This window comes from Bactrocera latifrons, unplaced genomic scaffold (assembly GCF_001853355.1).
Source record: "Bactrocera latifrons isolate USDA-ARS-PBARC rearing strain unplaced genomic scaffold, ASM185335v1 scaffold_56, whole genome shotgun sequence".
Taxonomy (NCBI): Eukaryota; Metazoa; Arthropoda; class Insecta; order Diptera; family Tephritidae; genus Bactrocera; species Bactrocera latifrons.
Window position 1 is genome coordinate 1455622 of NW_017537223.1, and position 62948 is coordinate 1518569.

At 38.4% G+C, this 62948-nt stretch overlaps 1 protein-coding gene across 1 annotated transcript; it reads left to right on the forward strand.

Annotated features, from left to right (window-relative positions):
- Positions 1–1961: 1961 nt before the first annotated feature.
- LOC108974478 (retinal homeobox protein Rx) lies at positions 1962–59913 on the forward strand. The gene is made up of 6 exons (XM_018942332.1): positions 1962–2355; positions 7514–7633; positions 22253–23647; positions 23958–24124; positions 58153–58318; positions 58429–59913. Exons 1-6 carry the CDS (start codon positions 1962–1964, stop codon positions 59298–59300), a joined length of 3114 nt encoding a protein of 1037 aa, XP_018797877.1. The 3' UTR covers positions 59301–59913.
- The last annotated feature ends 3035 nt before the right edge of the window (positions 59914–62948 follow it).

Below are 62948 nucleotides of genomic sequence, written 5' to 3' on the forward strand. Positions count from 1 at the left end.
ATTACAGCAGCTGCAGGAACACAGCTCGCCTCACAAATACACACGCATACACTTACAACCAGAGATGGAATTATGCGACGCAGCGCCATTGCCTCATCAAGCGTTGTTGAATGAGGGTTTTGCATATTATCCCCGTAAGTACCCATAGTACCATACGTCCTGCACTAATGAGTAGAGGATTATGTTCGAGAGAGCGTATGTGACGCTCAGCTGATGGATGTTCAAAGGGTGTGAAAATTTCCCCTTATTTTCTAAGCCTTTTCGCCCGGGCGCTTGAATGAAACTCGATCGTGGTCACGTGCTTAGACACTTCCAATTTGTTTACTAATTAGCTTGGATATTTATTTTTAGGATCATGCGGAAATTAATAGTTTTTATTAGAGCACATAGTGGTGAAAGTTTTACTTTTTTCGTTATATATATTAAGTTTGCCACGAAGTTTGTAACAACCAGAAGGAAACGTCCTTTTAAGGTATATATGTACATACATACAAATGTTCAGAGACCTACCTCGTCGATCGAAAAAGTCCTCTGTATCGATCTGAAATTTTGGTCCAGACCACTGGAGGATATAGCTACCATACTCAAACTAACGGATCTCAAATACTCGCTGTTGAAGGGAATAAGTAATTTTCAGGTAATTTGCTGGGATCTTTAGTAAGAGATGACTTCTATGGCCTCAGCGAAACAGCTACTTTCAACAATCGATACGAAGAGTATCATAACTCAACAAATCCGATAGTCTTTGGAGTATTTGAGGTGTTCTGTTTATGAGTTGGAGTTCAAAAATTTTCCAACACGTACCAGTCCTATTACTTTCCGGACAAACCCAGTACGTGTTTGAATGTTAATCGAATACACCATAGTCCGTCTAAGAAAAATAGGCTATTTCTGTCACAGAAAGTTTTCTAACCTGCTTTCTAATTGGTGTCAATAGTGTTCATTCCGAAATGTCTATTTTCCACTCGAAAATATTCATCACCTAGAAACCAAAACTTGTTTTCGACAAAAGTGGGAGAAGCGCATAAGCTAAGATCGAAGTGCGTATTCCGGGAAGTAGACATTTTTCCTAGTAAGCCAGCCAAAACTCAACAAAAATATCCTTTTCCTTGCTCACACACTCCTCTCTGTATTGGTGAGCGCAATATTTCTTTAAGCCACGCCTCTCGTGCGTTCCATACACTGTAAAGCGAACAAAACCACTTCACCCCGCAGCTTGGTGTATGTGTGTGTGTGTGTACTCTCTACCACGCCACTCAACCCTCCAAACCAGTTTCCCAATTCGATTTACGAGCATTCGAGCTTGCTGCACGTCTCACACTTACCAGAAACAAGCAACCAACGAAACAACAAACCAGCCAACCAGTCAACCTGGCAAACGGTGGGCACTCTCGAGAAAGCATGTCAGCCTAGGCAACCTGAACGGCCGTGTTGGTTTTTGCCGTTTGTTTATTGCCACCTTTGCATTGTGGCAGTGTGCTTCACGGTTGCACTTGAGCTCCGGCTACCTGGTTTTACGGTTCAACAACGCGCGGCATTCGTACTCTGGCCGAGGTAACGGCGCGTCCGTGTCAAGTTTGAACTTACGGTTACGGAATTTTGACGAGTTGACATACAAGCCATAGAAAAAAACAACAAATATTTGTGACCAAATCACTAACGTGAATTAGTGAGGTGAAAAAGCGTCGGCATTGCACTGCTTGCCGATTAAATAAACAAAAGGCAAGAGCTTTGAAGCGAGCTTTTTCTGTGCTTTCGAAAATAAAATCAGTTAATTTAACCTGTGACGCTTTAATATTGTATAAAGCAATTAAATAAAAAAGAAAATATGAATAATTTTTGTGAAAATTTGTAGAATGCAAAATATTTGAACTTTTCTAAAGCAATTTATTGGTGTGAAAAAGAAAGTTTGTAAACTCGTCCATATAGAAATAATATTACTAATCATAAAATAAGCAAATATGGATATAAAAACTACGCCACCACCCACACTAATGAACTCGCGGTCCACTGCGTCGCCGCCTGCCAACAACAGCGCCACTTCGCCAGCACCCGCCTCTCCCGCCGCTGCTGTGACCACGTCAACGGCCGCCGGCGCCATGAGCAGCATTGCAGCGCTCGGCAGCATTTCTAACGTGCAGAAACAGACGTTTCAAAACATTTTTGAAAAACTGGTTTCTAGCAATGGCGACGGTGGCAAATTTCCGCCCAAGCAACTCGAGAATTTTCGTCATTTGCTGGAGAATGTGCGCGATTCGAAGAACTTGCAACTGATTGTGGAGAAATTTAAGAATTTGGAGCAGTTCGAACAGAACTTTTTAAGCGGCGCCAATAATAACTCGGTCATTGCAGAAGGTATTGAATATAGTTGATTTTAAGTTAAAAAAAAGGGGAAATTAAGTGAATTTTGAGAGCTGCTCAGTAGAATTCGCTTAGTTTTAAGCTGAGTTAAGAATTAGTTAGTCAATAACACTTAAGTGGTAAATGATTAATGTAAATACTACGAGTAATTTCCAATCAACTGTGAACTTTGAACTGTTTTCGAGATGATTAAACTGGTGTCCGTTTTGTGTCGGGCATGAATAAAGCTTTATCTAAATAAAGCGCTGCTTAGTCGGTCAACTGGATTCTTAACACTAAAACAAGTATCGTAGGAGAATTTAATTCCGCTATAAAGCATTTCCTCCCCATTCGTTTATACATGAGTACATATAATAATCAGTCCTATTTCTGTGAGATTGAGATGTTGGTCGCAAACATTTGTATTCAATTCAAGCATTTAGAACATGAAGCCATTCAAGGTTTGTTACTAAACATCGCGCACATTTTTAAAACTTTAAAGTTTTTATTGTAGCTAAAGACATATTTTGGAAGTTTATGGGTAGTGTTTACATGGCTAAATATCAGAATAGTGAAAAGGTGCCAATTGCCGACGCAACTTAATGGCACGAGTGCATTTCTTTGCTTTCCTCTTATTATTAAGTTTGTAACACCAAAACAGAAACATCAAACAGTATAAAATATATATCTAAATGATCTGCATGCCCACTTGAGTCGACTGTTCAAGCCCCTAAAGACCGAATATGTGGACCCCAATATCTATAGTTGACTTTTTACCGCAAAATCGAGCCATGAGCGAGATATATAATTGGCATTCAGAGATAATCTTTTCCTAACAATAGTCGTTGTGTCTTTGTCTGTACGTCAAAAATGGACTGAATCGTGTCAATGTTTCCTTAGGTTCCTTAAACCTAAAATTAGACGAAAACATGACCTAGCCCTCATATAACAAACACATAACATCCGGAAGACTTTACTCCATATGATTGGTGATGGTACCTTCATGAACCAAAAGAAACATTTTATTAGTATGAGGCATGCATAGGTAGTATTTGCAAAAAATTGAAAAAATCGTGTGTATATATGAAGGTGAACTTCAATAACTCGAAGTCTCTCTAACTCGAAGTTTTCTTGTGGATTATGGTGATTCGAATCAGGAAAGTTCAACAGTATGTATAATTGCTTGTATTCCGATCCCCCGAAGTTATTTACTTGTTTCAAATAATTTTGCGCATTTTTTTTTTTTTTTTTTTTTTTTTTTTTTTTTTTTTTTTTTTTTTTTTTTTTTTTTTTTTTCATTTGATTCCGTTGAAACGCTGCTTATGTAACTTTGAAAAGTTTTTTATAATGAAAATATAACTTTAAGGCCAAATGTCCGAAATCAGCAGTACAAAGCATTTAAAAAAAAAATTATAACATTTTTGAATTTTTGTTAATATTGACACAATGACAAATGTAATAAATTCGTTCTAGCCACAAAAATATTGACTTGATTTTAATTCGCTTTTCCATTAAAACGACATTATGCATCGCTTAAATAGAAACAGAAAACAGCATTTACCGTTGTCCAATTGCCATAAGCAGAACAACTTTGAATGCAAATAAACAAATTACAACAAAAATAATGGCCATAAAATCAGCCTGATTTAATTAAAGCAAATGTGTGGTAGGCACGCTCTCAGCGGCTAATGTGCATACATACTATATGTACAATTAGAATAAAAAATTGAGAAATCGCCAACACATGCAGTACAGGGCACACCTGCAACCTTAGTTGAATGCAAATTACACGTAACAACAACAATAGACAGAAAAAATAAAGAAATTGCTATGAAATTTGTTCACAACTTTGTTGCTGTACATATTTGCTCACATCTATACATATGTACATGTACGTACACAGAGAGAAGAGTAAACTAAGGCTCTAACGCGACCTGGTGAAGGACTCCTGTTGAAATTTGTTGATGAAGTGAATGTGTTTCAAGCTCTTTTTTGAAATATATTGTTCGTTTCGTGACAAATAAAACTAAAGTAATGTAAATTGCGAATATAATGAAATCCATTTTAATTTTTAAAGTGTGCTTTTCTGCAATAATACACTCAAATACGTTTGCCCGACAACTTGGTGTTGCTGCACTCACAGCGTTACTGCATTCATTATTGTCACAACTAAAAGCCAGTTCACTTTATCTCAGCCTCATATATTTACCAACAATTTAGGTCAATAATTAACAATTTAAACACGCTCACGAATCGCCACCCACACATAGAACCAGGCATAGACTAACGATGACGGCCGAAAAATATTTAGATATCATTACCCAGTGGTAAGAAGTCTGGGGTCGAGATAAGAAAAAACAAAAGAAGAAAAAAAGCAAAATATTCAATACAAGCACTTAATTTTTATAGGTCGATACCTCCATGCTATATTGACGCAATCTGAACCATTTATTTGGAGAATGCGCGGTTACTTTGGGCAATAACCCGTGTTAAATTTGGTGAGAACATCTCGTGTAATGAAAAAGCTTTTCATACAAGCACTCTATTTCGTTCAGTCTATATGGCAGCTATATGCAATAGGAGTCTGATATAAGTGGTTCCTTCTTGAGGAAAAAGGACGTGTGCCAAATTTCAGACCGATATCTTTTACTAGTTCGCGACACGTCATGGTGATTATTTATATATACATATATTTTTTATAGGAGAATATTCCTTAGTGGAGTTTGCAATGGAAATGAAAATAATCTCGAATATAGGTTGATAAAAAATGGTATTATAGAGAGTAAGTTGAAATTATACACCCATCACATATGAGTTTCTAGACACTGATAGTGCTATTTACTTCACAATGTCACTAGTTGTGCCAAGGCACCACATAAATGTATATTTACACCACATCCAACAGAGTTGCGTGTTTTCACCACTGGGATGCGATTGCGCGCTTGCATTGATAGCGGTGACACAAGAATGTATCTGTAGGCCGCAGGCCGCCATGTTGCTGCTTCGCCGTGACATGACAAGCTGTGCCTGCCTGTCATGACAAATTGCCATAAAAGTGATTTTTAGTTTCAGATAAAAGTGCAACAGTCAGCCGCCAACACCGCCAACACCGCCAGCACCGCCAACTTGCCACTTCGCTTAACGTCCACTTGTGTGTGTGGGATTGTGTGGTGTGTCGGCGACGCATTTGGTGGCATTCGTGTGGCGATTTGCAGTTCGGCGCACGAAACGATCGGTAATTACGGTGTTTACCTCGTTAAAAACAAACATGTCGCCAATAAAAGACATCCCCCGTCACCCCCCTGCCCACTGCCACATAACTGTGCAAACACGCCACATAGACACACATGCATGTGTTTAGGAGCATGTGAGTGTGTGTGTGTTGCATTTTGTGGAGCAAGGAGGTGAATGCGCAACTGCGACGCTGCTGGTGCTGCTGTTGCTGCTGGCGGTGTTGGTGATGGAGTGCACTTTTAATGCTATTAAAAATTGCTTACAAATTTATGACAGGCTCGTGCACTTAATTGCATTCATTATTTTAATTGTGTAATTCCGATTTTTTAATTTAATGGAAATTGTATTCAAGTGACTTTCACTCGCTGCATAAAATTTGCCTGCCTGACCAGATCTTACGAATATACATGTGAGCGTTGTGGTAAGTGTAATATGTTCAGTTTTACAAGTTAGGTGCGAACAAGGTGTTTTGGACTTCCAAATTAAATTAATAAATTAATTAAATAAACAGTCTTGAAACTGATATTCTTGCCAAAATTAGTGTCTTAATTAAATTCTGACACACATCTCCGAATTTGCTGTTTTGGTCTTTCAAGAAAAGAATTAAATACTTTTCGAGTTACATGTGATCTTCGACAGCGCCAAAAAGGGACTTACACTACAAAAAATTAAAATTAGATCAGATATGAACTGAGAGATCAATATATGTAAATATACCAACCGTGTCTGAGAGTGTACACGAAGACCGTGGAGAGTCGCTCATTTTACGTCGAGACCTTAAATTGAAAGCGAACAAAATACAGCTTGTACAAGAACTGAAGCCGCCCGACTTTCCCAAGTAATCTCGCTCCGTTCTATAGGTAATTGAAAAGTTCCAAGAAGACTTAACGTATTCGAATTAAATTTTATTCAGCGATGAAGTACATTTTTGGCTCAATGGGTATGTAAATAAGCAAAATTGACGCATGTGGGACAAAGAGCAGCCTGAGGAGATTCAAAAGCTGTTATTTCATCTAGAAGAAACAACCATTCGGTGTGGTATTTCTTCAGAAGTGATTTAAAATGAAGCTCGTGATCTCGGCGACATTCGGTTTCAACAAGACGGCGGCACTTCCCACGCATCTCATGAATCAATGGATTCGTTGCGAAAACACTTCGGTGAGCAGATAATTTCAAGTTTTGGGCCGATCGATTGGCCACTAAGATCGTTAGACCTTTTCCTGTAAGGATATGTAAAGTCTAAAGTCTATGCGGATAATCCCGCTTCGATTCAGGCCTTGGAGCAAGCCATCACGCGTGTCAGTAGTACTCAAAAAAATTGGCCGGGGCCAACAAAAAGGGTGTTCCGTCTAATAAAAATAAATATTATCCATTAAATTTGAAGTTGTTGCATGTTTTGTTTAAAAAAGTAGGGAACCTCGAAATGAATGCTAAATCAAGTTAAGACACTGGAATCGCGGTAGCGAAAGGCACCTGTGGGATAAAATTTTTTGAAATATATATATATATATATATATATATATGTTATGGTATGTCAAAAATGGGTTGAATGGAATGAATAATGCTCTGAGCCCCCATATACCTAATAGAAAGATTTTCGAACATCCGTTTGACTTTATACCGTATATATCGGTATATATGTGAAATATCTTAATAAAACTGATGGAGCAAATCTGGTGAAAACTTGTCTTAGACCCCATATAACTGATAAACCTGATGAACTTGAAAAAATATCCTGATAAGTTGCAAGAGAGAATGTTACACTCGAACTTAGCTCTTTCTTACTTGTTGTAAATTCTATTAAAACACACAAACCAATTCTCCAATTTTTTACCAAAAATTCTGAAGATTACATATCTGCATCTTTGGTATCTAAATGAATACATGAATGTTTCCAAATATTAAACTAATTTTGCAAATTCAATTTGAAATATTTTAGACGCTGACATCGCTTTGAAGGACACCTCCCGGAAATTTGGCACAAGCGGTCAAGCTCTGACGCCACGCCACACCATTGACGCCATACTGGGGCTTAAGAATCGCAGCGAATGCGGGGAAGGTAAGTGCAAAGCTTGTTTAGCGTCTTTTTTTGAAATTTGAAACAAATTTAACAACAAAGTATAAAGACAATAATAACTGGACTTATATCACATTTTTATTAGAGGGGGGTTGCGTGTTCCAAACTTCTTATCCACGCTTGATTACAAACGTCATAAAACACCCACAGTTGTCGCTTTTGGCAATTACATTTGGCAGGTGCCATCACGGCCAGGCACCAAGTCGAAATTGCGTTGTAATCCATTTAAATCGTCTACTAATCCACGAAGTAAAAATAAAAATTAACGAAAAACACATAAAAACAGAAAAAAGAGAAAAACTGCCACCTAACCAAAAAGGCATTAAAACTTTCAAGAAAACTGCATAAATTTGAAGCGCTAACAGCCGCTGGCAACTAACAAAACGCCAGCAAACGCCTACTCGCATGGATTTCTGCCAACAACGGTAAAACAATGGCACACGGAGGATAATGAAATCGGCTTAATCCCTTTACGAAATCGCGAATCACGAAATCAGCGCAAGGTGACGACGACGAACGCTTTCGCTCGCTGCTCTTATCAGCTGTCGTGCATCTAAATCCGCTAAATTACATTCCGAAGCGAAAAACGAAGGTGGTGCAGAGTGACGCTGATGGTGTTTAACAGCCAATATAACTACTAAACAGCGAGGGAAGCGCTGTAAGCTGACGAGCGTCTGCTTTCTTAACTATTTACACACACACAGTTATGGTATCTTGGTTATGTGTGCGAGTTTTCATTCATGTTAGAATACCCCCACGTCTGCGAAAAAATCCTTAATTTGAAATTATTTCCTAATGCGGACGAAAACAAGTGTTAATGTGATTTAGCGATTAGCATTCCAGAAGCCCCACCAGAAGGCACGGGGCAGAGCACATTTGTAATTTCTTAGTTTTAAAGAAGCAAGCTTTTCAGTTATTTGAATTTCGTGATGATTAGTTTGGCAAATTAGGTTGATTACCACGTACAGGGTGTCATTATTTTAACGATTTTCTTAACAACATACATTATGGTTATGGATCGTGATAGATATTTGGATATTTTTATACCATGAACAGTGCATATAAAGTTCGCCCGGAAGTTTGTTAAACCCAAAAGGATAATCCACACGTGAACTAGTTCCTCGGTTTTCGGGATATCGGTCCGAAACTTTGCACATCTTCCTTTCTCTCCTAGAAATTGTTATGTCGGCGGAAACACCGATATTGGACAAATATAGCATGTAGTTGTCGTACAACCTGAACGAGCGGAGTCAAGTGCTTGTATGGAAATCTTAATAATTTGAAAAAGAGTCTGCAAGAAATTTAGCATATACTAGTATTCGAAGCTTCGCTACAATCGCAGAAAAAATCGTTCAGATTGGACCACTACAGCATACAGCTTCCATATAAACTGACCGGTCCAAATCAAGATAGATTTTTTATACCCTTTTATGCTATAAACATGCAACAATGAAGAACATTAAGACTTTCGTGCAGTCAAAGCAAACGCTTTTCCTGATTTTAAAAAAGTCGACCATATATCAGTAGACGATCTTTTAAATTTAGGTTCCGAAAAAGCCAATTTCTAAAAAGCCTAATGAAGCTAAAGGGTGATCCATTTCTTGGTTCTCTACTTTTTTAGAGAAGATGGTCCGTCCGTTGAGTCCTCTAATTCTGCCGGCCCATAAACCACGCCAAAACGTTGCTTTTTCTGGAAGAAATGGAAGCCCTTGAATCAACTTAGTTTGCTCTACGCACCAATTGCGACAATTTTGCTTGTTTACATACCCATTGAGGAAGAAATGGGCCTCATCGCTGAACAAAATTTGGCTCGAAAACGTCGGATCTTCTTTAAACTCATAGAGCGAAGCGATGTCGCTTGAAAAGGTCGATCGGCTTCAGTTCCTGCGCAAGCTATATTATGTATTTCATGTGCCAAGTCGTTCAATACGTCAGTCCGAGTTGCTGCGAACCGAGGTGAATTGACTCTACACGGTCTTCGTGGACACTCCGTGCTGGACGTGGTCTATTCGGCCGAATAAGCTGTTTCATCTGAGTCTTCAAATCGAAATAGTTCCCTAATATCCTAACGAATTCCTAATTGCTTTTTGAAAAGATTTCTTATTATGACCCTCTACAATAAAAAAAAAAACTATAATTAAAGAGAACAATACGGAATTGATCAAGACTACTTCCTCACAACAAATATATATAGAGGCAAACAATCTTCTTAGAAAACAAACTAACAAGAAAATTGGGTTTCTGATTCGAAATAAAAAAATATGTATGTTTTCACAACCGTGGCATGTAACATATAATACTTCTCTGTCGACGATAATAAACTCACGTACTACGAGTATATCCCAGAAATCTTGCCGTTTCACTCATGATATAATACAAACGGTTAATCTAGACAATTCTTTTTAAATAAAATTGTTTATTGAACTCAAAACTCCTTATGCTAAATTTTTTTTTTTTTTTTTTTTGGTCTTTCCTTTGACTCATTGCATAAAAACCATTTGACAGAGCTTCCATTTATATCATTGTCTGCTATTTACTAAATATAATAGAATTTCGGTATATAAATAGCAAATGATATACTCGCTTTCAATCCTTCTCTCCATGCCAAGAAAAAAATAATATATTTAGTTATATCACTCAGCTCTATATCATTTGTATATGTAAGTATTGATATATATGCATATATGTATGTGTGGTATTTATGTATCTGTCATGGCGCACGCCCAGCAAGCAAACACCGCCTGAATACCAACCAACACACGCGCATTCCTCGTACATTTAATTAAATCTTTGATTGTATTTAATGGATGGGGCCGTGTCCTTTGTGCAATTAGATAACCTGATTCATGACGCAAATGACAGTAATAAAATCAAATTAATGACATGCCGCGGTGACAATTACAAATGTGTGTGCAAACAGTTATTGCTGGCGCATAACGGCTTGTTAGTTGCTGCAACTTACTCGCTTATACATACGTACAAGTATGTATTTGACTAGTTTATATTACGCTTGAATAGACAGGACAATAGTAGACACAATTATTTCAGCAGTTAATTGATTTCTAGTTAATTTTAGAGCACATTCGAGGGGCATCACACAACCTTTGTTCAAAAAAGTTTTTTTTTTTAATTGTGTGAATTAAAATATAATATCGCATAATCTTTTTTTTAATTTAGTTGTTTTTATTAGACATAGTTTTGGTAAATAAAAATTTATGCCAATCAAATCATTTATGCCAATATACTCAAGGCAGTGTTATCTTCAACTGATGAAAATATTAAAAAAGTGAAGGATGTGGTACTCGTCAGGCAGTTGCAAGCGAGCTCGACATCTCTCGCTGGCTCATTCAAATGATTTTGGTGGTTATTTTGGGTAAAGAACGCGTTCTGGTTCGAATCGTCCCGATAAAGCTGAATTTATTTCAAAATAGTAGCGAAAAGAGGTTTGTTTGAGGTTGGCTTGATCGTGCGAATTCCGATCCCACATTCATGGAGAGCAATATAACTGCTAATAAGACTTGGATGAATGAGTTTGACATGCAAACAAGTCAACAGCCACCTAAATGGAACACCTTTTCAAGCGATCGGAACATCATCTTACTATAAAGTGATTATGAAAAATTTGACAAGGGCTGAAGATCTGGTGGGGAATACTTTGAAGGCGACAAAATAAATACTCATGAATCATTTTTATACTCGCGCAACAAAGTTGCTAAAGAGAGTATTATAGTTTTGTTCACATAACGGTTGTTTGTAAGTCCTAAAACTAAAAGAGTCAGATGTAGGGTTATATATACCAAAGTGATCAGGGTGACGAGTAGAGTTTAAATCCGGATGTCTGTCTGTCCCTCTGTGCAAGCTGTAACTTGAGTAAAAATTGAGATATCATGATGAAACTTGGTACACGTATTTCTTGGCTCCATAAGAAGGTTAAGTTCGAATATGGGCGAAATCGGCCCACTGCCACGCCCACAAAATGGCGGAAACCGAAAACCTATAAAATGTCATAACTAAGCCGTAAATAAAGTTATTAAAATGAAATTTGTCACAAAGGATCGCACTAGGGAGGGGCACATTTGGAAGTAATTTTTTTGGAAAAGTGGGCGTGGCCCCGGCCCCTACTAACTTTTTTGTACATATCTCAAAAACTACTATAGCTATGTCAACCAAACTGTACAGAGTCGTTTCTTTTAGGCATTTCCATATACAATTAAAAAATGGAAGAAATCGGATAATAACCACGCCCACTTCCCATACAAAGGTTATGTTGAAAGTCACTAAGAGTGCGTTAACCGACTAACAAAAAACGTCAGAAACACTAAATTTTACGGAAGAAAGGCTTTTTTTAAAATTAAAAATGGGCGTGGTGTCGCCCACTTATGGACCAAAAACCATATCTCAGGAAGTACTCGACCGATTTCAATGAAATTCGGTATATAATATTCTCATAACACCCTGATGACATGTACCAAACATGGGTGAAATCGGTTCACAACCACGCCTGAAATCTCGATTATCCTCTTATACACATCTAGATGTGTATAAGAGACAGGTACCAAACATGGGTGAAATCGGTTCACAACCACGCCTGAAATCTCGATTATCACTTTATCATGCGAGAGTATAAAATGTTCGGTGACACCCGAACTTAGCCCTTCCTTACTTGTTTTATTTTGAAGTTTATTCACAATTTCCGTGTGCTTTTTTGGCAGAATATAGATGTAGTAATAACCTTTACGAAATTTAGAAAAATTAATTTTTATTCTTGCCCATATAGATTATCTATATCTCCACCTCTATATCTACACCTATACCTCCAAAAAAAAAAAACGTAAAAAAAATATGACTCGTCTTACATTAAACGCGTTTTTCCTGAATCAGTAATTTTTCCAAAGGGCTTGAGTAATTGTTCATTGGCTGTTCACTACCAAATTTTTTGTATTTACTTAGGTCTCCATACAATGACCAACCAGTTTTTTCAGCTTAAGTTACTCTACAGAAAATATCTTCTAAGGAATTTTTTCGATTAATTTTTAAGGAAAAATTTATTTTTTAATAAAAATTACTGCAGCAGTAGAGAATGATTTTGTCACCGTCAGAGATATTACCTGACTCCGTTTAGTGCGTTTTTTTTTTTGAAATTTCTCAACAACTTTCCAGATAATTCTGGATTTCTAGATTTCAACAAACATAAACAATGATATCAATATGAGACTTTTTAATTGAAAATTAGAGGTTTTTTCAAATATATTAAATAGGGACTTCCCCTTAATATATTTACTAAACATCTTTTTTCTAGAATATAAAAATAAAAAATCCAAAAACATTAATATTTCCAAAAGGTGTTAATACAGAAGTTCTTGATACTTTCATTACCTTACAAATCCCCCGTCAATAATTCTTCCTTTCATTTTTGGTTTTTTATATTTCGATTACAACAAGTTTCATTGTACTATGATTTTTTTTGTTTTCAAAAATAATTTACTCTGATTTAATACGGTAGTTCTTTTTTGGCTTTTTTTTATTCCCAAAAATTGTCTTATTTTAAGGCCATCAGACTAAGCTTAGAGTAGATGACACCGTTTTTCTATTTTTAAATATACCCAAAATAAAGACTAGACAAATTCTTCTAAAATTTAATCACATCTTAAAAAGTAAAAGTCTTTGTACTAATTGCAGACATAAAAAAAAATATTTTTAGCCAATTGAATACAGTATTAGACATACATTGTACAGCACATAGTATATTTTGTATAGTCTAAAAAGTCTTTTCGTATTTTTAATCAAACTTCAACTTATTTCCTCTATATTCTTACTAACGAATAAATAAACAAATATGTTTATATACGAATATAATATATAAAACATATATATCGTTCAAACTAAAATGACTATTCGTTTAGTGATTTCGTGGTTTTTAGGTTATAGAAAAGGTCCTTGTCTCTAATTTGAGGTCACAAAAACTAATTACTCTAATGAAGCTAACGCTATTCATTCAATACCAGCAATTAATTTGTATTTATAAGCAATTAATTACGACAATTATATCATTGTTATATTTTACTTTATTTATATACACAAGTAGATAGCGGTATATGTATTATTATTCTTGTATTTCATAGAGGTTAGCCGTTCAGCCTTCACTTAAAAAAAATGAAAAGCTTTAAATTAATTATGTTTTAATTACAACGATAATAAGCCACGTCATTACCCAACTTGAAAATCTTGACAAATCAATAATAACAACAACCTTCTACACAATTATGGCATGCGTAGCTTTTACCTCGTTGACTAATGCGTGAAGGCTTCGACCATAACTCCAACTCCAACTCCAACTCCGAATCGGACTTGGACTTAATTCGTTCAATGAAAATAGCTTTTTACCAATAACAGTCATTATTTCCACTATTATTTGAGTTTTTATGCAACTGGGCAGATCCTAAAATCAATTAAGTGCTGCGCAGTACAAAAATAAAAATCAATTAAAAATGGCTACCGTAGGCGAGCACGCGTGTATTGGTGTCTGTGTGTGGTGGTCACTCGGCTGCGGCCGTTAAAAGCTGGTGCTGAGACGCGCCTATCACTCAGCGAATATGCGGAGTCGTCAGATCGCTTAAGCGGCTGGTAGGCGTTTCCAGTTGTCATGGTAATTGAGTGGCTGGCAGCCAATATAGAAGCGAAATTAATCGAATTACTTGCAATTTTAATGAACCAACAAACGTCGCTTGCATTACAGCGCCAAACACAAAACAGCAATTGGGACACAGCGGCGTATGAGTGTTGCAAATTGTCAAGATTGACAGCTGCAAAAAACAAACTCGCAAAAAATCTAAAAAATGTATAATATAGCGTTAGGAAACACACAGGCACATGCTCACACGCGCACTCAGCGTGCTCACAATGTGCCATAAGTATCTTGTGAAGTAAGTAGCCATGCTTGCTTAAGACAAATCAGACGACAATCATTTGGTCCAACACTGTTACAAACTGTTGCCAATACAATTCGTTAATAACCTCATTAAAGGTCTTAATGACCTGGCAAATCCGTCAGCCGCAGACAAATTAAAGCATAACACGTGAGTGGGAAGCCAGTCGGTCGGTCGAAGGCGCTCTGAGCGCACACACAAATATGCTTACACGTAATATGTTGTTAGTGTGTGTGCAGTTGGCTGCCTTAAGTGGCAGAGCATGATGCTGAGTGCGATTGTTCCGGCGAAGCTTGCTTCAAACTGTCAAAATGCATTTAAACTGACAGCTGATGCTTAAAGTAGGTACCAGACCCACACTCACACCTACACACATACATGCATATTGAACACATTAGAACTTTGGCTTCTCCACGGTGTGCTGGTATATGTAAGTCCAGACACCCATGCACCACTTTAGTTGAGTGGGTAGTCAAAAACAGTGAGGGATCTGGAGGTAATAGAGGAAGCAGAAAATATATTATTTTTCAATTGAAAATGTTCCGTTGGAAAAAGTTGAGAGTCTGACTCCTGCCCTATACAAAATAATTCTTTTCCGCCATTTTAGAGGAATTAAAAATTTAGGGTTACGTTGCATTACTGACACTTTTCCTGTGAAATATCTGAACAAAAGTCATCTTTCATAAATAAGAACTTCAAGAAACTTACTAGGCTACATACTACTCTTAATGGAGATTATTAAGTTGGCAAAGAAGTGTTAATACCCAGAAGGATTCGTCGGAGACTCTTTAAAATTTATAGGAAATAAATGATTAACTTGACGAGCTGTTCGTTTAAACGGGAACTAGTCCCACGGTTTGCGTGATATCTGTCTAAAATTTTTAACACGTTATTTTTCCCCAAGAAGCTGTTTGTATTATATGTAGGAACCACTGAAATCGAATTACTATAGCGAATGGCTACGACACGAACTGAACGATCAAAATCAAGTCCTTAAATGGATATATAAATCAGTGAAGATTGTGCCTAAGTAACAACGATCCACTTATATTCGAATATACTACCAAGTGCTATTGAGGCTATGTGGTTCTTATTTGGAAACATGGATCTAAGGCCTTTTATTGGAAATCCACTCCTTCTAAGGAAAACTTTTTCGAGAAGATATCTTCATATTAAATGATTTCGTATTATTGTTCAAGAGAACGCTACAATCTCAGAGAAAATTGTTCAGATCATGCAGCTATACAAACCAACCGATAAAAGGCAAGTTCTTCTATGGAAAGATTCCCCCAAGTTCTCATATATTTTTGAAGAAACAATTTCGACTTTTATGAAAATAAAAGTCATGGTCAGAAAGTTTCCTCATTAATAATTTTTCTAGAAAGACTAAGCTCTCGTTTAATCTAATGTATATATGTTCGCCCATTAAACCAAATAACCAGATTGATGCTTCCCCTGTGTTCTGACTAGTCCAACGGATATTGGAGTTACAAACGAAAAAAAGAAAATATGTGCATGTATATACACACTCACCAAAATATATAAATACATACATACATATATACATATATACACATATTTGGCTCGTTAAGTGGCCGCGCGCATGGACATCATTAAGATTGAGATAAATGCATGTTTTCGGAGCGATTGATGCGGCATTAAATTGAGCGGCAATAAGAACATTAATGAATTTGTAAATATAAGCGTGACATGGACATTGGAATCTGACGCCTACCGGACAACAACAAAGCCTAAGTACACCGCATTCGAATGCTGCAAATGCTTCAAAAGAAATAAAAGAACCAAAGAATCGGTCTGAAGAGTGTAGAAAATCCTTGTCATGATTGACATTTTGTGGCTGATTGTGCGGCTCGTTGCATTGTGGCAACATACGTACATGCGAGCAACATTGCCTTTTAATAGCAACAATTGGGACCGATCATAAGTCATCAGGCAGCTGAATACGCGGGGATCTCACAAAGCAGACAAAGCTGAGTTCAGAGCTCTTGAACGGCAACCGAAATGTTTCAAGTGCATTGATCTCAAACGCGTCGGGATATTTGTACTTCGCGGCTAATAATCAGAATTTATACGCCCCCCAGGTGGGCTGCTGTACAAATTAACTACTGCTACTGCTGCGCTTTCATAGCTGCTAATTAACAAATTTGTGTAGAAGGAAAAATAAACGGCTGTTGAAGTTAGTTAATCAACGAATTGTTTGGAAATTATACAATTTCTATAATTTAATTTTTTTTCTTCCAAAAATCACGTACAAAAGGTGTAGCGAAAATTGTGGTAGCTCGCCTGAAAGTTTAACCCAGTTACGCGGGGTTAAGCACTCGACTCGGCAGACAATCAAACATCTCAATCCAACTCCAATTCTTAATATTCCACGGCACCGCAAACAGCTTAGCTGATGCGGCTCTCCTCTCTTCGTCAACCCGTCAACCCGTCAACCCGTCAACCCGTCAACCCGTCAGCCGCTAGTTTAAGACAATAACAGTTAACAGCGAGCGCGCGGCGTTCAACGTTTGCCCGTTTCGCGGCACCATCGTGTGGCTGTGACTAATTGGTGGAAGCCCACACTGATCGCAAAACAATTACCACCACTCGACTGGCTCAATTAACGCCGCGCGTCGCTGCCTTTGCACGACTCGAAGAAAGTCGGTGAAATAATTTGTTAGATTTTATTGTGAGCGTGCTACAAAATTAATGGAGTAATCGACAGCTCAATTTTTGGTGTTGGAACCACTGAGTTCTTTACATTAATGCAGGCTTTCGTTTTGGTTGGCAATTAAAAGCGTCAATTATTAGAAAACAAGGCATATGTGTGTTCGTGTAGGAAAATAGGAATGAGAAATGGGAGAAAAGTGAAAATATGTGGATATATAGGAATAACGGTATTAAATAAAGACTCTATAAGCCATATACAAAATGTTTGTCAAAAAATAACGGTATTTTATCTCTCTCTTTAAGCAAAATACCAAATATTTGTCGAAAAAAATAACTTTTTAACAAATCCTTCAGCCAAGCGGAGGAGGCTCAAAACATCGATTTCTATTACTAAATCAAGCAAGTCATTATTTTCCTGCAAGTCTTTCCTGTTCACCTCATTACTGTCAATCATTCTCTCCTAGTTTGTGTGGGAATACAATAACGAACATGCTAATTATGATCCACCATATAACTCTCTAATCCCTTCTAATGTTACATTTTCCTATTGAAGCAATATAATCAATCTACTGCGATCATTTCACTTGATCCACATAACACAACAAATAGTGCACTCCAATCGCTCGCCAACATTAGCTTCGTTAATTCCTGCTATTTATTTGGGTACACAAACAAATGCCATAAAACAATCGTTAAAACGTCTTACAAATTGACGTTAATCGCGTCAAAATGATGATTCGGCATTTGTCTGCCGGCGGCGGGAAGGACAACTGCTTTGCAACTTCAATTAGACGATTACTTGCAACATGTGGCAACAGCTCTCTGCAATTAGGGCAACTGCAACAGCAACTATCGCCTACACACATCTTATTTCTCGCTATAGATGAGGACAGAGTCGCGTCTGGTTTAAAGTATTTTCTTCTCATATTTCTTATAGTTCTTTGTTTTTGTTTTTGTTACTGTCTTTTCAAAAGGAGTGTTTCTGAGTAAATGCCGAGGTCGGCGCACTTAATTGAAATGCTATTAGCGTGTATTACGAAATGTCATGGTTGTCATGTCGCGGGCGGAAGGCAGAGTTCGGCCAATTAGACGAGTCGGTCAGCGAAGGAATGACTTGGACATTTGATGTTAATATATTTTTTATCTGCCTTCGGTTATATGTTTGGCGAGAGGTAAACGTTGACTTTAATGAAAGGTTTTACTGATAGCAAAGAAAATCATAATTTAGATATATTTCTATGATCAAATAGGATCCGGGCTGCAAAAAAAAAAACATTTTCATGAATTTAAATACACTACCTTTTTATGGCCTTCAAAATATATTTGTTTGAAGCTAATAGTTACCATTCTGCCAAAGATTAATCCAATCTTCATGCACATGTTTTAAGTCTCGGCTGAATTTACTTCAGGACCTATAGATGACTTCAACGGACTGATTTTTACGTTTGGAAAACAGAAATAAGTCACAGAGACCCAAATCTGTTGAAATTATGGCCAAATGATGGTTCTTGTTTCGAGCTAGACGAAAAGTCAGTCACTGTCATGCTAGTATGGTCCAATATAATGGCGACAAAACCAGTCGTTTACGTCATTACGTTCTTCACAAGATCGTCTCGAAATGGCCAAGTAGTCTCCTTATTGACCGTTCGAACTTGTGAAACGAGTTCATGGTGACCAATATAACCGTTATCAAAGAAAAGAATGAGCATCGCTTTGATTTTTCACCAAATTTTGCATAGTTTTTCGGTTTTGCCTCATTCTTGAAGAGCAATTCACCAGATTGTTGGATAGCTTCGACGGAATATTCATAAACCCACGCCTCGACCCAGCAATTATGTTTGTCAATCATCTCATTTACGACCTCTACTTGACAGCGCTTTTGCAAAAGATACACATCCTTTGTCATTAGTTAAACACTGAGACTTCTCATAACCTAAACGCGTTGAGTCGACCAGGTTTTATCGATTTGGTTTGTGCGCAACTTAAACTGACCAGTTTGAATTAGTTTCATCAGGCGGTATTTTGGACTTCAAACTGGGCCTCCTCTCCACTTCTTTGATGTTATCATACTTAGCAGAGATAACTTGTTAAATAAGACTCCCTAAAACAAGTTCGGGATATTTTCAGGTAGCCCTCTTTGTATTCGTAAATATCAAATAGATCAATAAAACCTTTGAAAAAAAAATTTACCGACTTCATTTTCGGCAGCTCGAAAAGAACTCTCTCAATAATTTTTACGATGGGAAAACAAATGTCTATGAAATTTTCGTAAACTCAATTAAACGACCATCAACGCGGCCGACTTTCGCGATATTGGCGAATGCTTGAGGCGATTAATTACATTTCATGCTGGCAATTAACTTAAATAACAAGTCGAAATGAAAGGTTTTCAACATAAATGAGCAAGTCGTTCATGTGTGTGTGTGAGTGAGCGCTTCACTGATTATAGAGAAAAGAAAGTCACATTGGAGAGAGTGTGGAAATCAATCATAGAATTAATTTACATTTCAACTCAAATTACGGCGTTACAAGCCCGCATACCAACCACTAATGTTCGTGTGCGGGTTTGTGATCGGAAGCAGCAATCTATAATCGCCGCAACTCCGCGCCGAAGCAAAACCGCACCGAAAATTGCATTTAAACACATCAAAATGCAATTACTCAACACAACGTAATTATACATTTTTCAAAGCACTAGTTGGACTCACCGAACGCTAACCAAATGGGCACAGCACACTCTGAGTCTCACACACACAGGACACTCTTTTTGCTCAATCCGCTCGTTACACATATCGTTGGCCTCGGCGCATTTTAATACAATAAGTAGTTCCACGGAAAAATAAATCCATTTTCAAATCGTTGAAGTTACAATATTTCGCCGACTTGCAAACGCTCAATGGGCGTAGTGGTGGCAACCGCACTACCTTCCCTCCACATATCATTAACGCCACGCACCCACACTCACGTGAGCGCCGCTCTGCACTGCCCTCTCTCGCCTCGTTGACTAACTAGGAAGCCCTTTGGCCGCGCTGCAGCAGCTAATGACTTCCTCGCATGTCACAGGATATTTTTCCTTGGCAAATACCGACGGAGCGATTGTTCGAGCGAGCCGTGCTTCAACCCACTCTCCGACATGTGGTTATGAATGTGAGACTCTTTGGTATTTCTGGTTAGCGGACGCGGTGCTTGTGTGTGAGCATTTAAAATAATGCCGTGTGGCTGAAACAAACGGCATTTAAGAATTTTTATTGCGGCACATTGTAAATATGACGCGACTAATTGAATGCCGTTTACTGCCATGCTCCGGCTTGAATATGTGTGAGGCTTTATAAACTTGCGAGTACACCTCCTTTCAACCGTCTGCTGAACGACTGGTTAATCGCCTGGGTGGCAATACTGATATATGACTTTTTCAACGACTGGTTTGCTCGGTTGCTCAGTCGCTGATTCCGTAACATGTTTACTTAAATACTAAGTACATTCATATGTAAGCACTTATATGTAGTTGTTGCGCAACATATGATTAGTGGGGTGGTCAAAAGTTACCTACATGAGAGGGTAGATAGTCGGTGGAAAGTATAGCAGGTAGGCAGCCAATATGGATCTTGAAATGGGATATCTGTGGGAAATGTCCAATTAAAATGTAATTACCAGTTTTACGCTGACTGCTCGGACAAATTGAAAATCGAAGTTATGCAAGTGGTTAACCTGGATCACTAATGCGCTTTGAATAATGGCCGATATTATGAGAGACTTAAATTAATAATATAAGTAAAGGTTATTCACGCTATTAGTAAAATGTGTGAATGTATATTTTAAGGTAAGCATTGTCTTAACAAGAGAGTACACTATTTTTCTGTAAAATCAAGTTTCCGTCAAGCTGAGCGAGGCAGAAAGTACTCGCATAAAATGTGTTTTATAGTATCTTCTTCTTCTACCTACTGTTATGGTGTTTCGTTGCCTGCCAAATAGACAGCAACCCTTTAGTACTCTTATTAGTGCTCCTATGTTAGTCCTTTAAAACCGCTTTCGACGAACAAAGACCAAACTATATAAGTCCCTCATCACTCCCGTCTTGGTATATGGTGCAGAGGCTTGGACGATGAAAACATTTGCTGAGTCGGCGTTACAAGCTTTCGGGAGGAAAGTTCTGCGAAAGATATATGGTTCTTCGCGCATTGGCAATGGCGAATATCCCATTTGATGGAACGATGAGCTGTACGAGTTATGCGACTGCATTGACATAATTCAGCATTTAGAGATAGCATCTATGCTGGCTAGGTCATGTTGTTCGATTGGATGAAAACACTCCAGCTCTGAAAGTTTTCGACGCAGTACTCGCCAGGGGAAGCAGAGGAAGATTAAGACCTCCAATCCGTTGGAAAGACCATGTGGAGAAGGACCTGGCTATCCTGGGAGGCCGATTGACGCCAAACAGCGAAAAGGAAGACTGACTAACACGCTGTTGTAATCTCGGGTATAACCGTGTAAGCAGTGTCTACCTCAATAAAGAAGATGAATATGTGATTCCTCCAGAATTGTATTAGTTGCTTGTGCTGTCCATATCCCATTCATGCCACGTTGGCCTTCTTGTTGAGCAAGAAATTAACTCCACTGTGACTCAGCTTTAACCGTGTTAGCCGTTTAATTATCCAGACCACAAAATTCGCTATTGTCCAGAGTCCAATATTACTTTCTGCTGGTACCCGTTGCATCTTGACCATAAAATAGGGTGTCAGAACCACTTAGAGATCAAACTGAGAAGTTTTATTGAAAGTTGTTATTGCAAAGGGATCTATTGTACCTTGGACTGCCCAACTAGACTCTTGTATAGTACATACACTAAGCCTCCTGAAGAGCGTCAAATTGACCAACACAAGAACCAACTATTTTCGCAAAAGTCCTTTCACAGAAAATCTGTACCTTTTACGTAATTTACCAAAAACAAAAAAAAACATAAGTCCACTCAATTACTCATGCACTTATAACCTCTCATCCACAGCTAATGATGACGCCACCGATTTACGCTGCAACATGTCGCTGGCGCATCTGCGCACTATGGACAATCACATGGCCTCAATGCTGCAACAGTCCACACACAATAAACATGGCACATTCCCCAACATGCAGTCGCCTCCCGCGCACCACCATCAACATGCTGCCGCCTTGCATTTAGGCACACCGCCACCGCCACAACTGCACACCGGCCCACATCACCCGCACCACCAACCGCTCAACTATCACAATGCAATGATGAGCTTTCCGCATCAAAACATTAACAACGCCGCTGGTGGCGCCAACAGTCATTTAAACTATCCACCACACGAGGCCGGCAGCACCGACTCGGGCAGCACACGCACCAGTCCGTCCATGAGCAGCGGTGATTATCTCAATTCGATGCATCAAATGGTCGAAGCGAGCCACTTACAAGCGGCACTGCATCACCATCATCACCCCTCGCACCCGCATCATAACTCACCGAACGCCGGCCCACCGCCTCCGCCGCCGCCGCCATCACATTACAGTCATCAACAGCATTTGGCCGCTTTGGCAGCACATGCCCAAGCACAAGCGCAGGCACACGCGCAACAGGAGCAAAAATTCGAAAAATTCGCCAAATCATCATCGTCGGAACCGACATTGGCTAATCAGTCGAGCACCGCCGCCGCTTCGTATTTCAGTCTCGCCAATGGCTCCAGTGCCCTTTGCGGTGGCAGCGCTGGCGCTGTGACAGTCGGCGGCAACGCACTCACCAGCAATCATCACAATCTGCTCGATTACGATGAGCGTTCAATGTCTTCGCTCTCGGCCAGTGGTGAGATCGACGCAGGCGATGAGGACGACATGAAGGACGGACAGGGCGACATGTCGGGCACTATTGATGTTACATCGCCGCAGTCGCCCGCTGCTCTATCAGCTTCGCCCTCGTCGAATTATAACAATGTCGGTGCGTCGGCTGCTTCACTGCAATTTGGGGGATTAAAACGCAAATCCTCCGTTTCTTACTGTGATGACTTGGATGGCGGCGAGGCGAATGAGTCGAAATTAGCCAACGGAAATGCTTTAGAAAATTATGCAATGAAGAGTTTCGAGGGCATACGTGCGCGCACTTTCGAAGAGGTGCAGCAGCAGTCATTAAATGGCAATTGCAATGCAATGGAACAGCAACACCAACAACAACAACAGCAGCAGCAACAACTACAACAGCAACAGTTTCAGCAGCGTCACATGGACGATTATCGTTTGATTGGCGGTAGCGGGTCCGGCGGCGATGGTCCGGATCGGCTGAATGACGCCGACAGCGTGGTGAATGGTAGCTGTGCATCCAGCGAAGACTTGAATCAGACTAACTCCAGCGAGCAAGGCGAAAAGATAACTTCCGGCAGCGACGATGAAGGTAGTAACAGTTCTATAGTTATTATTTGTCTGTCTTAATTATTATTAAGTTCGTAAAGTATGTTCGCAAAAGTATTTGGCTGTTCAAGCTCTGCCTTTCCTAGTCATGAATCGTTCAGTAATTAAGATAATCTTAATTGATCGTATGCATTCATGTACCATAATTTAGTAAAATAGCTTCCTAATGTAAGGTCCATGGTCTTCGAAGAGATTTCAGTGAGCAACTGCTATCGTGGCTCTAAACATTTTTTTCTAACTTACCATGCTTTGAAAACTTAATTAAACTAAATTATTTTTATTCAATTCTCCAGCTCAAGATGACAATTGTTCCAAGAAGAAACACCGTCGCAATCGCACAACATTCACAACATATCAACTCCACGAACTGGAACGAGCTTTTGAGAAGTCACACTATCCGGATGTGTACTCACGCGAGGAATTAGCTATGAAAGTCAATTTGCCCGAAGTCAGAGTGCAGGTGAGCTACAACTTGATTTCAGTAGTCAAAACTTACCATTTTCTTTATATACAGTTTTATAGTTTTTTTTGAAGGTTAGGTATTTAAAACCAATAATTTAAAACGGTAATAATCTTCTGTAATTTTCATTTCCGATCTAACTTCATCATACCACCATTTAATACGAATTTCTAGACCAATGCAAATAAACCAAAAAAGTGGTTCTTTAAACAAGCTGGTTCTCCATAACCAAATTCAGTATTACAAGTATATATCTTGATCTCGACTGTGCATTAGAGGGTTACCAATGGTACAAAACGGTCTTTTTTCAACAATTTTTGTCTCATATAAAAAATTATACATTTTGTTAGAATTTTTTGTTGCTACCAACATACACTATTAACCAATGAAATTCTGAAAGTTTTGGAAAAAAATATTTTAAACTCAGCCATTGCCATTTCATTTCCGGTGGCCCCTAGGAAAAAAGATGCATCCGCGTTGGTAGGATAACTCTTTATAAGATCATCGAAAGTGAAAAAATACGCATTTTAGTTAAAACATTTACTTTGAATCTGGGCGAAAGACAAAAAAAAAACCTGAAAACTGGATTTTTGGCAGACATTTTTAAAAAATTTCAGTGAAAATTTCGCGAAATTGTTTGCAAATAGTTGTAATCAAAAAAAAAAAAAAAAAAAAAAAAAAAACAACAACACCCGTCAGCCAAGTGTTTAAAAATTGTATCTCAGAGACCTGTGTCCAATTTCTTGAAGGTCGGTTGGGTAGTTCTCGAGAAATCTTGCCAACCGGCTTTATAAACATAGTTTCGAGCGTTTAAAGGCGGCTAAGTTCTCAAAGCTGTATCTCTGAAACTATTACTCAGATCAACTTGAAAATTTAGAACAATATTCTAGAGGTGTTGTAGAGTTCAGTAAGACAATAAAAAAATCGCTTTTTTGAAACCCATAAGCCCATTTAATCCCTTAAATATGTTAAATGCATTACTGTTACCGATTATTTCAATTTCCGAGTATGTAGATTACCTCGAAGATTCATATACATCCCCAAGCAGTTTAGTGTAAACCTCTGTCAAATATTTCGTGTGCAGTTTTACTTCGTAGGAAATTGGTTAATTTCCGTTTGTAATTCATTTTAAGCAAATACAAATAACGAATCTACATGAAGAACGTGTATATAGAAATATACATCTAAATATATATATGCCATGCTTATCCAATTAAGTTTTTTGACAGTGATTTATGGAACTTAAAAGCTTTGTAAAAAGTTTGTGGTTAAAAAGACAAGTCCCGTTAAATGTAAATAAAGTGCTGGCTGAGCAATAACTACTGTCTTCCCCGAAATGCAAAAAGCCACAATATATACAAACAGCCGCATCAAATAACACAAGGAACAACGAATAGCTGTAAAAATATGCAATTCTTATTTAAAATTTATGTCTCAATCGCTTAAGACAGCCAACCGATTGCTCAAGGAGCGCTCGCAGCCAGAGTCGCGGGGAGACCCACAAATTTGGAGTTAAGTTATAACCTCACCTCGGTGTGCAAATAACTCCGTAACCCCGTAACTCATAAGAGCGCCAACATTTAAGCAAGACAAATATGGGCAATGAGCAATACCGAATCCTTGTCGTCGGCGCGATGAACTTGTTTGCGCTTGCCGGCGATTGTGGTAACTTCTACGGTGTCGCCTTCGTTGGTGGTAAATTGTGGTAGAGCCTCATAAATTCCATGGTATAGAGTGCAACATAAAAAACACGCACGAAAGGCATTTGCCAGATATTTATGTCGCTCATTTTTTGGGGGAAACAAATAATATTAAATATATGTATGTTTGCAAGTGTGTGTGTGTTCGTATGCGAAAGAGAATGCGGAGAACGGAGCTTGGGTGGAAACCTGTCTCTTATACACATCTAGATGTGTATAAGAGACAGTGTCGCTCATTTTTTGGGGGAAACAAATAATATTAAATATATGTATGTTTGCAAGTGTGTGTGTGTTCGTATGCGAAAGAGAATGCGGAGAACGGAGCTTGGGTGGAAACTCATTGCAGCCCAATAAATGCAACCATACAAGGAGTTCATAAGCCCAAGACGAGTCCTCACGTTGAATGGCAGCCTTAGGAAAGTTTATTATTGGAAATATTTTGATTTTGATTAAATTATGGTCTTTCTTAACCAGCAGCTTTGGCACGATGAAGTTTGACAACAAATTATATAAGGAAAAATATACTTAAAGTGGTTAAACGGTACGGAAATCCAAAAATATGTTTGAGTAAATGCTTTTCGACGATATGGTAACCTAGATGAATGGATTTAGTTTTTCAACTTCACGAAGAAAATAGCACAAGTCGAGGAATTTTCTTTTAGAATGTTAGAAATCAGCATTTCACCTTAACATTTATTGGAGTTACCAAAGTAAGTAAGAGATTCTTGCCAAAGTACACCTTTTGCGGATTAAAACAAATACAAAAAAACAAAAACTCAGTACCTGACTAATAACTATGTGCGGTTAAAGCAGTAAATATCCTGAATTTAAATGAATTTTAAGGCTTAGCCTCCTTCAACAGGAAATGATATGATGAATAGGCATTGTTCAAACTAAGAAGAAATAAACAAAGATCAAATAATCAAAAAACGGTGGTACCTAGTTGACAAGATTCCAACTCTCATACTAATCTACTACAAACATATTAAAAAAAACTCTTCATTAGCAAAGATGTCACTATTGGATTGGTCTTTGCCACAGAAAAAAATTAGAAAAAGGCTTAGACTTCAAAAATAATATTAATATCTTATTTTGAATACTCAAAATTAACATTTTCTAAAATCTTAGGCAGGCACGATAGAGAGATGTAGGATAAGGATTTTTTTTTTATCAAATTTCAAGAGAATCAGTTATGTAGAAACAGAAGCAGTTTCGAGAAAAGTCGTTTAAAATTTTATGTTAACGTGACCGCCCCAGTTACCACGACACTAAAACTGCTACTAAACCAAGGAATTATGAAAGAAATCAATTTTTTCAAATTACTAAACTGAAATACCCCTTAACCAAAGCCTACACCACTGCAACACCATTGCCATGCGAAGTAGTCTTATACAACGCTGAACGACTCCTCGTCGAATATTTTATCATCAACATCAAACACTACTCTGCCATGCTTTCGCTATTATTTTGAGGTTAGTCGAAGCAAACCCAACACAAAGTGGTGCATATCTCTGACTATTAGGCCATGCAAGCAGATTAAAAATTTACTGGATTCATTATGTAACTGTCAATACTTCGTGCTCTAACCTTTTAGATTGGCCACAGAGTTGCTTAAACTATCCTAACAGCACCCGATATAACTCGTTTCAGAGTTCTTGAAAAGGTCTTAATCTTTTCAATAGTTTTTTGTTTCTCAAGTAACAGACTTCACTTTTTTATTTAATAAATATGATAAGTTTCCAATGGCAACTTTTTTGAGATGTATATATGTAATCCTATTGCCGGCAAGAGGAAAAGCAAAGAGGGAGAAAAAGATATGCTGGGAATCATAACTATTTCGTCGCAAAATTATTTATTAAAAAAATGACCACGAAAAATTTTATAGAATATATGCATTGTTCTTACAAAAGAAGTCATTTTGAATTAAATTTACTTATAATATATTTTAAAACAGACGACTTAGGACTTTTTTGATACAATTTTATGTGCATGCATACATTTGTATATAGAAATTATTTATTTTCGTTTTAGTTTTTATATTAATCGAAAAGGCCCTAGGACCGCCGCCAGCCACCCCGCGCAGAGACTATCAAATTTCGTGATTTGACAAATCATTTTTATTGACTAAACATTACACCAACAACAACCAAAGGACGTTAATAAAAATTGTCACCACACCAACACAACACTCGCTTCCATAAAATTGTCGTCTCACTTTGCTCGCCAAAAATTGCGACCCCACACGCGCTCAGTTCATACCACACAAAGTGGCAAACAGTCACAGCCAAACACGGTGGGGTCGCAATATATGAACATATGTATACGCCACGTAAGTTGGTGAATTTTCAGCCACTTTGCGCCCCTCTTCTTGTGAGCCCCAGGACCCTTCTCCTCGCTGGCACAAAAGACGAAGTCAAAGCAAAGGCTAAATTACTGTGGCTATAAGACAGAATCGTAGAATGGAATTGCAATGATATAACTGCGTTTGGGGTTTGTGGCAAGTGGGAGGGGCGCTTGGCGCTAGTCGGTCGTAAAAGGGGTTTGCCGCGCTGCAAATTGTGACTGCGAGCATTTTTCGTCGTGAATTGAAATTTCATTTGAAATTTCATCACGTGCACAATTGGTTTATCAGCAGTTATAGATGGCGCTTTATGGCGTTCGGCCCCTATGTGTCACTTTGTCAAATTGACACGAATTCAAATTGTGTCAAATACCAAGATGCGGCGCCGCTCAACCCTTGCCAGTACCACAAGGGAACTGCTTGCAGCTCAGGCCCTCCCTGCTTTGTTTGGACAAACTTGTAAAATACTCAAATCATTTTGCGGTTAAATGGAGGGCAACAACATGCAAGGTTTTGCGGAGCCTAGCAGCCACCGCGTGTGTGGAGCGGTCGGGCGTGTGGTGGGGCGAAGCAACGGAAGCGGTTTCGTGTCGTTTAGGTATTTTGCTTGCATTTGCCTGGTTAAATTGCTTCGGTTTAGTGGTTTGTGGGCTCACATTGCTAGTTTAGATGGAAATTTGTTTTGATTAAGTTTCGTTTTGCCTCTGTCCTCCGCAGCCGAGCTGCTGCCCTCGTTATGCATCGCTCACTTCCTTTTTTTCGAAATCAAATGGAAAACTTTTATGTGCTTACAATAATATTCGCTTCGTTTTCGTTTTCGTTTTCGAAATCACATTCACATTTTCATATATTTGCTTCAAAGTTTATTGGAATCGTTCTTGTTGCTCTTTCTCTCGCTGTTGCTGTTGCTATTGTTGTTGTTGGCTTATAACTATTTGTATTTATTTATTTATTTGGTTGCAATTGAGTGCGGCTGATTGTCGTTCCGTTAGTTGGTTTATTCGCTCCGTAATAGAATTGTTAAATGTTAGTTTAAAAAGTTTGATTGGGTTTTTTGTTGCGGTAAATTGCATTTCAATGAGTTGTTAGTATCCGTTTGCCTTTTCACATTGACAATACTTTGTAATCTAAATTTAAATGGCCACATTTTCTGTGTCATTGTGAGAATTCCGAGAATGTTAATATATTTCCTTTAACATGGATTCGCATACACATATGCATATGTCTATATGTAATAAGGAAATCGCCATTTTATAGCATAGCATAGTAGCTCATAAATTGGGAGAAGTTTGTCCAAGGTACTCCAAAGGATGTGTCTAGATGTCGTCCTACAATAACGTATAAGGGTTTAAGAATGGTTAAAGCAATGAAACTAGAGGAGCTTTATGTTTGTGTAAATAATATATCTAATAATTGAAGAAGAGAGATTTGATTTCATAGCTATCTTCTATTCACCAAACTAAAGACAGTAGTGAATGGAACAATCCTCCGACGCATTCACAATAGTGTTTCGCTTTATTCTATGATGAAGTGAAGGCAACAATTTCTAAATTTTGGGCTTTACGCTTTCGAAAAAAAACTATGTCTTTTCTCAAGACTTTGAAAAAAAAAATTTTTGAAAATCTGTAAAACAATATGTTTCTACCATTTTTGGCAGATCGAAGTAGCTTTTAATCCTTAATATAAGGTTGACACGAAACACCCTGACGAAAACGGCGGAGATGTAAAATATATATGTATGTATGTATAAAAGATCAATATGATGATCTGAGTCGACTAAGCCATGTTCATCTATTTGCCTGTAGATACGTGTAGCAGACCCTCAATTTTTGAGTTATACATACTATAAATCGGAATTTTTGCTCACGCACTTTTCTCTCCAAGTAGCAGCTCATTTCACGACACAACACTGTCTCACAAAATGACTGATCTAACTGAAATCCTTATGTGAGGTACTTTCTCATTTGACAAGATATCTTCACGAAATTCGCCGCAGATTATTATCCAATGCATTAGAGGGAGGATTCATGAATCTCTTCAGGAGTAAGCAATAGCTTGTATCAAATTCTTATTCTCCCTCTCTCACTAACGTAATTTCTTCAGCTATTCCGTTAGCTATTTACCTTGATGATCAATTTTGACCCGGTCTGGTTCATTGAAACTGTGCCCGAACGGATACAATTTTTTACATTAGATTACTACAACGTGTTTTACGTCAAGAAGTGTATATTTTATAGATGTTTTTTCGCCACGACTTGGTCTGGCGATTTTAACTCGAGACAAAATTGAACAACGAGTTTGCTCTACATTTTATTATTTCCATGGAAATCGGCTAGGGATTCACAGAAAATCTTGTAGAAGTATTTTGGGGAGTTTACTTTATCACGACATCACGTATTTGAGTGGCCCAAGTATTCAGTGAAGTTCCTGAAGTCATCCACCCCTATTAATGAGTATAGTATTGTGCTTAAAACTGTATTGGCATCAAAGAGAATGGTGGGTGGGGACTACAAAATGAATTATCAATAAAAGTTTTAAAAACCCGTTCGTCGAAATATATATATTTTTTTTAAATGGGTTCGACTGTCAGTGACATCTTAACAATTATCACATCAAACTAATCTCTACTGTTTAATATACCCCAGTTTTTCTGTATTACATAAAGTGCATACGGCGAATTTTACGCTGAGTGAAATGACTTAGCAAAGAAGTTGAATTCCATTCTGTGTGCGGAATTGAATTTTTACTGTTGTAACGTTCAGAATGTTGAGTCGATAAGGCTTTGGCGACGAACCACGTTTAGGACCGCCATCAACATCAACTGATGATCAACACTTTTATAAAATAAGAAAAATGGTGAATGAAAATCGAAAAAAAACAGTGTCGCGTTAAAGTTGCTTTTCGACTACCGAGATGCCATGAAACGTATTATTACGGCTGATAAGTCTTGGATCTACACTTACTACTCGAAACAGGCGAGTATCGGGCAAATATCGTGCCAAAGTTGAGTCGAAGCCGAAAAAACCACGACCAAGCAGGTCAAAAATCACGGTGAAGTGGACGGTTTTTATCGATTATCGAGGTGTAGTACACCTCGAATTCTTTCCGACCGGCCAAACTGTCAACAAGGAATGAGTGTTGTACGCCGCTACTCGTAAAAAGAGGCTGGAATTATGGGCCGACAACTCTTGCTTTTTGCACCACGATAATTCACCGTCGCACACTCATCGATTCTTCCTGAGTCTTTCGCCAAAATTTCAACTAATGCCGTGCCGCAACTAACGTATTCGCGTGATTTAGCTCCGTGTTACTTCTGGTTGTTCAGTTAACTCAAACGACCGTTCCGGGGAAACAGTTAAGAGACATTAAACGTGAATCACTACGAACAATGAAGGCTAAATTGACTTTAGCAACTTTTTCGAGGATTGAAAAAAAAAAAAAGTTGGCAAATGTGTATTGAGGCCAAAGGAAATTATTTTGAGGGAGACGACATGGATTTTAAAGAATAAATGGAGAATTTTAAAATTATGAATAAATTAAAAGAGCTCAGTTCAACAGTATTTTGAGTTCCCTTAGAAATACAAACAATACAATTCTTACAACTATTACGAATCTTTATTGTAAATTTATGCAGGTTACCCCGTCCCAAAGCTTGGTTAAACGATTTCAGCTCCTACACTCAAACAGAAACTTTTATACATATGTATGCACATACTAATATGCATATGTGTATGTATGTATGCCTCAGCAGTTATGGAAAATTATTCAATGAGTATAGAATTACAAAAATTTGCTTATCGCAATCTTTACGATTACTTTTGTTGATTTCTAAATGCGGCGGATATAAAATTTCGACAAACACAGGTAACGGTAACGGAAAAAATTGGACAAATCAAAATAATTTATTGGTATGTAAATGAGAGCACAAAATGGTGATCGCTGAACGGGTATTAGGAAAAATAAAAGTCAAATCGAGTAATAAATGTTGGCATGAGATTGACATATACGAGTGCACTTTGAGCCACAAACGCACACACTTGCACCCGATATATTTGTACATATATATGCACACACCTTAACATATTTATATGTACGTATGTATGTATGGAAGTACGAGCTAATTTATTGTGGAATGAATATGTGAAATTGGCTGCGCTGGCGTGACATGTGCAACACGCCACACATTATGTACTGAAGTATCACATGTATGTGTGTGCGTATTTTAGTTGGTAGCTCAAATATTGCGCCGCCACTAACAACAACAACTCCAGAAAGCAATCAGTATAACAACGCAAAGGACAACCGAAAAGCAACAAAAGAAATCGAATCAGTAAACAAATAAAAAAACGCCAATAAACCGACGAAATAAAAATTAAACAAAAAAAAAGAATAAATAAAAATAACAATAACGGCACGAGAAATTGTATAAAATAGCGAAAAGCAATAGCGAATGCAATAAAAATCCATTTTATTTGTTTTCGGCATTTTAACGAGATGGATACCTGAGCGAGCGACCAACAAACACCAACCAGGAGACGTACGTACATGTGAGACTTTATACACACATATTTACCGTTATATATGAGCAAGTGACTGCATCCTTGAACAAAATTGATTGCCAGTTTGCATGTGAGTAGATGTGTGCGTGTGCGGATTGTAAGAAATAGGAGGTGACATACATACAAACAACGTCTTACCACCTTCTAACCACTAGATGCATACATACGACATATTCATCATTTTTTATGAAGTAAGCATATTTGTGGCGGCTCATTGGCAAAGTGGGCGGCACACAATTTTTATTTGACAGTTTTATGCTCTGATTAAATCATTTTGCTTAGCACTGTAATTGATAGTTCCTGTGCGGTTATTGGTTGCCATTACTTTGCTTTATATTTATTTGCAATAAAATGTGCCTCAGCAAACAAAGTTAAGAAAATTTGTTTAACATTAATTTATCATTACACACGCACAACTAAACACCATGTCACATGGGAAATGGAAGTAGAAAATATTTTGGCTTGTTTTGAGTTCGCTTTTGTGAGCGCTCATTTATTAAACATTTCGCAAATTGCACTTTGCGGTAACAACCTGTGACAGGCAGACGCCTGCTGGCGCTAACATACATACATACATATGTACATATAAATATATTTATATGATGAAATCTATTTTTTTATTTAATAATTAAAAGTGTTGAAAGGTAATGATCGAAGGAAAACGATTTTTGATAATAATTTGATGACTAAGCAACTCTGAACACAAAGGCTGTTGGAATAACGGTTTTGACAAAAATTAAAATTTTACAGCCCTTCGATCATCTACGCTAATAATATTGAGTAGTCGAAAAAATCTTTTCGTATTTTGTATCGCATTGAGTCATACCATATAGTGTTGGAAAGGTGAGATTTTAAGCTTCATTTAACCAAAAAAAATTAATTTTGGGGAAGTTGAAAAAGTTACAGTTTTTCACAAATTAGTGAAAATAATGAAGAAATTCACTATATTTTGAAATTTTTGTACATTTCTCCTGTATATATGTATGTAGATATATACATATGAACACTGACTAGCGCCCAACTGACTTCCGCTTTCACAAAGCGCTCACTTCGAACGCGCCGCTTTCTATTCAACACTTTCTAACGCGATTCGATGCAGTCAATCAATCTTTTGTGGCGGCCTTTTGGTTTTGTATTAATTAACTGTAATTATCTAGTTTTTCCAATGCGTTAAGCTTTAATTAACCCTTTTCTTCACACAATTGAAGGCATCAAACAAAGCACACACACATACAACATTTATACATAAATATAAATATGTATGACACACATTTGTCGGCGAACAGCTTTCTTGTAACAAAACATGCTGTCGAACTCCCACATTAACTGTCTGTGGCTAATTCGGCGTGTGATTGCATCCTTAAGGAGCTCCAAACCAACTCCATGCAACCGAAGTTTAGCTACGACAGTCAAAGCAGTCCGCTGCAAGAGGAAGTACACTTGTTCACCCTTTTCCCTTTTTGCTTGTCCTTCTCTTATTTATTACGTGCACTTTTCTTTTTTGCCATTCATCTCAATCAGCGCAAATTCTCTTTCGTTCTCCTCGTAAAAACCAGGGAAGCAGTCGATTCGGAGTCCATTTTTTCCTTTTGCTCGTTTTTGCTCGCTCTCATTTTCACCATTTGGCTGCAGATGAGCGTCGTAAAAAAGTTTCATTTATTATATGCTTGTCATCTGTGGCTGAACTATTTATTTTGCTGCTTCACCCCCTCTGCAGCCATGAGTTCTTAGTTCGAAGATGGCATGTGTTTATGGTCACACCATAAAATGTTTGGATTATCTTTGGCCAAGGCAAGTAACAAAAAATTTTGATCGACGTTCCGGTTAATTATGACCGAAAGATACTTCGTAAACGTCAATCAGCCAAATCCGTTGCTTAATATGAAAATTAATGCTTTGGACTCGCTACCGAAGCAATTGGTATACATTAAGATTACTTGAGACTATCTCTCGCAAGACCAGTGTACTGGAATCGAAGCTTTCCTTTAGCAAATATTTTAAAATATAATATATGTATATTTTCGATAAAATTTCTATTATAGTACAGTTAGAATTAGTTTTTTAATAGATATGTACATATGTATATAGCCATCATATAGTATAATACATAGTACACCAAAAATAATATTTCTGCCTTCTAACTTGTCCAAAATGACCACAAGTTAAAAATTCTCTTGGATATACTCAGCTAACAGGTCCCCTGTTAAAGCGTTTGCAAGCGCAGCAGCAATCATTCTTACCTAAATGTGTTCATATGATTCCCGTGAGGCCAAGAACCAAGTTTTCCTAACAATATGTTCTATTAACTGAATTACTTAATGGGGAGAAGGACAGGCGACAGCAAATGGTGTGATGAAATTGGTTATAAATAGCCACTTGATGATTCAATCAACACAATGAAAGCGATAATTTGGAATCCTAGTGGGAAACTCGTGTCCACTGATTAGAAAATGAAATCAGTTGAGTGGATGAAGTGGGCGTGTGAGAACATAATTGCTGAGCGTGGTGGAGATTAGTTATTCAAAATCAATTCGGTTAATGACTTCGGGGTATTGATACGACATTTGGTGCAGTATAAATGAATTGTTTAGCTCACCAATATAGAAATTATAAAACTATTTTGTTGAGTAAAAGAATTAAAATAATATATGGGCGCTCGGCTTATAAGCGGTATGCCACATTGTCCTTGAACTGAACTGATTCTTTTTGGTTCTTTCGTTTAAGTTTTCTGCTTAACTTCTCAAGATTTTTGTAGCTCAATGTAAAACATTGAGATTCATTCAGGGAAACCCCTTTTAAGTATGCTCGTATGATGGTAGTTCGTCTGCACAAGCCTTAAGCCCGTGTTTTTGTACTATTTTACTGCTTCGTCGTTAACTATTTAATTCAAGAAGACCGAATATATTATTGCCATCCGAAAAGTATTGCATCTGAGAAATCGTTTAAGGGATTACATGGGTTTCCTCGGCCTTTTTTCAAATTTTTTTATTAAAGTTTTATTGTTAAAATTTTTTATCATATGCTATTAAAAAAGAAATTCTGAAATTTTTGTGGAAAAAATGTTAAACTCGGCCATTGCAATGCCATTTCCGTTAACCCATCGGAAAAATATGCACCCGCATTGGCAGAATAACTCCTTACGGGATCATCTGAAGTGAAAAGATACGTGTTCTAGTGCAAACCTTAACACAGAACATAGACGAAGGGCACAACTGAAAAATGGATTTTTGGCAGACTATTTTACAAACAAAATGATAATTTCGTGACATTTTTTTTTCAAATAGTTGTCATCGAAAAAAATCCTGCGTCCCAGTCTTTAAGAACTGTATCTCAAATACCTGTGTAAAATTTCATGAAGATCGATTAGGTACTTGTGATTCTCGAGAAATCTTGCCAACCGGCTTGAAAAACACAGTTTCAAGAAAAACGCCTTTTAAGACGGCGCAGTTAGCCTAGCTAGCTTCTCAAGGCTGTATCCCCGAAACTATTACTCGGATTAACTTGAAAATGTAGGACAATATTTTAGAGGTTTTTTAGAATTTAATAAGATAAAAAAATTGATTGTTTGAAACCCGTAAAGCCACGTTACCGCTTAATAAAAGTACTTTTAAGAACTTTACCCACAGTTGTGGCTTAACAACTTTTCTAATGCATTTTTTATAACCTGGACAGGGTATATTAAGTTTACCATGAAATACATTTCTCTACTGATTGAAAGGTTGGAGATCCTGTAGTTATGTATATTTATGTGTAATTGATCAGCATGACGGACTGCATCGATTCTCTTTTCTATCCAGCGCAAATATCAGACATACAAACTGAACGATCGTAATCAAATTTTTGTTTGAAAACTCTTATATTTGTAAAGGAAACTTAGGTTTGAGTATAATAACATAAAATCATAGCGCAGAAATCGTTAGAAAGCACGAGGAGAATTCTCGAATGGTTTCTTAAATGTACTTTCATAAAACTGTTAGCATTGAGGACATTATATGTCTAGGAAACATATAGAAATCTGATTGGATTAGATTGCGAAAAATTCTTTTAGATGTTCTAAAACACCTTCAGCTGGATTTCATAGCTGGTATATATGATCCGAGACAGTCCAATTGGACCACAAATCAGAAAACCCACAAAAATCACAATATTTAACTACCAGAGTGTTTTTTGAAGTGAGTAATCTAAAAGCTTAGAAAATTTATGTGCGGTTATCTTTCACGAGGACGTTATTAACAAATCGAAAATCACAACGATACTCTCCTGGACAAACACATCCCTAAATCTAATTAAATCTGTGCAATCAATCGCGTGTCTACACCATGTAAATTCTTCAGCTAAGCATATGTGTACCTAAATAACGGTTTCAAATTTCACATGAGCCTGTTCCGCCTTCTTCATCATCTGCTTTGCTTTGCCAGACAAGCAGTTCCTTAACACATACATACATACATATGTACATATGCTCTAAATATGGACTTAAACACATACTTCTATAATAACATTCTTGCAGCAAAGGCAGACAATAATAATAATAAATGATGCGAATACAAACAGAAATCTCAATAATCGAACTGTCAAATTAAATCAATCCAAGCTTAAGTTGTCAAAAATCGAACAGGGAAGTACAAAGCTTGGGAATATCGTTGACGAGTCACACACACACAAATACACCCATGCATATTTTCAAATAAAGGTAAAATAATTTTACATTTCGAGAGGTAAGTAAGTAAGCCATGTATGTATGTGTGTGTGTAAGTAGCAGAATTTCTGAGAATGTTTGCGTGCGTTTATGGAAAATGTCACTGTAGCAAGAATATTGCCATAAATCTGCTTGTTATTAAACATTTCGTGTGACACAGACCGAGAGGATGACTGTAACGAAGAATGTTTGTTGTTGTTGTACGCTCATAGTGCGCACGCACTAATTATGACAAGCAAAGCCGATTACTACACCGATCGGAATGTTTTGAGTGGAGCTAAATGGCTAAGCGGGTTATAAAAGCAACAACAACCAGCACAATTAGGGAGCGCGTAGAAGCCAAGAGTAATGAGCGGCCAGCCAAAATGTAAATTTTATGGAAACTTTGACGCATTAGCTTAATTATTATGTGGCATAAAAGGTAAACCGTCTTTGCGCCCCACACCGCCGAGCTTACATTTCCGCTTTCAATTAATTTCTCCCGCAACTTTTCCGCATTTCTTTGCCGCCATGCGTTTGATGAACAAATATTTTTATCGTTTTGAATAATTTCTGAAAGCTGCCAATATCCATGCACATACACACACACACACACAACAGCTCTCCTAATGAGGCGCCTAGCTGTTATTAGTGGAGAAATTGTCGTGTGCCCGCGAGAATTATAATGTGCTAATTAATCACTTCCCAATTTTCGGTGACTTAATTTAGCCTAGCATTACTCAAAGGCCAACTTTAGCTCGCGCTTAGACTAGAACTAGCTGTGGAATGGTCATAAATCATAAAAAATCTAACAACTGCTATGTGTGACTTGTTTAGCTGTATGTGTGCATGTAAATTTGGTGCGTGCCCCATGAATTTTCCGCTTTGCACGCAAAATAATTAAAACATCAACTAAAACGTCAAAACAGGATGGAATTTTAATTTATGCTGCACAGCCCCTTCACTCACCTTGTCCGCCTGCGCACCAACTACTCGCCCGTGCGATGGCAATGCGAATGCGGGCGTGAGTGACGTGAGGTATGTGGAAGTATACAAACAATATTGCACTAACTCATTTTGTCATAACAAATTATGCATAATCAGCTGGCAAGTGAGCTGCTAAGCTCGTTAGTGTGCTGTGGGGTGGCTCACCTGCCACGGCTGCATTCATAATTCACCTGTGAGCGCTTTAACAACTCCATCAATTAGCTGTTAGTTGGCGTTTTATTTTTCTTTTGTTTGTTGTTGCCTTTGCATGCGTGTGAGACAAAGAAGCGAAGTGAAACAAGCAAGTGGCCTTGATGCCATGCCATTACCCACACCACCTCCGCTATTTACGTGGCTTTAATTAGGTCCTAGCTGATTTAGCTGTAAAAGTTTAGCATAGGTGCGTTGCATGCCTCATTATTCGATTGAATTAATTGAAACCTAAAACTAAAACAAAATGGGTTAATTTGTTGACACTACAGGTGTACGAGAAACTGGGTGAAGGACCTTACCAAGAACAACAAAAACTTTTGCAGTTGCGATCTAAGAACTGTTTTTTTTTTATAACTTTGGATTTCGCCTCTTTTGGAATACGATCATTCTGTGGAAGTAAATTCGCACGGTTTCATTGGTAGCAAGTTCAAGTAACGGCTTGCAAAGCTGTTGATGATGATTAATAACAACAAAGTCTACTCTGCTCGGCCAATCCACAAGTTTTATGTTTCCAGAAAAAGTTAAATCATTAGAAAAATAATAATATGATATTTATCATTATTATATATGAAACTTATGGAAATGTGAATCTTTGCGTATCCAATAATGCCAATGATATATTTCGCAAACTTTATAAGTGGCCTTCTGGAGAGCGCCCAAACACTAACATCATCCATTAAAATTTTTCTCAGAAAACTTTTCTGGTGGTCTTAAAAGACGGATACAAAGTAGACTGCCATGTAGGGATAGATCTTTCTCCGAGTATATTGATATCCTTCTATTTTTCCGTCTACTAGAGCACAGAAGTGAAGTTCTGTGGAATAACTGCGATAGAATGCAGAACTACTGAGATTTTGTTAGTCTTGTCGTCGCCAAACATCAACTCCAACGTAGTAAACAAAGCGAGGAAGGCTTTAAGCTGAGGACAGTTTGACTTATTTATAGGAATAATTTCGTCAACAAAGCAGCAGGCGAGTTGGCTAAAATCCATACAGGGTTTGTCCGGAAAGTAATAGGTCTGATTTCTTCCGCCGCGACTGTACTTCGGAGCAGCAACTAGATTCGGTAGAGGGCGTTCCTAGCTAACGAACGAGCGGCTGGTCAGTTGTCTTCGCACACCGGGGAGTTAAGACAAACATTTTCCGCGCAACAAGCTTCTGTGAGTTTTGCAGCCAAAAATGCAGCGTTCTGTTTTTCGTTGTGTGAAAATCGGTAAATCTGCAACAGAGACGTTTGATATGATCCAAGTGGTATGTTTCAGTGGCACGAGGCCTTTTTGGAGGGCGGGAAAATGCTATGCTCATTGCCTTTTTTGGCATCAAAGGCATCGTCCACAATGAATTTATTCCTCACTAACAAATTTTACGGTAACATCCACAAGAGACTTAAACAAAGGATCAATCGCGTTCGACAAGACATCGTAACCGATTGGAAGTTGCACCACCACAAAGCTCTCCGAACTTTTTTAGTTTTCTTGCCTGAAAAAGCCCATGAAATGCAAGCATATTGAGATGAAAGAGACAAGTAACGTGCACGTCGGCTCTCAAGCCTACTCCGGAGAGTGTTTTCCGTGACGCCTTCAATGCTAAGGATGATATTGATGTCATCGGCCTCAACTCCCGCGCCGTTAGTTCTGCTTTCTCCAGACTGGACAAGGAAGCAAAACAAATGGGGCTTGCATTGAACGAGGGCAAGACGAAATATCTCCTGTCATCAAACAAACAATCGTAACACTCGCGACTATGCTCTCACGTCACTGTTGACAGTCATAACTTTGACAGAGTAAACACCACCGACAATGTCAGCCTGGAAATCCAACGCAAGATAACTCTTGCCAACAGGTGCTACTTTGGACTGAGTAGGCAATTGAGAAGCATAGTTCTTTCTCGACGAACAAAAACCAAACTCTATAAGTCACTCGTAAACACTCCAGCTCTAAAAGTATTAGAGATTAATGTCAAAACTTTGTATTTTAATCAATTTTTGATTCAACTAAAATCAATTGAAATTCCAAAATTGACTATTTACACTACCACGTCCAGCTTACAAGCACCATAGCGCCATTAACACGTCAGGTGCTCATACACCGCCCCACGAAACAATTGTCACCGAAAAAGAAGAAGTGTTTCATTTTGCATTTATTCAATATTTAAACAAACACAAGCTTCTAAATACCTATTAAGTGCGAGCAATTTGAAAAAAAAATGTTTTTTATGACACGCATCTACTTGCAACCCCGACTCACTTGCACACCTTTTGGGTGTCCTTCCACCAGCTACTCACACATTTCCTCGGCTGCGTTCGCCCTCAGAGGTTGCTTTTATAAAATTATGAATATTATTCAATTTGAGCGCTTAAATGCGTCATAATGAGTTGCACATCTGTTGTTGTCGCACATAAATATGTTGCACACATGCACACGTACACTGTTGCATGGACGAGTATGTGTGCACTTATTCGTGTTATTATAATGTTGTCATTGTACAAATTGTAACTGTATGAATCGTTGTTGACATTGTTGTTGTAGCAACCGTTTTACAAAAAAAATATACGGTACTTATGTTGAATGTTAAATGTTTTGAAGTGTGGCAGAAATCAAAAATCGCTCGCCCGTTGTTTTGGCAACAAAAGCGAAGTCATCGGAATTGCATTATGAATAGCACTTGTAGATTTAGCTAGTGTTGCTGTTGTTGTATTTCCATTTCTTCTTTGTTGTTCGCTCATATTTCGTGTCAGATGTCAAGTGGGTGGTGCTTCACTCTGATTTTCTGATTCTTTTTTTTGTTCTCCCGTTTGTTTTTGTTAATGTTGCGCATAACGAGAAAATTGTTAAAAGATTCAAAATTGAATTAGCAACAAATTGGATTTGTTCTTTGATTTTGAAAGCGATTACTAGTGACATGAAACAAGGGTGCTTTATTGGTGGTTATTTGCAACAAATATGAGATGACTTCAAATTTTGAAATAACTTTGCAATGGTGGAACGATTTTCGTATCGAAAAGTTTTCGGTGGAGTCTAAGGATCAAGTTAAACTCGAAAACCTTCTAATGGATATAGCTAAAGCACTGATTTGAACATCCATACATAAGAAAACCTAATAGATCAAGTTTTTATACTCTCGCAACAAAGTTACTAAAGAGAGTATTATAGTTTTGTTCACATAACGGTTGTTTGTAAGTCCTAAAACTAAAAGAGCCAGATATAGGGTTATATATACCAAAGTGATCAGGGTGGCGAGTAGAGTTGAAATCCGGATGTCTGTCTGTCCGTCCGTCCGTGCAAGCTGTAACTTGAGTAAAAATTGAGATATCATGATGAAACTTGGTACACGTATTTCCTGGCTCCATAAGAAGGTTAAGTTCGAAGATGGACAAAATCGGCCCACTGCCACGCCCACAAAATGGCGGAAACCGAAAACCTATAAAATTTGACACAAAGGATCGCACTAGGGAGGGGCATATTTGGACGTAATTTTTTTGGAAAAGTGGGCGTGGCCCCGCCCCCTATTAACTTTTTTGTACATATCTCGAAAACTACTATAGCTATGTCAACCAAACTGTATAGAGTCGTCTCTTTTAGGGATTTCCATATACAGTTCAAAAATGGAAGAATTCGGATAATAACCACGCCCACCTCCCATACAAAGGTTATGTTGAAAATCACTAAAAGTGCGTTAACCGACTAACAAAAGACGTCAGAAACACTAAATTTTGCGGAAGAAATGCCAGAAGGAAGCTGCATCCAGGCTTTTTTTTTAAATTGAAAAAGGGGAGTGGCGTCGCCCACTTATGGACCAAAAACCATATCTCAGGAAGTACTCGACCGATTTCAATGAAGTTCGGTATATAATATTTTCTTAACACCTTAATGACATGTACCAAATATGGGTGAAATCGGTTCACAACCACGTCTGAAATCTCGATTATCACTTTATCATGCGAGAGTATAAAATGTTCGGTGACACCCGAACTTAGCGCTTCCTTACTTGTTGAATACTACCTTTGGTAAAGATTGATCTCCATATGTCAATTAATATGCTTTTGACGGCGAAAAGGTTGTTGTCTCGATTTTTACCTTACAAAACAAGGACAACGAATTAGAATTTGAGTTCAAAACGGCATGACGTTCATGGAATCTGTTGCAAAAGTGGTTTAGGGAGGCTACTTTATCAAGAACACCAGTATTCAGAGAAGGTCATGAGCCATCGAAAATTTGCGTCATGCGAGTCGTCTAAACACCGGATTTCAGGGTAATAGTTCATGGATCTTTACCATGATAATGCGCCACCACATTCTAGCATGATTGAGGCAGACTTTTCGGCCAAACATGAAACTAGAGGCAAGATCTCAGTCACCGCAAGATTTGACTTCCTGTGCCTTTTTATGTTTTTAAAACTAAATGTGACAACGATCTATCCGAAATATCAGAATCTTTGCGAAAGAAGTTTTTAAACTTAGTTACAAGGAAGGTTTCTCGGTAACTTATATTCCGAGCTGAGCGAAGCTGATGTAAACTAGAAGTAAAATCTCGAACAAGCATTTCTATACAAGAAATTAATAAACCTTCCAAGCACTTATTCCCAACTCTCCCTTTAAATACCAAATTAGTCCAGCCTTTAGGGGAATAATGCATAATACGCCACAATTATCCCACATTATAGCGCTCGGCAATAAACCAAATAATAGAGCTACTCCGCCTCCTGCCAAACTCGACTTAAACAACAAAGCCCCTGCGCTAGGGCTCCTTCGTCTAAAACTTCTTCATTTCATTCCTACAATTGCCTACATTCGGTACGCACCGACAACCGTAATCGAAGGTCAAATTCGTGTCGCAATTAATTAAAACGCAATACGCGCAATAAGCCGACGCGGCGTCCACAAAAGAAAAGCTTTACAATTGAACGCCCGCCAAACGGAGCGTTCCGCCGAGATAACAAGTTACGGCGGCGGTGGCGGCATCTTCAGTACTTTGTAGCGGCAACAAGTCCTTTTCAGAAGTTTTTTCCGCCTACCTTGTCGGCATGCCACAATGGCATCCAATTACATCCGCGTTCTGCGCACCGCGCCCCCCACATTCGTTCGCATTTCCATCCACCGAGCTGCGTGCTCCACTTCTTTGTGGTTGATTCTCATCCTTTTGTTCGCTGATAACTTGCAGCGCTTTGTGTCCTGCGCGCGTTTATGCGTTGAACAAACAGCGGCTTGTTGTTGGTGGCGTCCGTGACGGTGACTGGCGTTGCTGGTGGTGGTTTCCAGTTGCATACTTAGCGTAAAATTACCTACTTCGCAGAAGGAACATACTGCTTTTTTCGATGATGTTGCTTGTTTGAAGGCTTGTGAGTGTTGGAGAGTGAATGTGTGTGTGCCGCCTTGAGCTTTGCTGCGTGCGCCCGTAATTGAAGTTGTGAAGTGTGCGCCTCTAACTGGGCCAGCGCCTTGCAATGCTGACGCCCTTATGCAAGTATGTATGGGTATGTGTGTATGTGAGTGACAATCATCGTTGATCATTTGACAGTTCTGGGCCCCGAGCATTTGTTTTTCTACTTTGCAAGGTAATGAAATGAAGTTGAGCGGAATTGAGACGCGACACGTGATGTGGATTTGTATGCTCACGCTTGGAATGTCAACTCGAGTTATTCGAAACAATTCTTCTAAGCTACTTTGCGAGCGATAGACAGCACAGTTTCCTTTTTCTGATTGCCACTTGCGAGCTATTTAGCTGTGGAGGCTAGCTGCCAAATATTATATAAATTCGACATACACTTTAGTTTGCTTTTGATGCACCTGGGCAGCTCCCGCCTAACCTCGTAAATGTGTCTATTTTTTGTTTTATTCAAACATATTTACTAGCAGGCACACACGCCTTATTGCCAGTGTCTTCATTTGCTATGCAGAAATCCACCTTGAACTGTCAACACATTTCACCGTAGAAATCAAAAAATAATATCATAAATCACTTCATCCCCCGTGCAAGGGATCAAGCCGAAACATAACCTCACTTGACATATGCAACAATAAAAGAAACAAAAAAGCCATTAGAAACGCTAAGAGCAAACAAGCGAAACACACACGCACTGCTATGTAAGTGTCCACACACCGTTACATAACTGCATAATCGTAACGGAAGGGTCCGCAGTTGCGTGCGGTAGCGTGAAGTCGAAACTCTCGAGTGGGAAACTTTTCTGTCAGACCAAACAAAGCAGGCCGGCAAACAAAGCATATAAAATAGGCGGGAGTCTCAATGCCAACCCCCTAGCAACACAGTCAATTTGTGTGGTTTTATGCCACGGTTACTTGCACCGTCTGTGTGTTTGTTGTCCATGCATGAATATGAAGCGCACAATTCGCAATAAAATTATGTTTTTTCGGTAGATTACACACGAAATTACATTTGACAGATGAAATTAATGCACTCACAACTAAATATCATTGAATTATGACTGAAAAAAAAAACACAAACATATCTAATATAGGCGGAAATAATCGGCATAAATTCTTTATGCAAAACTAATTCCGCTTAACGATGATGTTTACGTCGAGTTTGCGTTTTATACTTTTTGGTAATCTCTTTTGATAGTAGTGTAATCGTAGGCTTGCTTGCGCGTCACATTGGCAATAATTTATAATTAAGCCCATTGTCTCGAAAGTTTTGATATCGAAATGTGATGTATTTGCTCCTAAATTGTTCAATTTCATAAATTTTTCAATCAAGAGCAAAGTTTCGACTTCATTTTAATATGGTATATACGCAGGTATGAAGCGGTTATACTGAAAATCGCAACTGCTTTTACATTAAGTTTGAAGAGACTTATTATTTGAAAGAAAGACTATTTGTCCGCTTCAAAAAATCATACCATCAAAACAAATTGAAATGCTTTGGGGAGTTGACACAAAGCATTCAGTGAAGGTCGTGAACTCATCGAAAACTTAACTTAGACGGGTCGTCTATTAAAGATGATAACATCGAAAAACTTAAAGAAACAGTTGAACTTAAAAATCGTCGTAATGACACTAAAGAAGTAGCAGAGGGCCTCAATATCTCTTATGGATCGACACAATCATTTTGGTTAATGTATTGAGTATGAAGCTTGGCAATGCTACACTCGTACTAAAGAACATTAATATTTTGCAAAAACGTATTCGAGTAAAGGTCGCAAAATAGATGCTTGAAATCGTACATAAAGACTCTACATCCATCAAAAGCATAATTACTGGGGATGAGACGGTGGATTATGAATATGAGTATCAGTGTTGAAAAATCTAGAGAAAACGTGCCAAAAATTTGTCGAAATTTTGTGTTAAACGAAAGCATTCTTGTATCTGCCCAAAAAATTCTAATTATATGTATTTTAAAATTCATTTTGGTTTTGTTATCAGTCCGGTCAAAATTTGATATCACTGATACTTATCAAGAGAAGCATATTTGGTTAGTTTAATCTAGATACGAGTTGACCTTCTTCTTCATCTTTAATTTAAATCCATTTCGATTTTTGGCGCCAATTGGAGACTCCAAGCGAAGCCAGGTCCTTCCCCACCTGGTCTTTCCAACGGAGTGGAGATATTCTTCAGCTTCCCCTCTTAATTCGTTGAACTACATATGGCAATGTCTGACGTTGTTGTTGGTGTTAATACTGGTTCCTTATGCAGTCTGGAGAAAGCAGAGCTAACGGCGCGCTTGTTGCGGCCAATGACTTCAATATTAACGGTACACGCCAGGAGCTTTACACTCCTATAGAATATTGTATCTTCTCTATTTATTTATTTATTCGATGATGGCATTGTCATAAGATGAGTCTACTCTAGCGAAACGCCTAATATAAGGGGTACAAATTCGTTGTAATCGGACCATTTTGAATTCAGTCGAACTAGCTGGAAGGCATTGTTGGCTTCATTATAATATATTAGTTTATGTGCCAAAAAGCAACACTAAAGTCAAGCCCAGGCGCTCCATTTCCATATTGAGAATGAACATCAAAAATCCGTTAAATATATGCAATTTGGAATACCGTTTTACACATTTTTACTGCAAGGTGCCGCTCACAGCAGTCCATTCGTACAATGCAAACAAGTCAACCCACACACGGACACACAGTTCGGCTCATGCATTGTGCTTATTATATTTAATAAGCATAAGCACATGAGCAAATATGAGTTTTTATTTACCCAGCTCTTGTTTGTCAGCTATTTGACATAAGTGGCCTTATTTATTATAAATTACGGTTTTGTGGTGTAAATAGTAGCTCGGACCGAGGGTGTAGAACAATTAACACATTTTGCACCTTTTCACATTATTTCACTCCATACCTGCTCACATTTTCGCTTTTTTACTGTCGGCGCTTGTTGAAATTTACGACTTCACTATATGCGAGGGGGTGTACGAATGAAAAAGGTAAAAAGTGAAAGAAAAGCATAGGTGTATGTCAAGCACTTCTGTGGGTTAATGCTTTTGTATTGCTGAAATGTTGTCTGGGTAATTAATTCTGTTCAATTAACGTACTCTTTAGGGTGGTTCTTAGTGAAATGATGAGCAAAATATTACATATTCATCAATATTTATTTCACATTTATGCCAACGATTTTTTAAGTCCTCGAGACACTTTTCATAAGCACTTTTTGGGATGGCCTTCCGCTCCTTCAGCGAATTTGGTTTATAACTCAGTTTTCGCTTTAAATTCGGTCACAATCGTACTGTTTTTGAAAAAAATCGGGTTTCTCGGGACGAATCGAGCAAGAACTCAATTCAGATCCAAAATATTCATCAAAATCATGCGAACGGACCCGCCAGAGATGCCGAACTTTCTTGCCATCTCTCTAAAACTTTCCTGACGATTTCCAAGCACCATATTCTTCACTATTTTTATATAGTCTTTATACAAAATATTTTTTGTGATTTTAAGCCAAAAATATTTCGCGAAACTAACCACCCTAATACCACTCTAAACTTATTTGTATAGCTTTAAGCATTTAGAAGCTTTATGCCAGTCTGTTCGCAATGCTTTTGAACATCTGTTCCGAAAAAGCGATATTAATAAAGAAACAATGAGCTGTCACTATTTGATGACTGGTGCAAAGTTTACTTGTGTTATATAGCAATTAAATAGATATTGACGCTTTTGACCTTATTAGCTTCTCTTATAATCATATGAATATTAGAACGAGCAATAATGGACAAATGAAAAGTTTTATACAGAATATTTAATTCGAAAATCAATTTTATTAATTCTCTCACACATTTTCTTCCACACACCGTTATTAGGGGCCCTTGCAAAGTGTGCACAACTCAAAAGTAAATAAATCCACAACTAAACATTTCATTACTAACCATTTTACTATACATTAGTGTTCAAATACATACATGCATAGGCGTGTGTGTGTGTGTGTTTATGTGGGTGTTATTTATGATTTATTTACATTCCATCTTATTTGTTGCTGGCTGCATCAGCTTCTTTGTTTCCTTTGTATAGGCGCGCTGTGTTGTTGTGTTTGCCAACTTAACTGCTTATTAAGCGGGTACAAATAGAACGCCCAGTGTCATAAACAACCCGAACACCCGCCAACAGCCAGTGACAACTGCTATGCCAGCACAATGAAGCGGTACGTTCACCGGTTTCGCCACCTTCCTGTCTCCGTGGAGGACATTGTGCAGCGCCTGTGGCAGGCGTTCGCCTTTGAAGGAGCTAATTAAATACACGACGACACGTGCTGCACAGCGCAAATATTCAACGCATTCACCGCCTGCGCCACCCTCTGCCCATCACACTCGCGGTGATTCTTATTATTTGCCTTCTGTTTGCCAAAGTAGCAGATTTCAGTTTGCAACAAACTGTCAACGATGTAAAGTTAAATGTCAAGCGGCAACAATGAATTGTGACAAAAACAATAACCTGCAACATAACACGTCGTGGGTGGAATGAAGGGCAGAGCTGATTGGTGAATTAGTTGAGATCTCGACGAAACACAGCGGCTACTCCGGCAGTAAGTTTGTGGCAAGCTCGTTGATTGACAGAACTACCATGTTTTGGGTGTCGCTTGAAGGTGGCAATTTGTTGAACTATTTCTTGTTGTTTTTGGTTTCATTCCCATTGTTGTTTTTGACAAGATGCGCGTGTAGCGTGTTGTATTACACCATAATTACATGAGGAAAGTGAGTGGTTTATACCCAAAGCGTAGATTAATACTGATACTTTCGTTTCAAAACTTTTCTATACTCGAATATTAGTTTTCTGTATTATTAGACATGACGAAGGTATGAATTCTTGAAGTAAAGCCGGTAGTGTTGAGGATCTAATAATTACATTTTTTTAACTAAACCCATTCGGATATAATAATTTCAAAACTGAACTCTTCAGATCCATATCGCACACTGAAATATAACCCAAAAATTAGAAATAGAGACTTACGCAGCATTTTTTTTTTTTTTAATTCTTTAATTAACCTTCTTTTAGAGGTTGGAGCTGATACCGAAATTAATTTAACCTAAGGTGATATTGATTTAATGAGACTACTTTTATACCAAATTTTTTTTTAAATCCACTTCAAGAAACATTCTTTATTGATATATTTTTCAGATTCTACATTTATACTTTGGTGTTTCAAGTCTCTCTTTTGTTATCTAACAGTAGTAAAATAAATTTTCCATTGATTTTCGAGTGAAATTTTCTAAGTTTGGTGAGCTTTAGAGTACCATAGGGAGGATGTCTCTGTTAGCACGTTCCATTGGGTTTTTAATTTCTTTACCATGCTTCTGTACAGATCGTGGTATATACAATGCAAGAGCTTCCCAATATTGATCACCATTTTTGGCAATCTTGTCCCTTTGTAGCCTAGTACCCAATAGAAGTGAAATTACGTGCTACGTAGCAACACTCTGCACTACTGCCCTGCTTCCCAAGACACTTCTGGCCGACAGGCGATACGGGAATACTGCCGTGATAGCTGCTTGGCTGTCTTCATAGATGTTGACTCTGGAATTGTCCCCCCGAAGAGGGTATATAAAGTATTTTACCCTCTTCGGGGTAAAAAAACTACAGAAAATGTCGAGGCCTCTAGTGACATGAATAACAGAGCGTCAAACCAAATCAGAACTCTAATTAACTCCTTTATCTTCGACAAGTTTTTCTGGTTGCTTTTAACTAATGCCAGAACATATTCTGTATCCCTGCCTCGCTCGGAGTTCCATTTGTTCGCTTGTACTGTATGTGGAAATTAATATCCTTGTCGGCATTTAAACTAATTAAAACATTTCATTAGCATTTTTTGTCTGCATTAAAGCGCTAAACAATGCTGACACAATGAAATACGAGGCAAATCAAAGAAAAAATGAAAGCCAAACTGACAGGATGTGTTTTGTTGGCGAAAAAGATGAAGCCGACAGCAGGCGGAACTAAAAATTAAGCCGTCGAAAAGCAAAGCAAAAGCAGAGAAGTTAAATAAATGCCGCAAAACAATGAATTCACAAGCTAATTCCACATGCATAGCAACAAACATAATGTTTGTTGTTGTATACGTGTACTGAGTAGACGCTGCTCGCCAACAGAACATGTCATAATTCTCGGTGAATGAAGGAGTTTTGTTTATAATTATGACAGGAACTTTTCATCTGCCGCCTGCGCGCCCCTCCGCTCTCCACTCTCCACACACTGTGCCGCAGTCGTTCATGCCTTGGCGTTTTGCTTACCTGGTCGTCGGCGCTGTCACACGAGCTATGTTGCTGCATATGTGCGTCCTGTAATTATAACTGCGGGGCACTGCAGTTTTGAGCAGCAGCGCCATGTGCAACGGCCAGCACACACACACACTCAAGCACACTTGAACATTAATAAATATGTATTTTTGTAATTTAAAAATATGAAAAGCGAACGCAAACGATTTTAATTGAATTAAGCCTTTCGTCTGCCCTGTCAGCGCTGGCTCCCTCCATTCGGTCTGATTTGCGCTCGCAGCGAAATTCACACAGTTAGGCGCCGCTATCGATGTCCTGGAACGCCACAGGATGTCGGCGCGCACAAAAATCACATACATGCAGGCAGCAGAGCAATTGCGTATGTATGTGTGTGTGAATGTGTGTGTTTGTAAATTCATTATTAACCTAACCCAGTAATTAGTACGGTTTTCTGTTTGCAGCACACATTGCACACATGAAAATTTCGGTTATATTTGTTTGTGTGACTTTACGCCGGTGTTGCAACAATTTTCTCCTTGATTAGATCGATGATAAGTCGCCCACCTGCGGTGCGTTGCCGAGCTTATCGATCGCGCAGCCTGCACTTTTATTTTAAATTAATTTGTTGGAAATATTCTTTATTTTTCTCTTCACGTTGTGTTGTTGTTCAACCGTTATTAGTGGAGTAAATGCATTACAAAAACAAAATCAACTTGATTGAATTGCACTTTGAAGCGTAAACTCTACGAGTACATTGATAACCCGTTATTACCTTCACCTCGGCAATTATCACAGTGGTGGCGCAGACGCGAACACGTATTTCTTTCCGGAAATAAGAGTAAAATATCGCTTCATTACTTTAATTACTGAAAGGTATTGTAAAAATTTTCGTACGCGAAGAATTTTTCACTGGAAGCGTATGCTTTCAATAATTTGTTATTATAAAGTTGTAAGTAGCGTTTTTGTAACCGATTTTTGACTTGAAATATTAAAACGTATTTAAAATATGAAGAGAAAAACTTCTGAAATCCCGACCAAAGTTTCAAAAAATTTAACAGAAATCGAAAAAATAGTTGTGTAACACGACAGCATATTTCATATTATTCTTGCAGTGGTAACTCCTCGTTATGGGCTAATAACGTCTCCGGTTGACAAAACTCTCTCTCTTTGTAAAACGATGTATGTGCGAATTCTGGGTTCTATTTGATTCAATTTTGTTTTTGTGAGTCTTGGTACTACTAATAATGGAAAAAGTATCTAAAAGTTCATGGAATTCCTAAGATATTAGAGTTCTTCCATAGCTAAATTAAGAAAAAAAGAATACCTTCAATCTCGATACACCGAAGACGCTAGAACACATTCAAGTCGTTCATGATTTCCACAACCAGCCACTATTGCACCTATTACTTTCTCGGGATCTCATGAAGTTGTACGACGACCAGATAATGCTTTGAAGATTAGAGAACATGCTTTTTAAGGCTTATTTTATATTCGATGCAGTCCAGTTTTACTAATCGAATGAATGAAAACGCAATGGTCCCATGGTTTGCTTCAGAACTTCGCCGAAAAATACCTTGACGTTGAGTTCTCATTGGCTTCTTTAGCATTTCATAGTCACTCTGTCTCAGTTTGCTAAAAGAATAATGGATGATCCAAGTAGAGGTAGTTTTTTCAATAGCCCTTTTCTGAGTGATTCCTCTTGAGTAGACAGATTTACGCCAGAGTAACGTTTACTCATTGTTCAACATTATTACGAAAATTCATGTTATGTAAAGAATGTGTTTCGCGCGCTCCGAATAACTTTGGTCAATATTATCGGCCTACTAAGCGTACTATTTGTAATACCATCACCCATCTTGAGACCCAGCATTAGTTATTGGATTAATATTCGACAGCATAGAAAACGTCCAGTACACAGAGAAGAAAATATAGCAGCTGCGGCTGAGAGCGTACACGAAGACGTGGAGAGGCGACGTGTGGGACGACTTGGCGCATTTTATGTCGAGACCTTAAATTGAAAGCGTACAAATACAGCTTGGGCAAGAACTGAAGCTGCTCGACCTTCTCAAGCGCTTTCACTTCGTTCTATGGGCTCCAGAAAAGTTTCAAGGAATTCCTTTTTTCGAACAAAATTTTTTTCTGGCTCAATGGATATGTAAGCACAAAATTGCCGCATTTGCTATAAAGAGCAACCTGAAGAGATTCAAGAGCTGCCATTTCATCCAGAAAAAACAACGGGTTGGTGTGGTTTATGGGTCGGTGCAACCGTCGATCCATGTTTCTTCTAAATGGCGACCGTTTTCGCGATATGATAACCGACTATTTGATGCCTAAAATTGAAGCTCGGAACCTCGGCGACGTATGGTTTCAACAAGATGGCGCCACTTCCCACACATCACACCAATCAATATATTCACATTTTGGGCCGCTCTATCGACCACCAAGATCATGCGATATCACAACTTTAGATTTTTTTGTGGGGATATGGAAAGTTAAAAGTCTATGCATGCTGGCTTCGTTTCAGGCCTTGCAACAAATCAGCATCGCCAGTTACCAGTCAAAATGCTCAAACGAAAATTAGACTAAACAGCCATGGACAACATTTGAAAAATTCAACATTCAAAAATAATAATAAACATTTCCATTAAATATAAAATTTCTGTATTTTTTCTTTAAAAAGTTAGAGAACCTGTAAATGGATTATTAGTATTAGTTATGATAATATGAATGGCATGTATATAGATCATGCATACATTCTTTAAATACCTAGGCCCAAATGACCTTTCCCAAAAAAAAAAATACTTTCTCCTTTGCAACTTTAATCTTTCCCAACACAATGTAGAGGTGGCGACGTCGCAGCACAAATATCAGCAAATTAACTCGATTTCCAATGACAATTATTAACTTTTAAAACTTTGCTGTCCCAAACACATAAACCTTCTTACAAACGCAAACACACATATACAATATTCAAGTATACCGTTAGCACAGTGAGCGGCAAAACCACTTGGCTGTGAGTTACAGCAGCGACTACAAAGATGGCGAAAACGAACTTCAAACTGATTTACCTAATTTGCGCACCACTTGAGATTTGCCGCTACAACAATTTGCAGCAACAACAACCAAACAAGACTAATAAAAAAGCAGAAAGTTAAAATGGGATAGATAAACCGTCTCGAAATGTTTTCTTTATTGCTTGCCTGCGTTTTTCTCATTTTATTTTCGAATTGACTGCATGTTCAAAACTAAATTGGCGGCGAGTGAGCCGGCCAACAAAGCCACGTTTTACCAGGAACCACTCCAAAAAGAAAGCAGAGCCATTTTATTCGCAACCGTTTGCAACTACAGGCACACATGTACATCTGGGTATGTGTGTGTTAGCCATTGTCAATGGTGTGAGTGTGTTGTCAGCGCTGGCTTTACTGGCACTACTGCTGCTGCTGCTGCCGTCGTCGTTGTTGCCTGGCTGCGCACACAATTGCGCTTGTAAGGTCGAAACGCTTTTATTAAGCTGCAACGCTTGTGTGTTAAAAGTCAATTTTCCAATTTGCAAACTGTCAGAAACATTCGAAAAGCAATTTGTGTTCTTTCGTTCGCTCGCTCGGTTGCCTGCTCGGTTGCTTGCCTCAGCCGCACACAGACCCTTCTCCACCGAGCCAAGCACGCAGCTCGCTTTTTATGAAACATCGTACGCTGCAGACATGTACACATACTGTGGGGAGCCCCAAATCCCCTTCCCCTTCGCTCACCTGGCTGCGCTGTTAACTCACTTTTGAATTCCCTTGATGTTTGCCCTTCCGAAGTGGTTCTCGTCCCCTCAGCGGCGAGGTCCTCCAATATTCGTGCTGGCCAGCAATCTCGAAAGGTGTACGATTCAATTACAACAACAATAACACACATAATATAAAAGGCACAACAAGAGCAACAGCAGCACCGAAAAAGAAACGCAAACGCAACGCAATCGGCAAATTCAACGAGAGTGCGTAACTCGCTGTCCGCTGGCTCACTGGGTGGTGGGCGGCGGGCTTCGCTTGGTGGTTGGATGTGGGTGTGCCAGCCTTGCGATGCCTCTGGCAAAGAAGTTTTCCAATAAAATTGCAAACTTTGAAGCGTGTAGTGTGGAGGGGGTCGAAGGCGGGTACGGTGGTGCTGTGGAGACAACACGATTTAACAGAAAAACAACAACAACAACAACAAATAAGCATCCAAACAAAAACTACCCAAATTGCTGACTGGCGCCGAGCGAAGTTTATGAAAAAGATTAAAGTTGAAAAGTGGTTGACGTCGCCAGCCGAGATGCGTACAAATAAACTCACTCACTCCGAAGAGTTGATTGCTGGTGGAGTGGGGGGCTACAGCGTCATAATTAGATGGAGAGCGGGAGCTCATCTAGTGAGAATTAACTGCTATGAGCAACCCCAAATTACACTGACTTCAACAAAACGAGAGTGCCAGCATAACGGTTACTGGCGCGTGAGAGCGAGAGTGACGCATTCTCTCGACCCTAGCTGCACAGCATCCCTGCCTTACTGCACCACCCTTATACCGTTATCTGCGCACTTAAATGGTTGTTGGGCTGCAATTGTGGGTGGTTGATTGGCATTTGGCAGCTCGGGGGGTGGAGGTTATTAAAAGATGGGCGGTATTTCAGCCTCTCACTTATTGGCATTTTTCATGCATGGCGTTGGTGTGATTGTATTTATATGTGTGCTCTACGCCACGTTGTATTTGTTGTGTATGTGCTTGTGTTTATTTTCATTATGGCGCGCCATGAATGGAAATTACAAAATTGATTTTGATGATTTAATTAAAATGAAGAAGCACAAACGCAAATTATAACAGGCAAGCAAAGCTGACGTGCTGCGGTGAGCTAAACACGCACATACATACATACACATTTTGTTTATATGGTATATACTCCAGCTAACTGTGGCAAATTCCTAATTCCTCACAAAACGGATAATGTGTGCGATTTAATATAAAAGGATATGGATTTAGTTTTTCTTTCTTGAATTCGATTACTCAAAAATTTACCAGTTCAGTAAAGAATAATGCAAGCTGTAGGTGAAATGCGAATGTGTGTTCGTTTTCGCCTCATACTCATATTTATTTATTTATTTAGTTAAGTCTATGAACATTAATTCTTACAGACTAATGGAAAATTAGGATGCTAAATAGAATTCTAAAATAATTCAATTAAAAGTACATAAGTAATTAACTTAAACTAAAAAACAGAATTTAGGGTATTAATGAAGGATACCYTAGAGTGAGAAAAATCAAGAAGAACTTTTTCGGAAATCGAGTTAAACTGTCGCTTGAGAGAAGCATATTCAGCAAAGTTAGTACTTTCCTTTATATAATAAAATGGGGAAATAGATCTGAGACAACGTTGGGGAGCATTGAAGTTAATTTTCCCTAATAAATAGGGACAGTCAATATCATAAAGTTCGTTCAAAAGGAAACGTCGATGACCCTAATGATTAGTGCTATGGAATTTGATCCGTCCGTCTGTATATACACGAACTAGTTACTCAGTTTTTGAGATATTAGGATATTAGTCTAAACAGCAAAGAGTGCTTCTTTCCAAGAAACTATAATAACATATACAAACAGGTCGATCAAATTCAAGATCTTCTTTGGAAATATTTTTCATCAAATAAAATATCTTCCCGAAATTCAGCACAAATATCGGTCACCAGCCACTAACGGTTAAAGAAAGCACCTATGAAGTGTAATATAGCTGCGGCACAGTTTTTTTATTATTACTTCGATTAAGGGGTTACAAATGTTACCTCGGGAAAAACAGCCCTTTTTCAACAATTTTTTTCTCATAAAAATTTCTTATAAAATATGTAATTTTTTATTGATACAAACGTGCAATATTAACGAAGAAATTCTGAAATTTTTGGAAAAACATTTAAAACTCGGCCATTGCGACGTCGTTTCCGGGGATCCCGCGAAAGAGAGATATGCCCGTGTTGGCGGGATAAATCCTTACAGGAACATCGAAAGTGAAAAAAATACGCGTTTTGGTTAAAACCGTAACCTAGAACTTGGGCAAAGGAAAAATAAGACTCAAAATTGGATTTTTGGCAGACATTTTTACGAAAGAATTAAATTTTAAATGAAAATTTCGCGATTTTTTCTCCAAATAGTTGTAATCGCAAAAAATATCCAAGTCCTTAAGAATCGTAACTTAAAGGCCTGTGTAAAATTTCATGAAGATCGGTTGAATAGTTCTTGAGAAATCTTACCAACCGGCTTCAAAACCACAGTTTCGAGAAAAACGTGTTTAAAGACGATGCAATTGGCCTAGTTAGCCTCGAGCGCACAAGTTCTCCAGGCTACCAGAGGTACTAATGGTATTGTAGAAATTAATAAGACAATAAAAGAATCGATTTTTTGAAACCTCTAAACCCATGTAACCGCCTAAGATTCTTCCTTTTTCTTTCCGAAGGAAAAATATGGAATGATTGATACTTTTTCTGGTACGATATTAAAATATATTTTCTCTTTTATATAGTACTCATAAGGAAATTTACTCAAATTAAATTTTCTCACTCGATATGAAGTTTAAATTTAAGCCATCCATCAATCAATAGTGCCTTATTATTTATCTGCAGTACTCCCCCAAAGATCTGTGCCATGAAAATGGCCTTGCCTAGATACCTGATATTCATGAAAAAAATAAATATATAGCTTTCTATGTTAAAAGAGTAAAGCACTCCCTTAGCTTCAAACATTGCATTTTCATCTCAAGAAAAATTTAATATGCAATGATTACAACTTTATAGTCAAATAATTTTCTCTCATCAACGTGCGCTCATTATAAGTAAATAAAACCATCCGATAATCTCACAGCCTGCATTAAACCACATTTCTTCTCTTTTTTCACAAACACCTACTTAACTTCTTCCACACCTGCCAGCCGACGCAGGTTCCCAGCTTACACCAACAGCAACTGAAATTCAATTTCCATCATTATAATTCCTATTAATTCGCGTAAATTGTAAATAATTACTTTGTRCGCCAGTCTACGGTCGTCAATTGCTACGTGTCCTGCTGCCGACTGCACGGACGGCGAGATGAGACCTGTGTGGGTGTTGAGTGCTTGGTGGGGCAAACTGTCATTCACAGGGAATTAAAGTTAACCACTGTCTCTTTTCTACGCTCTCCCCGTCTCTCTCACTTTCTCTGTGTTACCAATTCTCTTAGTATTGTAGCAGTAATTTACACAAACCGCCAATCCGCTCTCTCACTATGCCGAAGCGTACTAATTAGGAAAATGTATATGTATAGTATGTATGCGTTTGTTTGTCTGTCACTTTCAGAGCGCAACATATCCCCTCTCAGCTCGTCTGCGCAGATTGTGGATTTCTTAAGTCGCTCTATAAATCTTACAAACTCATTGTTACGATAATTCTAATTAGTGCCGAAGCACTAATTGAATTTTATCTTCTGCTCTTTGCTTGTTACTCACCCCACCAAGGGATCCGCTACGCCTCCGTTATGTTCGTATGTTCGTTTTGAGGTTCCCACACTTTTTGTCCCTCTATTTTCGTTATTAATGTCTGCATTTTTTCCTCGCTAATGAGTAGTGCCGCCATTTTGTTTTCACTTCTGATGTTGTTGTTGCAATTAAGCTCGTTGAAGTGTAATTAAGTGCGGGTGTTGGTTGGGTGTGTGTGAGTGGCAGGTCTGCTTTACTTAATGACCATTCGAAATAGTAGAAAAGGCGGAAGAGCCACAAAATGGTGTCATTTTCTCCCTTTGTGGTTATTGATGGAGTATTAGTACTAGTAACTTACACCGAAGAAATATCTCATCATGAAAGTTATTTAAACAGTCGCAGAAAAGATTAAGACTTTTGGAATTTTCTTTATTTCAGGTGTGGTTCCAGAATCGTCGCGCTAAATGGCGTCGTCAAGAGAAATCGGAGAGCTTGCGCTTGGGTCTCACGCACTTCACTCAACTGCCCCATCGTTTAGGCTGTGGCGCCGGCGGTCTGCCAGTGGAYCCGTGGTTATCACCGCCACTTCTCTCGGCACTGCCAGGTAACTATTAARTCATTTGCATCATTAACTGTAATCCAATTAGCATTTCACTATTTTTTTATTCACATTCAAGTTTTTCTCTATTCACATCCAACTTCGTCCTTCGGCAGGTTTCCTTTCACACCCGCAGACCGTCTATCCCAGCTATTTGACGCCCCCACTTAGTCTGGCTCCATCCAATCTGACCATGAGCAGTCTGGCTGCCATGGGTCATGCACCACATGGCCCCGTTATGCATCCTGCCCACCCACCACCACCCACCGGGCATCCAGGCGCCCCACCACCACCACCGCCACCATCAGCACTAGGCGGCGCTCCTCACCCCGGTCATCATGTACAATTGTCACATTTATCACCACATTTGTCCCGCATGTCACCACAGAGTTTGGCCACAATGCCACCACAGCTGAGTTCATCAACTGCCACGTCAGTTACGTCATCATCGTCCGCGTCGATGTCATCRGCGTCGGCGACAGCAGCGGCCATCGCGAATGCAAATGCACCCACCGCCATCCCCCCGAATGCAGTCGGCATGCGGACAGCACTTTCGCCATTGGCAAGTAGCATGTCCGGTGGACTACCACCGCCACTGTCATCAATGCCGACCGCATCGTCAGCCACCGCGCTCAACTCACCATCACAACGCGCGACTCAACCGACAGCTTTGGAGCAGTCACCACAAAATCTCACCACAAGTACCGACGCGAACGAASCAATGCACGGCGGCGGCGGCGGCAATGGCAGCGGTGGCCACGGTAAAACCCATGCTGCCGGCATGGAATTGCTCGACGTGGGGCGCGACAGCCCACCGCCAGGCCATGCACTCAACAACAACACCACAACCAATCCCATCAGTCGGCAGTCGCCGATTTCGGCAAATCAACCGCAGACGGCGGATATACGCTCCAATTCCATAGCGACGCTGCGCATCAAGGCAAAAGAACACTTGGAAAGCCTCAACAAAGGCCTGGCCATGGTCTAAGCATTCCCCGCCCCACCATCGCTGACACACACACACACATTTATCTGCGGTGGAGTCATRGAAGACCAGGCAYCAACTCGCTTTCTATTTTGAATTGTATTTATAATTGATTTGATGTATTGCAGCGATTAGTGATTTTAATTAGTAAATAATTGTCGTATTTTAATAGGGATCGAATGTAAGCAAAACCAACACAAACACAAATACAAATAAACACATACACGCACACTGGCAAATGGAAAATGTGTATGAGTAGCCTCTAGATAAATTGTATGATAGAATTCTATCTATTAGCATGCCTCTGTGCTATTGTATCATCATCACATAGATACATACATACATATATATTATATTACGATTAAGTACATACAAATTTAATGCTCGAATCAAAATACTCAATTAATATATCGCTATCCGTTTAGTTTTAGCTCCTACAGCATAATAAAAATTARTTTTAGAAGAGCGGCGGAGAGAAACTCGCAACTTTTGTAAATACTAAAAGACCTTAGTGAGTTAAGTATGGATTTTAGCAGTGTCTACAAAATGTAGGCACCAATGTATGTACGTATGTAGTTACCACGAAAGCACACTCCACTTACTTAACTATGTAAAGCTAAACTTAGTGGGTAAATAAATTCTTGAATAGTATCAAAACTCTCTCCAAGGCGTTTTTCTTTCGAAATCAGAAATGTTGCTATCTCAGTTGGGTAAAGGTGATATTTCTGCATCGATTTGGGATGGTTATGTTGGAGGTAGATCTTTATTATTTTCGTGATTCTACCTTTTAAGACTAACGAAGACGAAGTATGAAAAAATTGTTAATCCAAAACTAACAACACCTAGAAAATAAAATTCTTTGGACCCCATAATAATATTCCGGGAAACCTTTGAAAATATCATGTAGCGTATACAAGTGTACTCTTCTATTTACTTATTTTTTACTGGTTTGTAAGAGTTGTTCGGTTAAAATTGTTATACCCTGAAGAGGGTATATTATTTTTGCCACGAGATTTGTAACACCCAAAGGCAAGGTTGGAGCAAGATCAGCGTGACTTGTTGAGTCAATTTATCCTTCATCGATAGATGAGATGCCAATCAGAAATTTCGCACTCGTTCTGGTCTCACCAGGAAGCTATTCTAATTTCCTAACCGCCAATACTGTACCACTACAGCATATACCAGTTGCTCAATAAGTTTTGTCGTTTGATAAGAAAACACWATTTTAGGATTCAAAACATAATTTTTTATTCAGTATAATCTCTCCGAACATTAACACTTGCTCTAACGATCCTCCAATCTGTGGATCCCATTTCTGAAGTGAGAATCCGGTTCAACAGCCGTTATGACCTTTTCATTTGATGAAACACGCTTGGCACGCATAGATGTTTTTAAGGTTTGGAAACAAATCTGATGACCAATTTGAACTTTAATTCATGGATTTTAGCCATTGTCAAAATGCTCTTGTAGCACGGTGCATTGTCCTGATGMAAACAGATTTTCTTTTTCTGCAAACCGGGTCTTCTTTACGAATTTTTTTTTTCAACTAGTCCAAAAGGTCGCAATAATATTCAGAATTAACTGCTTTACCAACTTGCAAGTAATCCACAAACAAAATTCCTCTTGCATCCCAAAAAAGATAACTTTCTTGGCCGATTTCCGGACACAAACGCCTTTCGAAGCCGAACAACCAGGTTCACACCGCTCTTTAAGCTATTGTTTTGATTCCGGATCATGGTGATAGACCCAAGTCTCATTCATAATGATAAATCGACATACAAAATACACTTTATCCTTTTCAAAATTCTCCAAATTTTGCTGAGAAAGACGCATTCAAACGTTTTTTTGTTTCATTGTTAGCGAATGCGGCACCCATTGAGCACACGGTTTTCTAAAACCCAAAATTTCACTTAAAGTATGGCTACCCTGCCCAGTCGATGYTTAGAGCTTCTACTAAATTTCCCTCAGTCAATCGACGATCTTCCAAAACCATATCCTATATTTTGGCTATGATTTCTATTGTTGATGCGCTTTTTAGACGTCCTCACGTGGATCSTCTTCAAGATGTGTACGAYCACCTATAAATTCAGYAACCCATCTTTCTACTGTTCTAGTTGTAGGTGAACAATCATTATACACTTTTAACATTCGTTCGTGAATTTCTTTTGGTGCTACACCTTCTAAAAATAAGAATTTTATCACTGCACGATATTCAATTTTTTCCATTGCAAAAAAATACTTTGGCACGGCGRCACTAAATGGCTTGTAAACAAAGAATGAATCGACAAATTGAAATGAAACCTCCTTCACATATGTTCATATGAAGAGTTCTTATCGAATGGCAAAACTTATGGAACAACCTGGTAGCTGTCATACAAACTGATCCATTTRATTCAAGTCAAGAACATTTTGTTCGTATCGGACAACAGTAGCATATAGCTGCCTTTAAAACTAACTGATGAGGATCAATGAAATTTTTTTATACTCCATACCCATCGGAAGAGGGCAATTAGTCGAGAAAAATGAAAATTGTATTAAGAACATGTATTGTGTACGKATACGATATGATGAGTTCTTACATGTTTCACTTAGAGATATAATAAATATCCGAACCATTTATTAAATAACACAAAATTTAGGAAAATTCTCTGAATGGAATTTTAGCTCTACAATGTTTATAAAAGAAAGGCAATCTCCACTTCAGTTTTAAAAAAAAGTTAACCTCAGTAAATGCTACTATATACATACATCTAGGTCAATCCACGCGCCTCTCATGCACTGGCCGCTCTCATGCAAGCAGTTTTCATAGCAGAGGGTAAAACCAAAACCAATCAACTCAATTAAAATCGCAATAAACGAAATAAAAAAATTGCAATAGAAAATCTAGCCAAAGAAATTGTGTTAGTCAATAAAAACGGAAGTAAAGCGAAATTGAAAATGGAAGTGGAAATGCATGCAGGAGACAGTGTGGTTATCTGGCCATCCGCCAACAACAAAACAATCGTATATGTATCCGCATTGCACACATGCAGGCACATAAACAAACATACAGTATATATGTATCTAARTAGAGTAAATCAATTTTATCTCGCTCACTTGATTATTTCATCCGCCTCACCGGCACGTCATTAAATTCGGTTATGMGCGGCGAATTAATAAATTGGAAATGAGTGAGTGGAGGTTAATTAAGCGATTACCAAAGCAAATTCGAATCTGGCTGTAAAACATGGTGTGTGGATGAGGGTTTTGTTTGAAACTTGTTAGGAAAATGTATGATTGTTGCAAACTGCAAATATCCTATGAATATCGGTTTGTAATGCAGTTTACAGGCGTTTGTTGTAGTCGTAAGATAGAGGCGTATACTTGTATATACATAAGTCATAATATTTTATCTTCTTTGTTAAAAGTATTATAATGTACTTCAGCATTTTACAAATAAGAAAGCAGTCGAAATGTCACCAAACATTCTTTACTTGTAGTATCCAATATCTGATAAACTACATGTTGGGTAGTCGAGAAGGCCTTTTCGTATATCTAATCAAACTTCAACTAATTTTTATACTCTCGCAACAAAGTTGCTAAAGAGAGTATTATAGTTTTGTTCACATAACGGTTGTTGGTAAGTCCTAAAACTAAAAGAGTCAGATATAG